This window comes from Eutrigla gurnardus, assembly GCF_963514095.1.
Source record: "Eutrigla gurnardus genome assembly, chromosome: 5".
In the NCBI taxonomy this organism is placed as follows: Eukaryota; Metazoa; Chordata; class Actinopteri; order Perciformes; family Triglidae; genus Eutrigla; species Eutrigla gurnardus.
This window is the reverse complement of record NC_139919.1, coordinates 26,738,735-26,808,902: the sequence shown is the minus strand read 5'-3', so window position 1 is coordinate 26,808,902 and position 70,168 is coordinate 26,738,735. Positions and strand designations below refer to the sequence as shown.

The following is a 70,168-nucleotide window of genomic DNA, read 5'->3' as shown; positions in this document are numbered from 1 at the left end:
CGGCGGCTCGCAAAAAAGAGCCAAAAAAATCAGAATGCGGCTTGTTCAGACAGGAATGCGTGCAGTCAGAGGAGAGAAAACAAACAATTACTTTTGTCCTTGTTTTGTTTACACCAAGGTTACCGTCACTGACCATCTTTTCTTCGCTGTTTTTAAAGAAGGCCGATTCGAGGAAAGTGTAAATGATATTCCAATTCCGGCTGCAGACAGGCCCCGGTGTGGATAAGGTCTTTGAAGCACATCAACTGCAGGCTGAATGTAAACAATCCAGGAATGTATTTGACATTTTATGTTGTTCTGAAGCCATTTTCCCCCTGCACTCACATCCGTCTGCACTCCAGTTACCCTTTCCACAAACTCTCCCAACTCCCCTTCAAACTTCACGTTGCCTATAGCCTGCGTTATGCAATGTGTTTTGCATTAATCAGTGGCCAAATTCAGTCTTTCAGATCAGACGCCTCGAACCAAAGGAAACCTGCAGGTCTGAAATCCTCCTGACTGATGTTAGATCTGAACAGAGAAGAGGAGGCCTCTCTTTGGTATTACTTCTTCCAATTTAGCCTCCAGCAGCTTGATGAGACCTGTCTGTTTTAGGGTTTTTTTTCTGTTCTGGTGTTTCGTAGATGTTGTGGCAAATAATAACGAGGGCTGGTTTATCATTTATTTACTGCTGCATTTTTTTGGGGAGGGGAGAGCGAGGCAGACACTCAGCTGCGATGGTTTAAAAACCGGATCTTACAAAGAGGCGTCAGGAGGCATCATGAACAAGCAAGTTACAAATGATGACAATTCACATTCTCCTTTTTTTTTTTTGGCGGATTATGAGTCCGTGCTCAGTGTCCAGACCAAAGAATGCATTCTTGTGCCTGCACAATAACGTTGATATAAATGTTTTAAGGAAGAAGGAAAGCAAAAGAACTCCATCTGACGGTAATGAACAGAGTAAGGCTCGACGTTATAATGAGGCTGATGCTACCTGACGTGTCCCGCGAGCCTTCCTCGGCTTCTCTCTTTCAGAGAAACACCGTCTCTCTCTTATCCCCGCTAAACACCGGTGTCACATCATAAACGTATCACGAAGCTTCCTCGGCTATATAAAGGACACCGGTTCATCCGTCTTGATTTCTCTCTCGCTGTGTTTTTTTCTGCTCCGAATCTTTTCTCGAGGGCTACTCCCATACGTCCACGCCAATTAGGCGATATTGATGCCTCCGGTTTATTTCTGGGAAATAAATATAAAAAGCAGTCCCTCCCTCCGCCCCTCTCATGCTGTTTATCTCTCCGCTCACATCAACAAATGGCCTTTTGTCTCGGCTCCAGAAATGCATTTTTTTTTTTGCCAGAATGGCATGTTCGATCACGCATTATCGCACCTTCGACAGCGAAGATGGAGCTCCATTAACCGTCTTAAATGTTATCAGTGAATGATTTTTCATGCTGTGGGATTAATCCTCCTGTTTTGTTCATAATTGTTTTTTATCTGGCTCTCTCCCGTTTGAACAGCTATTTGGAAGCATCTGCCCGACACCGTTTGCACAGCGGCTGTTTATTTGAACGACGCCTGTCGTTACAGTGTTTGAGCTGGAAACAGAAATGACTGTGGAACATGAAATTGACCGTTCGCTAATCTTCTTCCCCAATCGGTGAATTTACAATCACGGTTTAGCATCCAGAAGGCAGGGCAGGTGTGTCAAGCTTTGGGATTCATCGACATCGATGTCGAAGTAATGTTCGGTTTGCTCTCCATCAACTCCGGCCAAATTTATAATCCAAGATAACAAGATTTACACTAAACACATCTTAAAAAGCCTTAAATGTGACACGTGGTGTTTGAAAATGTGAAGAAATAAGCTAAACTGGGTTATGTTACAATGAATAAACTGATTTTAAATTGGTCCGTATCATTCTTGTAAGGAATATTCAACGATACAGAGACAATGTTTTATTCTCAGTCTTCTAGATGGTATGGAAGTACTATATGCAGCCATCAAGTGCACATTCAAGACAACTTTATTGAAAAAAGTCAACTTGAAAGACGATTTCAACAACAATAAGCTAACTGAAGACGATCGCTGGATAGACATGAGAAGTTCTATTGCCTGAAATTAAAAACCCAGTTGCTGCAAAACGTACTCATTTCCAATGGTTAACATGACACTTGTTATCATTGTGAGTTTAATATATGGAAAGTCCGAGCATGGAGGGCTTAAAAGACGTCGTCACGGTAATTAAGGACAACAGAGCTGAACACAGTCTGGTTTTTATTTAGCTGAAACAGGAAATGAATTGTCTTTTAGTCCTTTAACATTAAGCTTCTGGGACTGAGCTTTCCAGCCACGAGCACCCGTCACGAGGCAGATAAGCACGGTCCGCATGATACACAAAATATTTCACGACGCCGCATCCTCTCGGCGACCGCCGCCTGTCGAGCCCCGCAGCTCCTCTCTCCGCGGCGGGAAACCGATCATGCATCGCGATGCCCCTTCTGTTTTGTCGGCTGTGGGCTTATACAGTCTGAGGCACTCCGCGGCGCAGCTTAGGCTGAGATCTGCTCACTAGCTCAGCCATCTAAGCGCTACAAATGACCCACAATATGCTAGAGTGCCCACAGGGGAAATAAAGCTTCCAGACATGAGACTCCATCACCTCTGCGCTCAAGTGAGGGGAAATGGAGGGGCAGAGAGCGTTTAACTATGCTTGCTTCACTGGCCTCCCGCGTCTTGTTAAAAAGCCGATGGCCACTTATGACAGGAGGGATAGCTGGGATGATGAAATGTAATGGGCCAAAGAGGGAAAAAAGGGGGGGCTTGGCTGAAGAGGTCTGGGGAAAGTGAGGGGGAAGAAGATGCGTGAGCAGATGGTCGATTTGAGTCTTAATAGAGAAGCAGGGAGAAAAAGTTATGTTTCACACACACACAGCGTGGTTAGTGTGTGTGTGTGTGTGTGAGGATAAAATAAGTGGGTACTGCTCGTTTCAAACACCTGTTGTACAATAGGCGACACGCTGCTCAGTTATCTGCAGAGAGCAGATCACTTTCAGCATCGTTTTCTCTCCACGGAGAACAAATAGGTGACCGTTACATGGCGTCATCGTGCTCGCTGCTGGTTCCCGTCAAGTTCCACGCAGTCGGCTTGTCAGAACACACATGTTTATGTGGCCTCGGCGGTCGTCACCCACGCTGTGAGAAGGTCAGCACCTCGCCGCGTGGACCTCCTCTGGAACCGGCCCCTTCCTTCAGATGTTAACGGCTACCGTTTGTGACAGTCGCGTCCTGCCGGTCAATACTATTCCAGTTACAGCCTGACCTCTGACTGAACGTTGGAGAGATTTATTCGTTGCTTTATTTGTTCCGTTGAAATAAAAATGCAAATCCTCTCTAGCATCGACCAGGTACGGCGGCAGAAATAAAGAGGAACAAAGATCAGGAATGAAGCATATTATATGTGATTTTTTTTTTCTCACTACAATATGTGATATTCTCGCCCGGCGTCCTCCGCTGTGACCACTGTTTTCAGCATCAGGAGGAAAATTACATTTGTGAAATGGGGGGGGATGTCTTCCGGCGAATACATCTCCCAGCCAGCCTTTGGCCTTTCGCTGTGTTAGCCTTATAGAAAGATATGAAACAGCCTTATCATTGCATTTCTTCAGTGTAATACTTGCAGGATACATCCAGGATAATGGTGATAAAAGTGTCCCTCCATTTCCCCCCAGGGCTTATTTCAGACACAGATTCCCTGTCACTAAAATTTAAGATATTTGAGTCCTTGATGTTAATTTGGCTATATCTCCGATGAGATCGTGAGAACAATCAAGAGGGATGTTTTTTTTCTTTGTCTCAGTCAATTAAGTGTTACATCCTGCTGCAAGTCACCGTGGAAATCTGAGCTCTGTTCACTAAACACACAAGAAGTCAACATCAAACCACAGTAAGGACGAGTCTGTGGGTGTTGCACTTTAAAGTTTCACATTTGATGTTCATATTGTAGCAGACGATAGCACTTAGTATGATTAGAGGGAAGGGAGGGAGTGACATTGGGAGAGAGGCACGGATGAGCGGAAGGAAGGAACATTAATGAAATGTTTCAGTAAAAAATAGCTACAAAGTGTCCAATAAGTGTTTGTTTTTACATGACCATCAACAGGAAGCAGAACGAAATCAGTAAATTCAGGAAATGTCTCAATGCATCATCTCAAATGTGCTTAAATTAAATGTACTGTATGGACTGTATCTGCATATAGGATATGCTTATCATAAACCATCATTACTGTACAAATATCAATACCAATATTTGTCAATATGTAAGATATGGCCATATATGCTCCAAACAAAAAACTGGGTCCATACAATCCAAAGACTCTCACTCTTTAATGCTATCAGTATGAGCAGCCATTCTGGGATTGATGCTGTTATATTTTCCTAGGTTTTCTTTTATATATTAAAAAAACAACTATTGTCTATTATCAGGAACTATTATCAAACAAAAACATAAAAAATAATATCCATCAACCCATCCATCCATTATCTCCTGTTCAGGATGGTGGGGAGACCAGAGACGACTGCAGCTGACATAATAATAATAACAACAATAATAATAATTATTATTTTATAATAATAATAAAAAATAAATGTTTCATTCATGGAATAATAGTAAGAAGCACAAGTAATTATTCAAATAATGGTGTCTCTACTGCATTTAATATTATAATATAATAATATTTTAATATAATAATAATAATAATAATAATAATAATAATAATAATAATAATAATAATGTAATTATTATTATTATTATTATTATAACATTAGCCTCTCTTTACCACACAACTGTTTTTAGTGCTGTGGGTTAGAAGTGGTTCGGTGACGTCGGTTTGTCGGAGGTACGTTGGAGCGATGAGCACAAAGGATGCCTTTCGCCTCGTCATGGTAACGCATTCATTCCCAGCCTCCACTGACAGCAGCTGTTAATGGAGGGCCGGTCCACGACGAGCACTTAACCATGTGTACCATTCAGCCGGTGGATCAGGAACCCGCCTCATTAAATCCCGCTGTGCTTTGCTTCATCGTGGCCAACCTATATCAGGTGCAACAGCTTCATCATATCGTGTGTGCGTTTGTTGAACTAAGAGTTTGTGTTTGCTGTAGCAGTAGACGGCTCGGGGACTCCTCATCTGTGTTGGGTTGTCAACATGATTTATCCAGCCAGCTGCAAACATGTGGGAAACATTGTGTGTCGTGTTTTCCCCCATGTGTGTGTGTGTGTGTGTGTCGTTAAGTGTATGTCAGCACAAAAAAAAAAGAAGAGCAGCACAGGAAAACAAAAAAAACAGAGCTGGAGCTGGTGAATGCGCTCATCCAAAAATATGTTCACTTTCACAAGAGCGTGATTGTAATTTCAAGCCTCTCGGGGAGTCATCATGTGGCGCATTGACTGGGACGAGATAACTGGTCGAGGCGAACATACATATATCCTCGCTCTATTCTATCTTCTCTTCCAGCCCAATGCTCCTACAGTGTGTGTGTGTGTGTGTGTGTGTGTGTGTGTGTGTGTGTGTGTGTGTGTGTGTGTGTGTGTGTTGTGTTTTGCATGTTCAAAGAGAACAAAATGGAGGCAAACATAAAAAAAGAGGAGCTTATTGCTGTGAATGTTTAATGCACTGCACATAATGACACAGTGCCATACCCCCCCCCCCCCCCCCTCCTCCTAGTGGATACCTGCTGTCACATCTTCAGAGTATCTGCCCCCCCCCCCCCCCACAGCACAGGAAGCTGAGCCAGGTGCCCTTGCTCCAAAAGATAAACCCCCAAAGCTTGAGTGACAGGTGGAGCACTTTTAGACCACACACACACACACACACACACACACACACACACACACACACACACACACACACACACACACACACACACACACACACACACACACACACACACACACACACACTTTCTAACACATTATGCCCCTCTCTCTCTCAGTCGTTGACTCTTTTAATGCAGCAGAAGCAGGTGTCATCCTGTCATTTGTCTGCTCGTTTTTTTTTTTTTTTGGCATATTCATAACTAACAGCTGCTATTTTTCCCTCACATGTAATTTTTTTTTGATAATCCTGAACAAAAAGGGAGGGGAAAAAACGAATGTCAATAGGAACCTCCAAGTTTTCTCAAAACTATTCAACTTTTTTTTTTTGGCAGGACAGCGAGGATGTGCGATTGTCCCTCGGTCTCTGAGGAACCACTGGCAGATAGAAGGAAGCCGTGTTCAGAGCTAATAAAACACACAGTTGATAGACTACTGTGGGAGATAGCTGAGTAATAGCAGAGGCGAGATAACAAGGTCTTGTATGTGTTATCAAGGGTAGAGTTTAAATTAAAGGGACGGTTAAAGGGACGTGAGTCTCTGGATGAATTTTAAATCACAGAGTTGAGTGGAAGTATTGATTGTTAATCAGGATGTGACTATCCTTTCAGTTCTATTCATTAGTTAATGCAATAATCAAATCCACCCTACATCATGTTCCGTATGGAAACAAATGATTTGGATGGGAGAGAAAAGAAGGCATGACATGGACATGTTGTTGTTATTTAACCCCCATAATGCAATGCAGTGGGATCAACAGTAAATGTTTCTTTAAACACCACTAGTAGACAGAGGTGGCATATACCCATTTGGTAGATGAGATCCGGACAGAGACTGTAGGAGTCAAATAAAAGGTCAAAACCAGAGCGAGGCGTGACCTTCTGTCAAGTCATCTGCATGACCATGTGACCCGCGTGGATGATTTTCCTTTATCTACCCCACATCACCCCCGTCCCACGTGAAAACATCCCGACATCTTTACCCTGATGGTTTTCACACAACAATTCACACATCCATTCATGTGAATCTGATGACTGTGTTTCACGATTCCCATGTGACCTCAACGACTCATCCGTTACCGAGGTGCAAATCACCCACGTGGTTTAAAAGTGAGATCCGCCAGTCAACGGAACAGATATAGAACAGATGTATCGCCAGGAACTCATATGGGATGATTCGGATTTAAAAACTCACTTTTCTGGGATGTACCAACTCAATATGTATCCAGCACCGGTCTGCGTATCTCACTGTGTGGATCGCATCAGAACGCATGCAACTGGGACATCGACAAAGACGCCGCATTGAATATGTTTCCGTCTCGTCATGGCCGATATCCCAACCGCTAATGAGGTCAATAACAGAGTATCGACTTGGCGTATTGCATCACGCTTAATCATTTTATCTTTGGTTACAAGGTGACTTTTAACAGTCAAAACAAGGTCTTAATATAAAAAAGTATATCCTTGTCTTGACCTGTCAAATGTTATGCAAACACATTCACAGCTTTTTGAGATTCTGAACCCAAAAAACTAGGATGGGATGAGGTTGGCAGAATACCAAATAAGGAATAAAATAAAAATATGGTGTGATCCTGTGAGTGAGGCTCCATGGCAGAGGAGAGGGTGTACAGTAGGAGACCTGAGAGGAATGAAAGTGACCCATGCTGTGGGTCAAGCGTGGACTCACACCCTGCAGCATCGGCCAGTGAAAACACTTCTAATCCGATCAGAGTAGGTCAGGTCAGATATATGTGCACACACTCTCCGGCAGAGTCACGGGCAACTACACACACACAGCTTACTCATAGCTTTGGCAAAGGTGCAAAGGCTGCTCACAGCATTGGCAAAATGACATATTCAATTGGGTGAAAGTGAGGGAGAGATGGGGGAGGGGGGGGGGGGGGGAGTGAGTGTGTGTCTGTATCAATGGATCATTTGGAAACATCTGGGTCCACAATTAGTATCTCCCTCCCTCTAATTAATTCCCCTACATCCTCATTTTTCTTCTCCATCCTGTCCCTTTCCATCTTGCATCCTGCCACCACCACCATCACAAAAAAAGAGAAAATGATTCTCTCCACTGCTCTCCATCTCTTCACCATCTTCTTCACCTCTTCTTCCTCCCTTTAGTGCACCGAGGGGCCAATGTTTCTCCGGTTATGTGGCTCTAATGGAACCATCTCACAGGCGTACAGGCTTGAAAAAAAAACAGAAAGACACAAACACACACACACACACACACACACGGTTTGATGTAAGGTTGGTTTCTAATGCCATCGTCATGGTAACGCTCCCTCGCTCGCACACAAACGAACAGAGCGCGTATCCCAAGATTCTGTGTGGATTCTTATGTAACTCCACAACCCCACGCACATTCAAAGAGGCAGACAGAAAGACGGGCGGGATAGACGGACGGCGGTGAGTCAGTGCTAGACCGCATGGTGAGAGCATCTGTCATCGACGTTATACCTTTTACTGTGACAAGAACAGTACGTACCGCCGTGTCACTTCAGTCTCATTATGAGACGCACTCCAGCACGCGCACACACACATGCACATCGGAGGCTTCTTCACTACGCGCCGAGAGGTGGAAATAGCTGTTTAACTAGTTACGGCAACACCACTGGCTCATGTATCCGCATACTAATTACCCGTTTCCCCCTCCCCGAGGGCGGCTCTGTGCGCGGAGATGGTGTCGGGTAGGTGGGGAGAGCTGGGCTGGAGGAATGGGAATGGGGTCAGTGGAGGCATCGCTATGGATGTAATGAAGTGACTGGTAATTTCTCGCGGCAGAGCAACATGGGAGGGAGTCGTGGAGGAAACAAATGGGGAGATAATGACATGCGCTGGCCTATTTATACGCCGTATAGGGGTGTAAGTGCGAAGGAATGAGCAAAGCGCACGAGGACTTGGCACCCTCTGTCTGCTCGGGGAAAAGAAAGGCCTCCGTGGCCATTTGCCTACCATACGGATGGAGTGTTTCAACTTGTTGTTTTCCATCGCCGGCCGTGGCGCTGCAATGATGCGTTTCTATTTGTAATCGTGTGATGCATTGCTCTCTCGCTGGTGCTTTAATACATAAGACGCCTGGTGTGTGATTTATAGATGGATCAAAATAGGATGCCAAAGGGGTGAATAGGTTGAGAAAAGTTTCATTCAAACACCAGGTCGATCAAAAGGGCCGAGGCTAGTTTTGTGTTTTGTTTTTTTTCATTAAGCCCATGTTGAGGAACACAGATTTCTTTGCTTCTTTCTTTTTACACCTAATAGAACTGGGTTGTAAAGGTTGTGACTCGCTCACACCGAGTTTCTGGACCCGGTGAATTACTCTTGCTTTCTTCAAAGCAGATTTATAGTTGTGTATTACGGGGTTAAAGGCTAGTTCCTCAAAAATGTCCACCATCACATACTACATTATAAATAAAAAACAGACTGTGGTTCTGAAAAGTAAAGCCAAGGTGCCTTAAAGTGCTTTAAACTTGCATTCTTTCTAACAGCCAGCAGGAGGCAACCCAAAAAAGATGTCTGGTTGCATGGAAGTCTATGAGAAAAAATCTCTGCGAACAGGATTTTATGGTCTCAGTCTCGAGTTTCAAGTCTTCTTCAAGACAGCATGATGTTCATCCAATAAATGAATGTCCCATTTCGAATCAAGTAGACGAAAATACAGGTATGCTTAGGGCGTGGCTACCTTGTGATTGACAGGTCGCTACCATGGCGATGTCCTGTTGTCTCTGATTTCGTCTTAGACTTTAACCCTTTGAAAGTTAAATGTAACATTTCGATTGCCTACAAATGTCTTCCACTTCTGACTGCAACAAAAAAAAAACCAAGATGGCGACGGACTAAATGCTGAACTCAAGGCTTCAAAACAGTCGTCCACAAAGAAATGAGTGACCCACTATGGTGGGACTCCCATTAACCCCTTGCATATGAATCCAGCAGTAAACAGTATAAAAGGCATGTCAGTGTCACCACCTATTGGCATGTAGCACTACTGCTGCTGCTTTTCTCTGTGCCTGTGACACGGAAACACAATTTGGTGTGTGAAACGACATATTTTTGATTATTTGTCAGAAATTATTGTACATTTTCCTTCTCAACTTCAACCTTCTAATGCTTTCAAATGATCACACATGTCAAAAGCTGCAGCTTTAAACCACAACTTACATACACGCTGGCACAGAAGTGAATCCAAGCCATAGAATAGTGAAGTGGGCTGTCACTTTCTATTCAAAATTTGAACTCCAAGAGAAAATAAATATAATATATCATTTTTGATGATGTATCCAAGCCCATAATCACAGTGTGTGAGCACAGCACGCCGTTCAAATGTCAGGTTTACGACATAGTTTAGCATTCGTGGGTGGGTGAAGGCTATTTACAACCTTAGGGGAAAAATGCATATAGTTGTAGAACATCATCTCTCCAAATATTGTGTAAATGCTAAAAAAGAATCTGAGCCGACAAGCTGTGCAATCTCTGCAGCTTTGTTTTCGAGGCAGTACGGGGAGGCGAGGTGAGGACGTATGGTAATTGTGGCCAGCAGCTCGCTCACAATTGGCTCCTCGAAATCATCGTGTTTGGGAAAGCGTCCTGGAGGAGCCACGGGCCAATCATCTCTTCTGTGTGCGTTTGTGGCACAGCCTTTGGTGCATGAAATCTGACTGTCAGGGTCTGCTGACGCACCTGTCTGCAGACACGCACCGCCGCGTCCGCACGCACAAACACACACCGGAGCTGGTAATTGGGCTCATAAAGCCAAAGGACGAGGAACAGCAAAAAAAAAAAAAATCTCACCTCCCGCTTTTGTGTAGCGTGGCGGCCGTGCAAGTGGTTTTTCTGTGTCGCCCGTTGAAATGCCCTGGCACACTCTCGTCCCTTCGAAAAAAAAACAGGCAATTTCCTGTGAGGCCATTGGAGTGTGACAGCAGCAGGTGCCTAATGGGCAAAGCTTAGGAAGCGGGGCATTACCAAAATCCTGCAAACTCAATTGTATTAATCCTCGGGATTAGCAGCTTTAATTCTCAACACGTTTACCGTTTAAAAAGTCTTATTTCCTTACTGAAAAACCGGAGCAGCACACGAGGTGAATATTCAGCAGAAGAGTTTTTAACTTGGGGGGAAAAAAGAAGCTTGTTTAAAAGTCTACGGCCTTATTGTTGCATTTTGATTTCAGTATCCTAAAAACAGAGCGGTTGTGCAGGAGAAGACCACAAGTCTGGGCCTCAAATCGGACTCATTCCGGTGTGTTTTCCTTTAAATCTCTGTCAGTTTGACGATATGCACCCTTCTCACTAATTAACCCCGCGATCAATCCCTTGTTGATACCGGAGACCCCATTATCTTAACCCCACTCTGCACATGCAGACCCCATAAGACCACTGCAAACTGCAGGGTTTAATCTCCTTCCCCCCGCTGCCGTCCTCCCCTCTCTCTGACACACACACACACACACACACACACACACACACACACACACACACACACACACACACACACACACACGCAGCTTTCAAATAAGGGATTTAGATTACAGTGAACAGTGCTAGCTCCATGATGATGAAGTGTGTGTACTCTGAGGGTGAGCCTTATTGGAATTCATATGATGTTTGTTGACTCCCTTCATATAAACAGGTGGCTGCGTGGAGATAACGTACAGCATATTGTGCCTGGCGACGATGCACCCGCACACACACACTTCCTGTGTCGTGTGTGTGTTTTTTTTTTAAATCCTAAAGCAGTCATCGGGACATTTATTAATCTCTCTATTTCAGAGGAAGCTCGCCGAAGCCTTTCAGGTGTATGAGCGGGGATTCCTGAACAGATGTCACCCCGTATCCACCGACAGTGTGGAGCTGCTATAAAACAAAACAAAACCTGTTTTTTTGTTTTTTTTTTTGGTTGCCACTGGTGCTGAAAGGTGCACAAATTAAAAGGCTCCATCTTTCTGTTCTCCACCACTCTGCTCCCAACCTCCCAGATATACTTACGGTTTATTATCATGGCACCCATTTTGACCAATTTAGATGACTCATAGGGTTGCGGGAGTAGTTTGGACGGAAAAGGTGAATACTTTTTATTTTCAAGAGGAGGGAAGAGGAGTGGTAGAGCTTTTATTTTCCAAAAGCATGAGAGGAACCCGACAGTCACCCTTTTGATCCACAGTTGCTCTCATCGCAAACCGGAGGATGAAAAAATAAAGGAATTGGAAGCACAAAGTGTGCGTCTTAATGCTCAAAGTGTTCCTAATAAAAGTTGCGTTTCTTCCCTTCTGCCGCCGTCTCAGCTCGACACCACGTCTGCATGCTGACCTTGCCACTTCACATCCAGCGCCAAGCCAACCTCTGTATTGATTTCTCGTTCCAGAGGCCTAGAAAACACAGGCTGACAGCGCTGACAAAGCCATTACAATTCATCATCGCCGAATCAAATAGACTTCACAATGTGCCGGGAAGGATTCAGGGCACTCGTTAAAGGTGCTTTAAATAATGGATCAAATATTAATAATATACATCTGGGAATGTGGTAGTTTAATACTGTACTCTGCATTTTTAAACCAGTCAAAGGTAGAAGGGGGATGGTGCTATGAGTTGACTGCTGCAGTACAGTACGTGTGTAACTGTTGCAATCCAAAAATACGTCCTCTACACTAGATGCTGGTCTCCAATTAGCCTGCAGCCTTGTTATATTTCTGTCCATTAAAGGCTGTGCCAGAGTCTGGGAGGTGGACATCTCACAGTTTCTTGGTCACCATTGGAGGCTTGGACGCAGAGTTATAAATAACTAGATGCTCCTTGAAAGCTGCTATGACTCATTCAGCCTGTACAGCATTTCAATGTTGCAGTCAACAGCTCTTACTGTATAGGATCACAAAGGACTGCATCCTCGTGGGCTGCTGACTCAGGAACGCATAAATACAGCTTCTTTTAGGTCTGGGAGACAGTGGAAATGAAATCAGTGCTGTTATAATAAAGATATGGCATACATTTGTAATATACTACACATGTTGCTCCATGACGTTCGCTGTTATTTGCAAAATTCCAAACTTTTAGTTTAACAACTCATTTCTAAGCAGAGGCACCGTCTGGATCATGGAAAACCATCACAAATAACACATCTGATTGTATTAGAAAACCAGTTAATACTGATGCATTCTGGGTATCTTTTAAGGGGTGTTGGGACTCACACCCTTTAAGAAGACATTGGCTGTCTTGAGTGCGACTGTGACAACGATTTTCCTCCAGAAAAGAATAATGGGATTTACTACAAAATGACTTCCTCTCATGAACACAGTGATACAGACCGCTTCAAGCACAACTCTGACTTCCTCACTCTGTTGCATTGAGGAGTACATTGTATCCGTAGAGACCTATTACATGAAATTAACACAACAAATCCTCACTAACGAAAGGTTTTGTTGTCAAAAAAAAAAAAAAAAAAAAAAATATTCTAACAAATGATTTGCAGAGCTGCGGTACATGATGCACACTGCATTCTGATTTTTCATTTTCATGAGAGTAATATATTCTGGAAGCTTCTTTTTCCACTGGCTGTCATGTTTTACTCGTTAGTGTTTGGATTTTAAAAACTCTGAACCTTGTTTTTTAGCGAGAAAAAGTATGATGAGAATAAAGTTACTCAGCTCATGTGATGGGGGGATTATAGACCACTTAACGGTGCTTAATTTTAAGATGATAAATGTGCCTGATTGCATGATATAAGATATAAGATGCATATAATATGAATTTGAGTTTAGCCCGCAACACAAAGTCGCTAGAAAACAGAAAGGATCTTTTTTTACGATGCATTTACATTTATCACACTATATATTTAGAATTTTTAAACAACGACAGCTACTAGCAAACATGACTCGTACAATGCAGATGCCCACAGCTCACACGTCAGACCTCTCCGTTCCCTGTGTTTTTGTGTTTTTAGCTGGTTTTGAATTTGTGTGATTTCAGCTCCCTCTCCTGTTCATCTGCATGTTGTGATTTATCGATTTATTACATTAATCAGGCCTGAAGATGTCATCGTTGGATATGCACCGCCAACCTGAGCAATTAGGACAAGCAACCAAGAAAGGCAAAGTACCCGCCGACATCTGATACACAAAAAGATCTATATTCAAAGAAGAATCTGCTGATAAGAATATGACATAACTCCATTAAAGGCCTCTCCTGTCAACTGCTTGTGAGGTTCATAATAGCAACCTCACTCGAGGGCCGCTCCTATAGACTCAGGATAAAGAACATCACCCGACAAACCAGATTATAGTACTTATCTGGAAAACGAGACACATCAAAAGACTGATTCAACACAAACACGACTCTTATCTGCTCCTGAAATCTGCAGTAGCAACGGGCCGAACATCTATTCACCGGATGAGATGGAAAACGGAGATAGATCTTGAACAAATTACACTGAGCGACCAGTCTGGTCCCCATATAGACGGCACACGAAAATCAACTGGAGAAGGAAGGTTTAAATTCTGTCAAATACGGAGTAGGGAAAGAAAAGTCGACTAATCAATTCACGAACGACAGAAACGACAGTTTGATAGCCGCAAGTTTCCAGTCAAATCTGTTCGTTCAAGACTTTGTTGACAAAAAGGCAGAAATCCCTCCAATACGGCTGGAATAAAGCTGCAATACTGCCACAACGCTTAGTTACTAATTGTCATTTTAATTGCCAGCGATAATCAACTTGCAACACACTCACTTTCAAAATCCTCAAGGCAGGAGATTGCTCTTTCAATATCCTCCCTCCTTTGAGCCGTTAACAAATGAGTATACATTTATTTGTGTTGTCACTCATTTGTTCATTTAATTTACCGAATTTACGTGTATTTAAAGCATCGATCGCACGCTTAATCCATTCGAGCCTCGGGCTGTTTGCGTGCTTAATATATTGCGTTCATCCCGGAGAAAAAGTGGAGGGAACACTGGAGGAGGAGATGAGGGAGGGATATTGAAAAAGGGATATGCGTGGAGGACGTTTACTTTGATGTGTTAAGCCTCGCAAACAAAGCTTAAGCTCACTATATAGATATTTCAGGGAATGATGAGTGATGTAATACACAAACAAACACACACAAAAAGCAGCACGCAACAAACTGACCATGACAGGCATCCAACTCAGAGGTCGCCATTACGCCCCGATACCTGATACATTATAAATTTAGTGTTTTCAGTGAACTAATCCTCCATCTAGCTCTTCCTCATCCCTCATCTCTCTCTCTCCATCTCATCTCCTCTCTCTCTGCTGGTTCTCCTTCTTCTCTTTTCATCTCTGTCACTGTCCTCCAGCTGGCTAAGTGAGATAACTCCTCCACACTGAGATGCTCTCAGCTCATTGGCCGGGGTGAAGGAATACAGGGCCCCAATCAAACGACGCATCATTAGTCTGGTCTTACTGATCCTTACCCGTCCTACACATCCCACAAATCTCCAGTCTGGCATGTCTGCACAATAGCTCAATTTAGTCGAGTCCTCTTTGAACATGCATAATCAGACTTATTTGAGAGATAACTCTTACAATGACTGACAGACTAAAAGGATGATTTATAAAAAGGCCCCTGCATATAGATTTCCTGTCATTCCGGTGGTTAAGGCTGATAAAAAAAAGAACTTTAAAAAATGCCTGGCAGCGTCACATTTTGTGTGAATGCGGTTGGTAATTACACATAATTTATTGCCGACACTTAATCTCATCTTCCAGCAAACTTGGATGAGGAAAAATAAATCCACCTGCGTGTGAAGTGCAAGTGTCTGTTCCCGTTAACGTTTAATGCGTCTGAGGGAAGAGCCGCTAATTTAGCCGAGCTTCGGAGAGCACAGCTGCAGCCGGCTAGCACGTGAGCCGGGGAGGAAGTGTGAGGAGCGCGATGGCGGGAAGATGAGAAGCAAATTGTAAACTGTAATAAAACGAGAATGGAGAGTCCACAGATGTGCTAGCGACTCTGTTAAGGCTGCACTTAAGCAGCAATGGTGCTTGAGCTAAACGCTAAAAGCATGCTGATAGACTCACTAACATGCTGAAAATATCTATATATACAGGGTCGCCCATAAAGTTGGGTAATATGCAAATATCTTGTCTTTATAGCGAGAAACAAATGTTATGCATGAATTCATTTCACCTATGGGACACAAATTGGGTTAAAAGTGATTACTGATGCATTTAAATAGGAATAAAAATATTCCAACTTCATAGGCAACAGTGTATTCAATATATAAGTGCCTACTCTCAGTCAAAAAGCCAAAAGGGCTCCAACTACAGATGATACAGACTTATTACACGACTCTGAGGTTGATTTATTTACCCACGTTGGTACATTGAGCATTACATCCCATCCTCACTGACCTGGTAGCTAAATGTAACACAAACCACACATTCTCTAACAAATCAAACGCAGAACATATTCATGAGAGTAAATGTTGCTTTACTATTTTCTGGAACCTCCTGTTTTCCATGATGTGAATCATCTCCTGTTGTCTCTTAGTGTAAACCATTATACTATCTGGCTTGAGACTCGACTTGCTATCAACACACAGGCGTGGAAGAAAACTGTGTTTGGAAAATATTTTTTTTTAAATCACATTAGTGCAGGACTCAAGCTGTTATGCTGCTTGGTGCTGGAGGATGAGCGCACCCTGGTGGGCGCTCACTGCCTGTTCATCTCAGCTCCTGAACATTTTTAACTAGTCCTGTGCTGCCATCCTGTGTTTACACCCCTCATTGCATATTTTGAATATTGGTATTGGAGTAGATGGATGTTCCAGCTTAAACATCTACCCATCCTCAGATACATCAAATGCACAGGTTGTTACAAACCTCAAAGTGTGTCCATCGCCGACGCTGTCAGTCATCCGGACGTTGACAAACAGCGTGGAGACAGACGTGATCCCAGAAAAGGTCTACTGGTCTATTAACATCCACCAACGAGCACTGGTCTCCCTGGCTATCCTGATAGGTCATTTGGCTGTTAAGTCTGACCTTTGTCAGTGTGCATCTCATCTCCGAGCTTCGGATATGATAACATTTCAAACAGAAAGGTTAATACGAGGGCAAATTTAGAGAAGGTCAAAGATCCACACACACACAGACACACACACACACACACACACACACACACACACACACACACACACACAGAGACAAACAGCTGTATAGAAACACGGCTCTCAAAGGTTGAATTAGGATGTGATTTGAAGAGCACAGGCGTATAATTAGCTCCATAGGTCTAACACATAGGAGAGTCTGGTTCACGTGGAGCCATAATGCAACAAGGCTGCATGTTAGCAGAGCCAATGGCGTTCAGGTCCACATGCATGACGGGCTCTTCTTAAAAGAAGCAGTTCCAGCCTTCAGCCAGCAGGTGGTGATGCAGCCTCCTTGCAGAGCACTTTGAGGTATGCACACTATGACCTCATCATGATCCAGCAACACCCAGTCATCCAGTAATATGATGTCACAGCAGCACCAGTGTTACCAGCACACCCGCAGGCTGGGCTCATTGTATCATTTCAAAGAGGCTGAGGTCACGTTGACTCAGCATCACCGTGCTATTCTGAGGCGGATGCCCTCTCCGGCTGCACCGGCACGCCCGTAACCGGAGCTCCCGTGAGATTACAGGGGGAAGACCGGCGGGGTTCATGATGTCAGCAGAGGGCCGGGGGCTCTGTGTGTCACGGCTTTATGAGAGCCTGATGTGATCGAGAGCCGTTTGATCAGTTGCAATATAAAGGATGTGACAACTGTTAAAACCATACATGCAGATATGTAAATAACCAATACCAAAACCAGCTCTAAGTTTTAGTAAAATAATCAGCAGTGAGGTAACATGATGCATGATTATGTGTAGGGCTAGCACTAAGAAAAGAAATTCATTTAAAACACTGCTTTGACGATTCATCGCTTATCAAAATACTGTAGTTGATTAATTTTGTTGATCAGCTGAGCAATTTATTTTTATTTTTTTAAGAGTTTCAACTCTTAATGACATGCAGTCACATATGATGCTCATTCGTCATTGAGTTTGATGGAAATGTTATTGTATCGTTTGAGTTGTATATATTTTTCACTTTATTTTTTTAAGTTTTGTGGGGGGTTTTTCTGAGTGACCATCTAAGGAGGGTCACTGGAAACTAGCTTGGGTTATAAATGCTGTGCTAAATGGAACTGGTCCGTGCCCCACACACTTACATTAAATATATAAATAGAGGTTTTCTACATTGCTTTGACTTGCAGTGCAAGGATGGATATGGAAATGTATAGAGATGGAAAATTATAGAGGGATAAATGAACATTTGGGTATATCAATTCCCACTGACCATTATTATAAACCAGATTGAGTTTTACAGTTTTTGTAGATATTTTATTGTTAAGCGTTGTGTATTTGTATGAAGGCCTTACTAAGGATGGTCACTGCAAATGTGTGTGGGCTATAAATGCTGTAGTATGTGGCACCGGTCCATGACTCATACTCGTCCTTATAAAAATAACCAAAATATGTCAAATGAAATATGTCCCCTTTAAAAAACGATTGCAAGTCATTGCATGACATGCAATCTTGTAAATACCCATAACTCTGGCACGTTCTCAGCATGTAATGAATATTCCAGAAGTACAGTCATAGTGCATATAAGTTATGGTGGGCCGCCTGTGAGTCAGGAAGTCATCCACTAATCTGGAAGAGCGGCAGTTCGATCCCCCCCCCCCGTTCCTCCGGTCTCTTCCAAACTGCAGCCTTCTGTGCCAACAGCATGCCGATGAGCATTAGATTAGCTCCTGACGAGCACCTTGTACGGTCGCCTCTGCCCTCGGTGCATGAACGTGTGTGTGAAAGCGTTGGCCTGTCGTGTAAAAGCACTTTGAGTGGTGCTATAAAAACGCATTATCATTCATATGGAGCGTTATGATTATATATAGAGAAAAAAATCATCTTTCTGCCACCTCATGAATTGTGTCCCTGACCTATTCGGGGGGCAAACAACGTATAATACAATCTATAACACCCATATTTAATATATAATACCTCCTAATTTATTCTAACCAATCTCAGATGAACATTAACTGCACATCTGTGATCGATCAGCGGCTGGTTTCCCCCTCGGGAACATTAATATTGATGACGAGGAGGAAGGCTGACCAAGCTCTCAGGCACTCTCTCTCCCCCCTCTCTCTCTCCCTCCCTCCCTCCCTCTTAAACCCACACCCTGGATGCAGGCAGGCAGGCGTGCACACACCGGCAGACTCACTCCGCTTCCGCATCGCTCTCCCTTCTCCATCTCTGTGCCTCTATCCCTCCCTACTCTCTCCGCTGGTGGATTTTAGCCCACTGCTGTGTTGAACACCGGTAAGCCTCTCCTTTCACTGTGTTTCTTGAATGTCTCCGTGTCTCTTTCTCTGCCTCTGTTTTTACTCGAGTCAAACAAAGGAATCGGGGTGTGGCTGGATGAGCTGGTGGGAGCTGTGAAACGATGTGAAAGAGGGATGCTGAGGACGATGATGATGATGGTGATGAAGGAACAATAGAGCAGCTATTCGTATAATTAGTATACTGCAGGAGTGAAAATATGTGAGATTATAACTGCTACTGTTAATATCACGTCTTGGGATTTTTCTTAGTCACCGTTTGTAGCTAGAGGGTAATCGAGGAAACCATTCAGTGCTCCTCGTTTCAAGAAACTGAAATAATTCAAATTCTGGCCGCGTGCCCAGCATGTACTTCTATGTCAAACCGATTCTATTAGGCCCCATTGAAATTCAGTCTAGCGAGGAATGGTTTTTACAGTAGCTTGCTTTGCAAATGACTGGCTGCGGGGCTGGTGGGCGCGTCACATTTCCACTCTTAGCAGAGGAGGGGCTGGAACAGGCGTGACTGGGCCAGACTGTGCAAGACAGATTAGTCAGACCTGCGGCTAGGTGGCAAAGAGGACTGCAGTGGAGCACTGCCTAGATCCACGAGGCTGCAGGGGTGGATGCAGAGGCAGAGAGAGAGAGAGAGGGAGGGAGAGAGAGAGAGGATGCGGAGGAAGAGAACAAAGCCCTCAGCATCGGAGAGGCAAAAGCAAAAAAAGACAAAGGAAGGAACAGACAGCTAGGTAAAAATAGACATGTGTCGGCTCCATAGGCATTTTGGAGAGAATATGAAGACGGAGCATGTGTGAGGCAGCCACCACTCACAGGCATCCATGTGGACATGAGCTGCACGTGTCATAGCCACTCCCTTTATGTGCAGGCGCTTAGATTAGTCACTATCAGACAAAGCCTCCAATCCACATTTTTGACAGTTCCAGTGATGACAGGTAAAAGATATCGCTCTTCCACGACAGACATCATGCAGTTAGGCGTGTGTGTTACGTTCTGCCGCATTATCGGCGTGATGGCGGACAGGAAGGGGTCAAACGTGTGACGCTCAGGTGTTTTTTTTTCTCATCTTCCACAGCCAAAATGTCTGACAAGCCCGACATGGCCGAGATCGCCAGTTTCGACAAGACAAAGCTGAAGAAGACGGAGACGAAAGAGAAAAACCCTCTGCCCACCAAAGAGAGTGAGTGTGTGTGTGTGTGTGTGTGTGTGTGTGTGTGTGTGTGTGTGTGTGTGTGTGTGTGTGTGTTTCTGTGCAGCATTGGTGCCTTGATCCCCCTGCAACATGTTCAACAGTCAGTAGCTACTCATCACTTCTGTCAAAAGACTCCATGCTCAGCTAGCAGAGCGGCAACAACAAAATAAATGTTATTGCTGCAACATCAGCACATCACAGTCTATCAAAAAGCCGCATTCCTCTCACACATGCACCACACACACACACACACACACACACACACACACACACACACACACACACACACACACACACACACACACACACACACACACACACACACACACACACACACACACACACACGCCCGCTGACCTAAACTATGGTTTTCCTCCTTCCCCAGCCATCGAGCAAGAGAGGAAAGGCGATGCCACACCTTGACTTCTCAGCACACGAAGAAAAGAAGCTGAGATGCCACAGCAAAAAGCACTTTCTTTTGATTATCACAGTATTTCAATCTCTTACGTTGTCTTCTGAAAAAAAAAGGGTGCTCTTGAGCTCCCTGGGGTGCCGTATATGGCATCCATCGCACGGGGGCTCTCTTACCACTCGGGTGTGGAAACTTTAGCCTGGCTGCCTGTCTTGCACTGTTAGCCTATAGCTAACATGTCTCCAATATTGCCAAACTGGGGAGTGGTGTAGTGATGTAGCACAGAGAGATAGGCAGGCATCCAGGCTATGAGGGAGGGAGGGGGGAGGGAGGGGGGGGTCTATGGACATGGGAGAAATCGGAGTCTAATCACGTGGGATGTTTTCTTAATAAACTTTTTACTTTTCTTTATGAAATAAATATGAAGACATGGAACCAGTCAGTCCTGTGCATATTGCTGTCTCTTTTATGTCCATGTGCAAACTCCAGACCCCAGTGCACACCTGGAGGCAATAAACAATAACATGCTATTTGTCCACACTATAAGTGTCGTAGCATACAATCACGTAATTCACGCCTCATCTGAATGCATATTAAAAAAAAGATGATTGTGAATAACATATTCCAGTGTGCTTCACTGAAAGAAACATTCAAGAATACACACATTTTCATACCTTAATAATAATAATAGTATATGTACTCCAAGTGGCTAATATTAAAAGCATAATCCATACAAGTGCATACAAGAAGTGACTCACACGTTAATAAATTAAGGACAAAACTCAAGTTCTAATCATGATCATCCTTGATCTTAATTGGCTCAACAAGGCAGGATTGTAGGTTTTTACTTGGCATTAAACGATTACCTGATCAATTGACATAATATTTACTGGCAATTCTGATAAATGGGTGAATTCTTGCCATTCTTAAGCGAAGAAAAAAAGTCAAAAGTGTCAATGATTAAAGCTTCACAAATGTGAATATCTGCCATTTATTTTTCTATGGGAGTAAATTGACAACCTTGAAAAAGCATCAAGCTATTTGACGACCTCACCCTGGACCCTGGGAAACTGATCATATTAACATGTCAGTTAAAAATTGATAAATAGCAGCCGTCCTACTTTATGTAATTCAGTGTACAACAACATCAGAGTGGTGAAGACTGACCGCAGTGCCACCAAAGACAGCATGGCATGGGCTGCTGTCTTGCTAGCTGGCAGTAACTGAGCATGCTCAGCTGGAGGAATGTGGTTGGCTGAAAGGAGATGGGGGGCGGGAATTGCTGGCAATACTGTTATAAAGAATAAAAAAATATTAAACAAAACTGTAAAAAAATATATATATATAACTGTGGCATAAAAATCGTAAAAAAAAAATTGTATTTAAAAAAATAAAATAAAAATGTCATTGTTTCCGCCTATTATTTATTTATTACAGGTTGCTTTTTGGATTCTATACAACAGCAGCCGCACTACAAGGGTCACGTGACGTCTCTGGCTGGCGTCTGCAGTCCTGCCACCCTTCCCTCGGCCTGTCAAGCCCGTCACCTCCGGACACTTTAACATGGCCACAAATCACCCGTCATCGCTCCCCGCGCGGCCTAATGTGTCTGAAATGTCTGTTAGAGCAATTTAATTAGCGCGCATTTCTACTCCATGTTATTTTAAGCAACGTGTTGCTCAAAGGCCCTGCCCTGCTGTTTCCTCCGGCGTGACGGGTCGAGCTGCAATACACATTAGACCTGCAAGAAAAAATAATCCATAGGAGCTGAAGCTGTTAGGATGACTTATTATGATAATTGTACAACTATTAATAGTATATTTGTCAGGTGATAGGGTTTTCTGATTGGCCAATAAAAAAATAATAATTTAATTTAATTTAATATGATGCCTTATAATGACTTAAACCACGTGATTTGCCCTTGAGAGTTTCGGTGTTTATGAGAAATAGCACCCATCCCTCCCATTGTCTGCGGGTTATTAACCCATTAAAATGGTAAAAGGACACTTCGGTTAAAGATAAATTATGAATGATTTTTGAATGGCTCTGTATTATTTCCCAACTGGGTGTCGAGGGGCTCTAGGTTTCAGTCATATTGCAGAATGAATGCGGGCCATATCTAATTAGTGGGGATTATCCTCACCTACACCGCTCCTCCATTGTGCGCGCGGCCTCGCCCAGCCGTCCGCCCATTGTCCAGCGGCCAGAGTGCATTGTTGTTTTAAGGGGTTTTGAGTGGCTTAACGTGGATCCTGACAAGTGTAAGCGACTTAATCGAAGAGCCGCAATGTTAATCACTAACTCCTCTCGCATCAAATCACGGTGTGAGTATGGAACGGCAGAAACTGGCATGATGAGGATCGCGGAGGTGAAATCAAGGAGGATAATCAGGGGGATTGAATGTGATGGATAAACCTAGATTAGTATAATGAATGATTAACAAACAAAAAAAAACAAAAAAAATCAAACCCACCAAAACAAAAACAAATACAATATTTTAACTCTACTGGTAAAACGTTAAAGCTCGTATTTGTTTTCAGTCTTGTAAATTCCAGACTGTTTTCACACCAAGTTGTTTCCCATGGAAACATCTATTATCCTATTATCACGACGATGCCAATGTCGCCGATGTGTGAGGCAGTATTTACATGACTATAAACCATCAGCTCCTGAAAGACTTTATGACTTTGTAGTCGCTGTCTTCCCCCCATGGGACGCTGGTGTCATTTCCCAACGTTTTCCAGCTATGCAGCCCCAAAAACGGCCCTCAGTTCTGCATTTCCCGTTACGCACGCCTGTAATGTAATAATTGAGAACCATATGTCTATAATGTCTTAAAGTGTGGCCTCGGTGCAGCAGCCAACCTCTCTTAAAACGCATTAATAAGAAATCCCTAATATTCCTTCATCAATATGAGAGAGGCTTATATGAGTCATGAACTACGCTTATTGGTCATAAAGGTTATGCGATGGGGTATTTTTGTAATACTCAACTCGTGGTAAAGGCGTAGACGGGACCCTGGGAACGGCAGGTGAATGAATGAGGGGCCGTTTTAACTGTCTGCGTCACGTCTTTGAAGTGCATGTATGCACCGACGGCTCCTATTTGTCTATAGGACGCAGCAATCAATGTCGTCGTCGACGCATTTTCACAGTGGAACGTTACCTGCGGGACAAATCTGTCAATCAAAGGGGCAAGACCATATAAATATCACGGGCGAGGAGTCTGGCGGACAACTTCAGTTTGCCTTCCTCTCTCCCCTGGCACACACACACACACACACACATCCGGGATATACACACGTTGGAATACAGCTGTTATGGGACCTCGGACTCTCCTCCCAGCCATGGTTCTGTCCATGTGCTGTCAGGTTCCGTTTACACTGGCTTGGTAGGTCGCTTACTTTTGGATTTATTCATTTAAAAAATGTACTTGTGTGATGTGTTTGCTGGTATAGTGAGAGTGAGCTCGGATTAACGCTTCCTTCCTGTTTTCTTTCTATAGGACGGTGAATAATTTCCTCATGACTGGACCGAAGGTAAATGCATGTTTTTGTCTGGGCCGCGTAACTTCTGCTGTAACTCTAAATATTTGAGCTGATTTTCTAATGAATAAATGACTGACATTAATCTTTGTTTTTCTGTCCCAAGGCTTTTTTGACCTATGCCGGCAGCGTGCAAGTGGGCGCGCAGAGTGGAATACATGAGTGTAAACACCAGTTCGCGTTGGAGAGGTGGAACTGCCCAGAAAACACGCTCCAATTATCCACACACAACGGCATTCGAAGTGGTGAGACATTTCTATCCACATATTTGTAGCATGAGCAGGAGGCTTGTTCGTGTACTGCCGTTACGCACGGGTTACGCGCATTTTACGCACAGTATTTGAGCGCAGCCTTTGCGCATTTTACGTGGACAAACACTGTGATTAACTTTTTTGTTTTGTCAATGATTGCAGCCACGAGAGAGACGTCTTTTGTCCACGCCATCAGCGCGGCTGGAGTGATGTATACGCTCACCAAGAACTGCAGTATGGGAGACTTTGACAACTGCGGCTGCGATGACTCCAGAATTGGACAGACCGGTACGTGACGTTGGCTATGCGTGGTCTCTTTACACTTGGCCTTAACGTGAGACTTTTTTAATCTTAGAATTGGAATAACAACGTACACTTTTCAACCCCCAGGTGGTAGAGGGTGGATTTGGGGAGGATGCAGTGATAATGTGGCGTTTGGAGAGAAGATCTCCAAACAGTTCGTGGACGCGCTGGAAGGTGGGCATGACTCGCGCGCAGCAGTCAACCTGCATAACAACGAGGCAGGCAGACTGGTAAGATATGACGAATATTACTCACTTATGTTTGTTAAGATGTTTATTCATTTGCTCTCAGATTAATGCATGTATTAACAACTCAGATCAGGCGGGATTTATCGGTATTAACAGATGGAATCGAATCACAGGAAGATTTTATAATTACATGTCCAACTAACACTCTCATTCTCTCGGCAGGCAATCAAAGCCACCATGAGGAAAGCCTGCAAGTGCCACGGAGTGTCTGGGAGCTGCAGCATCCAGACCTGCTGGATGCAGCTGGCCGACTTCAGAGAGGTGGGCAACTACCTGAAGATGAAGCACGAACACGCGAAGAAGCTGGAGATGGACAAGAAGCCGGTGAGGGCTGGGAACAGCGCGGACAACCGCGGGGCCATAGCGCACGCTTTCCGGAGCATCGCCCGCACGGAGCTCCTCTACCTGGAGGACTCCCCGGATTACTGCCTCAAGAACCAGAGCACGGGGTTCCAGGGCACGGAGGGGCGCGAGTGTCTGAAGGGTAACAAGAACATGTCCCAGTGGGAGAGGAAGAGCTGCCGCAGGCTGTGCTACGAATGCGGCCTCCGGGTGGTGGAGAAGCGCATCGAGGTCGTGAGCAGCTGCAACTGCAAGTTCCACTGGTGCTGCACGGTGAAGTGCGACAGATGCGCGCAGGTTGTTACCAAATATTACTGTGCGCGTAAAGACGGTGGGAGAAAACCACTAAATAAAGCCAAGCGCAGGCACCGCGCACGGCGGCACTGATTGCCATTCGTTGCATTGACTATCATCCACCATCTTCATTTATTTCAGCCTTACAGACATCAATACGCATTATTCTGTATTGCAATAATGTTATTTTAATGTTCAACTATCACATCACCTTAAAACTTTTAATGCACTTGATTTAAATGATTCTGTATGGAAACCAAACTGTTTTAAGTACCAAACTCTCATGTTATGTTATGTTTAGGGGAAACTTGGTCGAATTTATTGGAACTGTCTTCTGTGAAGGCTGGGAATGGTCTTATATTATGTATTTTTTATTGAAAATGTTACTTAATAAATATTTTTCTACAACATGCACGACTCGGAAGAATTTTGTATATTGGTGCCCTGGTGTCATACAGCCTTGGGGAGGAAGATAAACTGCTGCCTAATGCCATCCTTTGAAGTGCGCATATAGGCGTTTCCTGAACCCGTCAACCAATCAGCGTTCTCTGACCTCGGGGACAAAGAACAAGAGTTCCATTTGTCCTGCGTTGAAATAAAAAGAGAAAGTCGCAGCGCACGGGACCAAAACATAACTATCTCGACTTTGAGGGGTGAAAATGGCGCATTCATTATTTTGGCTCCTACCTCTTTTATACAAAATGTGCCCGGGACATGCTTGGTAAGATACTATAATATATCATATATAATACTACTACTATAATATATATATTTCCTGTATACTCTGCCCTCGGGGCTCATTCTGTAACCTCTTTATCTTCCTCGCAGGGTGGCAAGTAACTTTCTTATGACGGGATCCAAGGTAAATACCCCAAAGAACAGATTTATCTGACAAGTTTAGAGTAACTTTTCAAATTGTGAATGAGGCCTTTAAAAGAGTGACATCTCCTGCAGGCCTATCTCACCTATGCAAGGAGCGTGCAAGGGGGCGCACGGAGTGGGATCGAGGAGTGCAAACACCAGTTTGCGTGGGACAGATGGAACTGTCCCGACCCCGCAACGCAGCTCAAAGGACTAAAACGAGGTAGGTTGAGATTGCACATGCAATTCTTCATTAAGTATTGCGCAATGTTTAAGTCAGAATATGCAGGATATATAATAACACAGGACATCATTAATTAAAGTAATGGGTCTATGTGAAAGTGGGCGTGTTAGTTCTATATTTGCAGTATTTAATATTCTCTGATCACCCCTGTAAAGCTTAATTGGCCCGTTTTCTCTCATTAACAGCCACTAGAGAGACTTCCTTCGTCCACGCCATCAGTGCAGCGGGGGTCATGTACACTCTGACCAGGAACTGTAGTCTGGGAGACCTCGATAACTGCGGCTGTGATGTCTCCAACAACGGCAAAATTGGTGAGGTCCTATATGAACAGACTTTCCTCAGATGTCTTACATGCGTTTCACCTGTTGCTCGTAAACTTGGATTCGACCTGTAAGCATTTTAAAGTGATGTATCCTATGTGCAGGCGGGCGAGGCTGGTTGTGGGGAGGCTGTAGTGATAACGTGGATTTCGGGGAGAGGATCGCCAAGCAGTACGTGGACGCGCAGGAGACGGGCCAGGACTCCAGGGCTGCTGTCAACCTGCACAACAACGCGGCTGGTCGGCTGGTAAGACCCGTTCACACCACCAGCATGCACCCTGACATGAAGGCACCTTTTAGTCGGCGTTTATTTAACTTCACCGTTTTCCCCCAAACAGGCAGTGAAGGCGACCATGAAGCGCATCTGCAGATGCCACGGCATGTCCGAGAGCTGCAGCGTCCAAACCTGCTGGACGCAGCTGTCGGATTTCAGAGAGATCGGCAACTACTTGAAGATCAAGCACGGCCAAGCGCAAAAGCTGGACATCGACAAGAAGCACATGCGCGCCGGGAACAGCGCGGACAACCGCGGCGCCATCGTGGACGCGTTCGGCAGCGTCGCGCAGACGGAGCTCATCTACCTGGAGGACTCGCCGGACTACTGCCGCAGGAACACCAGCCTGGGCCTGTACGGCACCGAGGGCCGGGAGTGCGTGCAGCACGGCGAGGCGCTCACCCAGTGGGAGAGGCGCAGCTGCCGCAGGCTGTGTCACGAGTGCGGCCTGCGCGTGGAGGAGAGGCGCACGGAGGTGGTGAGCAGCTGCAACTGCAAATTCCACTGGTGCTGCACGGTGAACTGCGAGGACTGCGCCCAGGTGGTGGTGAAACACGTGTGCGCCAGGAGGGAGGCGGCGGACGGGCACGTCTTCAGACGGAGGCACCGGGGACCCAAGTGAGAGAAGACCGGTTTCATCCATCTAGATCCTGATACCGTCACAGTTAAATAAGATGTCTGTTTGCACTTTTCACGTCTCCTTGTATAAATGTCTATTTATGAATAGTTTGTCTTGTTTATTAAAAATAAAAAGATTGAAATAAACCTGTTGAATGGCACGTTTCCTTTCGATCAATAAACATTTGATGGCTCTACCTTATAAATTCCGGGCTCATTGGGTTTTTTTTATGACAGGCCGAGCGTCTATTAGAATGAGAATGGAGCGAATACACTTAACAGAGGATTACATGGATAACATGGTGCAGTTCGCACCTCACCAAGGTGTTGATCCAGCATTGATCCACTCTCACTTTGATGTCAGGTTGTGTAGATTCCATTCAAAGAGCATGGCTTTTGAAAGACAAATCAGGGGAAGCGTTTCCACCGCTAGAAGTGACTATGTGGCCTGATAATCCGGGACACCGCTGCCCGTACAGGTCTTTGTCGCATCCCACAGGCAATGCAAATGTAAAAAACACATCAAAGCGAACAGTTCCGTCACGCAAACTTCACGTTCTCAGCAAAGTGGGTCACATCGGGGTCCAGATATACATCCTACGAGTGATAAATAACTCTCGTAAAGCGAGTTTATTTCTAATCTTATAATTTGCAAGTAATTAGGACGAAGAGAAGCCTCGTCCCCGCCCAGCGGCCTATCTGCGTCTTAAGAGCCTTTCATTTGCCCCATTCTCCCCTCTTACCCCCTGTATCTCTAACAAAAATCTTCCTCTCAGCTGGACGTGTCATAAATCTGCCACTGCCTGAGCCAAATGAGTGATGGCATGGATATTACCTTCGTGAGGGGGTCCGTGCCTGAGGGAGGTGGGGGGGTGGGACGAGGTTTCTCCAGGTCTTTACAGAGCAGCAGTAAATGGGGAGATAAAGCATGGGTTATAACATTATACACTTGATCAACTGATCCCCGAGGACTCTGCAGTCCAAGCTGCTTGCCAGCACTCTGAACACTTAACATTAGATAATTAGAAAATTAGAATTGGAAAATTAAATAATGTGTATTTTCTTAAGTACACTGGGTTGTTTTTGTAAGATGTAAATGTACAGATATAAATCTTCTGCTACACTGACATGCACACAGATTACAAATCCACCCCAATAAAGCAACCTGTTACATCAGTCATTCAATATATACATGTTTTACATAGCTTACTCTTTGTTTTTGTCCTAATTTTTGCTGCATTGCTATTTATGTGCATGCACATTAAGAGCAACAGAAAAAATCCTGATATGTGTGCTTATATCTGGCCAATAAGGCAGATTCTGAAAATTTGCATATGACCTAACCTCATAGGCACCTATAAAAGAAAACGCCCAAACAACATTATAAACGCTCAACTGTCGGGAAACACCCAACTGCACATGAATGTAGCATGTGGGTAAATGGACATGCTGTATGTGAATGTAAATTAAAAGGGACAGAAAGAGTGCCGGACTGCAGGACAAGTAACACTCTGGCAGATAAAACCACTCCCTCCCATCCTTCCCATTTGCCTGTTTGCTTCTGGGGATGTCCTGGATTTCCCATGCCGTCCTGCTGTGCGTTAATGAAGATTTGGCCCCACTGGAGGCCCCCACGGACCCGCCCCTTACCCCTGCCCTCCACTGAGTGCATTATTGCTTCCATATTGGTGCCATAAGATGCTGTTGTTTGGCTGTGCTTTACAAGCTTGCTGATAAACTCTCCTTCCCCCCCAATAAGTGTCATTTCTAGGGGAGAGGGTCAGCTATTTATCCTGCAACAGTTTAGAAATGTCGTCTTCTGAACACTGATTTAATAACCGTTGCATCTCCTGTTTTATAATGATACGTTTTCATGCCTCCTCCACAGTGGCGGCGTCATGTCTTTCATTGGGGGGTATGTTTCCCAATCAGGGCAGAGGAGAGGGGGGTGGTCTCCCATAGTGACCCCCCAGGAGGACTCTTGTATTCACCCAGACATGCCTGGGTGTCTAGGTTGATGTGAGGGTGATTGATCATCCCTCTTCTCTCTGCCGCCCTCCTCTCTCACCTGGGTGTGAGATACCGAGACGCAGGCTGGGATTCAACATCCGATGCTGCCTTTCAACAACGCCACGTTATGCATTAAAAACAAAAACAAACACAACATGTCTATGAATCCATGCATAGAAATAAAACTATTTAGAAGAGTAACATTAAATCCACATTAGACTTGAGCAACACAGTCGATTTAGATCAAACTATTAAAAAGCATGTGTGGTAGCTTCTATAGGTGTGAGAAAGGAAATCAGCAGTCTGTTTAAAGATTCATATGTTAATAATAATTCACGTGCTTCCCCCCCCCCGCTTTTGAAACCACGGAAACTTTCTACTTCAGTCGTTTACAAGTCAGACGAGTCATGACCACAGGTATGCTTATTTAAAGGGCCGAGTGTTCATATTTGTCTTTTTATGAAGGCGGGTCGACTGCAAAACAAAAAGCTCCCGCTGTCCATTAAACACTTCCTCTTCCAGCGGATGTGCTACTTAGCAGAGACGAGCATGAGTCTCAACGTTCCTTCTAAAGTGGAGGTGATGGGATGGAATCCCCAAAGTCTGGCCGACTACATGAGGAGTGTGAGTATTAAAAAAACAACAACATTAGGTTGAATTAAATGTTTTTATATCATCTGTAGTTCAGTTCATGTATTAGCCTTTAAAAGATAAGGGCTGTACAATATCTCTGACACTAGTGAACGATATATACAATATAAAACATGCTCATGCTCTGTTAGAGTATTTTAAATATTTAAGTGTGCGACATCTTTTCAGCTGAAGTTATCCGGCTGCAACAAGTTAGTGCTAACGGGCAGCATAAGTGGAGCTCAGTTCCTGGTAAGTACGTCTAAATCTCCGGAGGACTTTACACTTTGCATTTACTTCACATTCCGTATTCTCTAATACTTTGAGCAAGTCATTTTCTGTTTCTCATTGATATTACAATCTACATTATCCAGAAAATGACTGCGTTTGACCTTCAAGTGTTCCCCAGCCTTTATGTCCCGTGAGTCTGACTGAAAATAATCATTTATTTCATCAACACCAAAGAGTTTTTCCCACAAAAAAAAAATATTGTTCAAATGTTGTGTCTTTATAGAATAATTACTAAGATTCAAAGTGAAATCAACAAGGGGGAAGCAACGAGGGTCTTTGGTTCCAAGTAAGAAAACAGATTTTATTTCCAGCTTCTATTGAATGTGAAACTGACTGAACAGTAATGCATAACCTCCAATGCTTAACTTTATTGCATTTTTATGTGCAGATCAAAGGCACAAATGTACCCAAAACAAGGTAAAGAGGACTTTATACCACATATACCACTCACATCATTAAGCCATCTCATACTGTTCTTTTCAACCATTACAGCATTTGTACAGAAGGAAGAAGTTAGCGATTCTGATGAGTTTGTAAGTAAAACTTTTTTTTAAATATACGTTTGGACACTTTTAACGATACAAACTTCAGCATCAAAGCAACTTGATGTGTAACATATAACACAAGGAATAGTTGACAACTGTATAGTGTTATCTGATTCTTCCTCGCTGCTTGTGTCACATGTCTGTGCACGACGCAGGACAGTGAAAGTGATGGAGACTACGAACTCAGCTCAGAGAAAGGGGACGACGGCTACATCTGTGCTCTGGCTGAGCCACAAACAGCAGAGCAGGAAGAAAACGAAGAGATCTACGAAGAGAACTACAAGAGGCCTTCCTCTGCAGACGTGCCGACGTCATCTAGACATCCGGGAGTGGCTAAACAAGAGGACAGTCTCTGCGAAGGTAACAGAAAGCAACCGCAAGTGCTGCAAAGAGATGCAGACATACGTGAAAACGTATACGGGTGTATCCGCTGCCTTTTATATGTTTTCAAAGCAGAACTGGTGATCACATTTCCCGCAGGCCTAACTTAAAACATTTCTGTGTGTCTGCATGTGAGCAGATCCTATTTATGAGGAGTCCCCTGTTGAAAAGCCCTCAAGATCTTTACCTCCTGCCCCAACAATGAGCCACAGCACTCAGAGACCTTTCAAAGCACCAGGTGACTGATGATGATGATGATGATGATCGAATCCTTCTGTAAAAAACAGGAATCTGAGAATTTGGAACGGTCGTAACAGCTGAACAGTAAAATGGTGTGATCTTATCACGAGAGCTGCAACACTTAATCGATTAGTTGTCAACTTGAAAATTAATTGACAACTATTTATATAATCAATTAGTCTGGTTGAGTCATTTATTAAGAAAAAAAAAGTCTAAATTCTCTGATTCTGGTTTTTATTTGTTCTTTATTTATTTGTGTATTCATCTCTCTGCCAGTAAACAGACTATCTAATTTAATACATTTAAACATTTTAATAAATAAGAGGATGAAAATAATGCTTAGTTGCACTTCTTGTCACAATATTACACATTTTTGTTTCGCATTATCCAGCATGTCCACAAGAGGGCAGCACCGTCAAGGCTACTAGATTATCCACAAGTAAGATCACCAAACCAAGAGTCCCCACTACTACAGATGTGTCCAACAGGTAAGCCAATCCAAACAATGAGTCTAGCAAGCTCGTTACGCCAGGTACTAATTATTCAACTTTTTTGAATGATTTCCTCTTTCTGCTCCAAGAGCTGGTAAAATCCTCCCAGTTCCTGCAGCGCCTCGTCAGGTTAAAAACTCACCACCAGGAAAAAGTCAGGTGAGAATCACAATAAAGCCGTGATTTCCATTGAAACTGTGCTACCTGGAGAACACCCATGACATTATGGGAGAGCTGTTCTGTGCAATTACACACTTGTGAGTACTTTCAGAACGTTAACAGCAGATGGCGATGTTGTAAAAAGAACACAATGGTGGGACTCTGATGTCTGCTCTGAACTTAACAGATTTGCATTTTTATTCACTAGACTTGGAAATTGGGAAACAACATTTCTTTTACAACTTCAATAACGTAAAAGCCATTTCTGTCACTCCGAGGGTGAGATGAGATGAAAGAGTTGGTTTATAAAGTCCTTACTATGACTTCTTATCTTGCATCAGGGTTTGGATCCCAGATGGTACGGAGGGAAGGTGACCAGACATCAAGCAGAAATCGCTCTCAGAGAGGTGAACAAGGTCAGGTGCTGCCTCTCACAGTCCCTCCGTCCTCATTCTGGAGACACAGACACACAAACATGCAGATGTCATTTGCAATATCACATTAAACCCACTAAATGTGTGTGTGTGGATTTGCCCGTATTGTGTGTTTCAGGATGGGGCATTTGTGGTGAGGGACAGCTCAAACGGCATGCTTGAGCACCCCTACACCCTGATGCTGCTGAAACAAGGCAGGGTTTACAACATTATGATCCGTAACCAAGGCAACACCTACTCCCTCGGCAATGGCCTCAAAAACACCCAGGTAAATTAGAAATGAGGGGAAACGAGCACATCTGTGTTTATTCAAAAAACACTGCAAAAGTTCACATCTTGCGATGCGCCTAGGGGAAGTGTTTGATGTTGACTTGTGCTGTGCTGCGTCATAAGGTTCCTGTCATGGTTTTTTTGTGTGTGTGTGTGTGTGCTGCTGTGCTGTAGAGTTTCCCTGGGGTGAAGGAGATGATTACCCATCACACAAACACCCCACTGCTGCTCAAAGATGCCCCAGACCAGAGCTCCGAAGCACCGAACCCGTGTTGTCTGCTGCACCCTGCGGGACTCTGACCAGCACCAGCAGCAGGCTTAATGCGGGTGTTTGCATCTGACAGTATGCTAATGTGTGCACTTGCATGTGTGTGGTCTGTTCAGAAGGCTTTTTAAAACAAATGTCAGTTTTTTTGCAAACACAAAAGGTCATTTTTATGCAATTCCTTTTTTTTGTGAACTTCATATGTATTTTTAGTTGACAGAATGAGAGAAAAGGAATGGTTTGTATGTTTTATAAAACAGTGTCTTACCAGTATCACCTCTGATCTTTATGTGTCAGGCTCGGGGCTGCTGCTTCAGCGGCTCTTGGATTTCCAGAAACGCGTTGTTGTCAGGGTGGCCTACACAAACGATCAGATCACACTGCCTCAGCTGGGTTCGCACTGCAGGCGGAAAACAAATTCCTCGTCTCACAAGCGCCTCGGGTCAACACCGTTCAAAGATGTCCAACAGTCATATTTCAAAATATATCAGGTTCCACACCAAAGATGATGGCACAGGAAATTACCTGAATGATTAACGTGTATACATACCTTTCTAATTTATCCTGTCATAGATAAAGCAGTAACTACCGGTATTTGCTGTATTTTTGCCCCAAAAATGCATTCTTCAAACAGGAGTACATTGCCACGATGCTGCACCATTACATATGAGAAAGTTGAATCATCTCCCAATTTTATTCTACGCATGAATTATATATTAAGGTTTTGAAGATGATGTGCGTTCACGCTGAAAAACAGACTAAATTAATCTCCAGAAAAGAGGCAGAGTTCGTCCTAAATTTGATTTTTTACGACTAAGGAAGGAACAGCAGGAAGAATTTAAACAATTTGGGGGCAAGACAGCACGGACAAACTTATTAAGAAGTATATAATCGTTGGGAAAATGATTGTCTTGTTGTTTTAAGTAGGTATTCAAATTTGAAACGTGCAACAGCTCTCTCTCTAAAAAAGAAAAAACAAACGTGTTGATTGACAACTACTTTGACTGTCTCTTTGCCCACAACTGTCCCCCCTGGCAAAAAAAAGAAAAAGAAGTTGCAACATCCCACCTCACATAAAATGGCATGATGGACAAACTTGTGTGTGTGTGAAATCTTTCCGTTACTCCCGTCTACCCATCGGCACAGTGCGACCTGACACACGTCACGTAGCATGGTGCGACTCGGCACCACTGATATCTACAAGTTGAGCAGCAGTTGGTGTACAGGAATCCAATTTGGCTATCACATTTCAGATCTAGGATAACAGTTACATCATGCGCTTTGCATATTTGCAAATCGATCAAGTCGCTGGCATAATTTGGTGCTTACTGTCCTTTTGGAGGTGTGAAATTTGGGGATGGGAAGAAACAGTCAAACGTACATGCCAGTTGATCCATGCAGTTAGATAAGGAGTCCAGCCCTTTCAGTATGTTTTCCAGATCAGTGTGGGCGGGAGCTTGTTCGGTGCTCTTCTCTGTGTCTTCCATCTGAAAGATAACTGCATTCGAACAAAACAGTCAACTATAAGTATACACTATGCAAGATCGTATAAGCTTGAAAGCCATTCATGAATGCTAGTGTAAAATCCAGATTATAACCTAAACATAAAATGACATGGCCACACTTAAATGTGTCTTTTTTTAAAGCTGTAATTAAACGATTTGACTGGAGTGTGATAAAACATGGTATTTGGCATTTCAATTTCTTACCAGTGTGTATAAATCAGCATTTCAGAGGTTTTAAACACGTTATCTACACTGACCAACACTGACATAGAGTCCACCAGTTGGGACTATATCTGTGTCATGAGATTATTATTAGAGTCAGGCTCAGACCTGCAGGTGAAGTTACACTTTAATGCAAAATGAGGTGCCTCGAATGTAAACCTGTGTCTATTTAAAAAAAATAACAGAAGACATTCTCAATTTGTTTTAATTTATTAGTCATTTAACAGGCTAAACATGCCAAAATACTTCATAACTTACAAAACAGACACAATTTGCAGGCCTTGCTTACAACAATCAAAGAGCTGCAGTCTGTAAAACACATTTTAATTCAGTCAGAGAACAGAAAACATCGTCTTGTGAAGGAAAAAACGCCAACGTCACGACCGGGTAGGTGTTTAGGAAGCAAACTCTGGTCACATGGCCACATCTGGCTCCTGTTCTCGGTCTCCACAGACAGCAGCGGTGCATCTGTGACAGACTTCTTCCAGTCTCCGCACAGAGCTCCCCAGCTCGGGACTGGTCCGCAGTGCCACCATGTCGTAAGCCATCCAGGTCAGCTGCACTACAGGTTTAAATAAATAAATAATAAATAAATTAACGTCAGCTGTTTATTATCAGACATCTTTGTCAGCTCCACAGCGAAAAAACAAACAAACACCTGAACCCCCTCAATTAATGTGTTGTTAATGCTGCCTTTGCGTGGTATCGGAATTATGGGAAATACGAGATGCTGACTCGGAAATTGCACATGGAGGTCCCCTTCAATTCGTAATTACGACATTACAGAGAATTTATTCAGTCATTAATTATTTATTATAACAGTGCAACAAGCATTAGCTGTTTAATGTGTACATATTTTTTTATCTGTAATCTATGTACATTTATCTTAATATAAAGACCAATGTTTTTTCTCATTCCAGCCATTACAAACCACCGCCTATAATCTGTTATTAAGTTATTACATTATCTGACAACCTCGTCTACACTTGCTTTCCGTCTATGACATTTTTTTCCAATGCATCCCAACAACAAAGCACTCGAACACGACATTTCCTCGCCTCTACATGGGCGAAGCTGGGACTTCCGACTAGCACGTGAAGGCAGCATTCTTTAAGCTACGTCGTAACAGCTTTATGAGACAAACTTACACACTTACATACCTGACATGTTTTCAATGGCTTCTATAATGTTCTCCAAATCCTTCTCCAGCGAGTCTTCGCCGCGGTTCTTCGGGAACTCTGGCAGCGACGACGAATCGGCCATCTAAATTACAAACCGGCTTTTATTATCGCCCCGACTTCAGGCAGCAACGAGCCGTTGACGTTAGCTCGTCACGTTAGCTAGCTAGCTAGCTAGCCAATGACGCTGCGGTCAAGTTAGCACGGTAGGTCCTTCTAAACTGACGATTCTCACTGTTTTCCATGTTTACAGTACAAACAAATAATATGTGTGATTTTAATCAGTTGTTTGTGGGGTTAAAATGTATTATCTAATTAAAAAACCGTGCTAAACTTACGGTAGAGGGCCTCTCTTCGGTCAGTTAGTTTGAAATAGAACGTCCGCGCGCTAACTTCAGGAAGAAAAAAAAAAAAAAAACTGACGCAATGCGCGTACTTTGGTTTTAAAACGTGATGACGTAACTTCCTACAATTTTCACACAACGTCCATAAACGTAATGTATTATCACAGGATACAGTGTTGGCAACAACTTGGACCCTTATTATAAAAAAACATATTAATTTGAAAATTATATTTAATAATTAATAATATTAATGTAGAAAATAGGCTACATCACATACAGGTGACGTACATTTGATTTAGCTAAATAATATAAAAATAATTATGCAGTATATGCTACTGTCACTTATTCATACTACTCTAATATTCTGTATACTTCTATAGCTAAATCATAATCATCTCTCTTTTCATACAGTGTGGTCTAAGCTTTACAGAAAATATGTAATAACATTAAACGGTATCCATATATAAATAAGGAAATGTAAGTCCCAAAATACCTTTCTTTTGTTGGAGGAGCATCGTAATGATAAAACTGTCCATGTAAGTGAAGAAAGAATGATTTACATGTATCAAAGTAGGACAACTTTCTGTCTGTTTCAATTTGCATCATAATCATCTAAAAAATAAAAAATGACAGATGAATGAACTCAATTAGTTGTTGTAACAGCTTGAGTGGAAAATTATTTAATTGAGGGTGAACAAAACCCCCTGGAGGAACTGAACTAGCTGACAGCAGGAAAAAAAAAAAAAAACACAGAGAAAGCAGCAACAGACTTCTCACCTGAGAAGACAGCCAATCAAACGAGGCAGGGGGCGTTTCCCGGGAAACAGATAAAGCAGGTATGACAGGTGACATCTTGACATAGAGCAAGGGCAAACAGACAAGGAAGGGGGTAGAGGAGAGTAGCCTACAACTTGGAAGTGCAGAGATCACCATTTGGATCGGCTCCCGTTCAAACACCAGCAAAGGTCTGAAGAAAAGGACTTTCGCCAGCTGACCGAACCGCCGCCACAAAAAAAAGAGGTTTTGGGTGGAAAGGAAAAGCAAAGGCAGAGGGTTAAGAGGAGACTGAGAGGTAAGAGGAGATTTCACAATGTCTACATTTGAGGCACAGGGCCAGTCTCCTCCTCGGTGTGGCCCACAGTTCCCCAGCCTGGGCCAGGAGCCCCCCGAGCTCAGCATATACAGTGACTGTTACTACCCTCCTCCCTCGTTGCCAAGTCCTCAGCGCACCACTCCGACCTCCTACGACCTGAGCGACTACACCACATCCTCGCCAAACCCTTACCTCTGGTTCAACGGCTCCGGGATCAACACGCCGCCGTACCTGGCCACCACGGGGCCGCCCGGGAACCCCGGCCCGCCCTTCGTCCCTCAGCACTATGGCATGCAGAGGCCTTACCTGGGTCCCGCTGGAGCCGGGGGTCCGGGAGGGGAGCTGAGCTGGTTCTCCCTGCCCTCGCAGGAAGACCTGATGAAGCTGGTGAGGCCGCCTTACTCGTACTCGGCTCTCATTGCCATGGCAATCCACGGGGCGCCGGACCGGAGACTCACGCTGAGTCAGATTTATCAGTACGTGGCCGATAATTTCCCTTTCTACAACAAGAGTAAAGCAGGCTGGCAGAACTCCATCAGACACAACCTGTCACTCAACGACTGCTTCAAGAAAGTCCCGAGGGACGAGGATGATCCAGGTAATGCATTCTTTGTGGCTTTGAATATTTCTCTCTAACAAGGGCGGGTTGTGTTGGGTAGAATGTGCTTTTTTAATAATCAATTTTCACGTTTAAATTAAACCTCAGTAACTCAAACTTTTCTCCCGTCACAGGCAAGGGCAACTACTGGACACTCGACCCAAACTGTGAAAAGATGTTCGACAACGGAAACTTCCGCCGCAAAAGGAAGAGGAAGTCCGATTCCCTCTCCGGCGGCGATGGCGGCTCGGGGGCTCCGGAGTCCGGTGACAGCGAGAGGGGAAGCCCCAAACACCAAACCGCCCTCAACATCTCTCCCACGGCGGACCGGATCCCCTCGCCGTCATCGTCGGGCCCCGCGCCGTGCCTCAGCAGCTTCCTGTCCGAGATGTCCGGAGTGACGGCGGTGAATGAGGTCGGGGGTGACGGTTTGAGCAGGCCGCTGCAGATCAACCTTCCTTTAGATGGTCCACATAGACCCACACAACCCGGAAGCTTCACTACCTACTCCCCCAACTCAGGTGGCCCAGAGTGGGTACCGCAAGTGCCAGCTCCCCCCGTGCTCTCCTCCTCACCCACCCACCCCTCCCTGGGCTACAGCAGCCCCATCCTCAGCCAGTACAGCAGCTCCACTGGGCATTTCTACCCCACGCTGGGCTCGTCAGGGATCATCTACCACCGTGAGGGCACAGAGGTTTAACAAGAACATTAAGGGGGGGAGGGGGGAGTTATGTGTGAGAAGATTCTTGACGGGAATTTTTATTTTTTTTTACCTGTCTGGTCACTTTTATTTGAGAGAGATAAACACACACACACACACGGAGTTTTGCGCTGACTGCGACAGTTGAGATCGCTATAGCGTGTGACGGCGGCGCAGAGAGGCTTCGACTCCCACAGTAAACCTGCCGAGTCAGCTCCTGCGAGTGTCACTACCCGAAACCACAGTCAGATCCTCAGTCAGCTTTTTATTTTCGAACCGAAGCCGGTCTCTATCAGATCTGACTCATTATTAGCAGATCCTGGATCTGATCTGCTGACATCAGGTCATTCCGCGCCGCTATCAGTGATTCTCAGATGGTATCAGCGTCACAACGCTCAGACAGCACATTTAGAGGAGTAGTTAATTACACCATTGTCTACATAATGTGTGTGTGTGTGTGTGTGTGTAGGAATAAAAAAAAAAAACGGTAAAAGGTAGACTTTATTTCATGTCTTTTTTCTTTTGTAGTACTAAAGCTGAACAATCTGTTGAAGTTACAGCTTGGAGTCTGTTAGCGGTAATTGTACTTTGTAAATATGTCAATGTATTGTGTAACGTTATACATTTCTATTGTTGGTTTATTGGTTATTGTACAAGATTGCATCCTAATGTATGGTATATGCTATATGTGTTGTGCTTTTTGATATGAATAAAAAGGTTTTAACATTCTACAGATGTATTTCTCTATTCATTTGATGAATATAATGAAGAAATAATAACTTCTCAGGCCCAGTTAGCTATATGATTTCTCTCAAGCACCCCACCTTTCTCAAAAAGAAGAGACCAAAAAGTGAGATTAAGCACCCACTGACAGAAAACAGTCCCGTCAGAAAAAGCGATGACCAGTAGAGAAGAACCTGCATGTCGGTGTAACCCGATCTTTGTGTGATGGATAGTTAACTGATTCTCCTTAACGGTGAAAATCCACATTCCCATGCTGCCCCCTCTTTGCTAAACAACAACGAAATCCCCGTCTGTCACAACATCTACACACATACTGCTGACTGGATGCGAGGAGCTTTATTACGGGGAGAGAGGCGGACCAACTGTAAAGAAAGGGCTGTAAAGATGCTGAAGCGTGAATTAACTGCTAAATAACAGCCGCCCAATACGGTTGAAAACATTCTGAATGGCCCTCCGAGTTTAAATGTGTTTCGCTAATGTTATTCATTAGAACCGATAGTGGCTGACCAAGAACATTCTGTACAAGCAAAGTCACAATTTAAAAGTGTATTGTTACCGACAGAGAGGAAGAGATTCATGGGTTGCTTTATTCCAGGACTGACATTCATAAAAAAGATACTTTACATGGAGGAAATATGGAGTATACATAGGAAAAACAGTCATAATGTAATATAAGTATATGTAAAATAATGTCTGTTACATGTCTGGATAGAAAAATGCAGTAATATAATATAGAATGGGTTTTATATTCCAACACACAGACACAAGTCCATGATTCTCCAATCATAAACGTTTATTAATTACATTTTAAGTGTATTAACGACGACTTAATCCTTGTATTCTTCTCTTTAGTTGTCTTGTGTGTACGGTATGTTATTTAAATAAATAGAAAGCCTTTGATCGGCGTCACCCTGAGGCCTTTATTTACCCCGAAACATAGGCAGCATGACAGTCATTTACAATAAACACAGAAAGAACCAAAGACAAAACACAACACACACACTTCAAAACCCCACAAACGGAGTGGAATTTAACATCCTGGCGCAAATTGGCAAAGCGGTGCTCGTGGTTGGAGGTTAGACGGTCAACCTGTCAGGAAATTTGCATAACTGATTCCAAAACAAGTGATGAGGTTGCATTTGGACGGATCATGAAGTCCCGCGCTGTTCGCCGCCGTCTTGCAAACGTATACGATGCGAAAATGAAAAGATAAATGAAATTCGGGCCCACCTGAGCCGCAAAACCACAGGAATTATTTGTCTGTCGCATTCATATGCAAATAGATGATCTTTTCCACTAAAGGAGTGGATCATGAGCTTTTTGAGAACCAGACAGAGGGGGGAAGAAGAGGGAGATAAGCGGAGAGGAGGCGAGACTTAAGAGAAAAGCAGGGTAAACAGAACATGACATCCATCCAAGAGTTGTTTGGCACTATGGTGGGTTCACAAAGCCAATTTGTTCTTTCGTCTCCGTATCTTGTTGTTATCTGGCTTCGTGCCGCCACGTGAAGATGCTGCATCGACAACGGCGGCGGCCTTTTGCCTCGCCGTTCCAGCTTCAGCTCTGGAAACAGGCACATTATGGGGCTTGTTGTCTCTGAGACTCCTTCAACAGCAGACATCGCCTTCTGCTGTCTTACTCAGACAGTTTCAAATTGATGCAAATTTTGCAGCCATTAATCACGGCGCGGACGGGGGATGACAGGGTCAGGGGGAGAACGCTGAGCTCCAGATGGAGCTTCCCAGATAAGAAACGGTAAAAAACCAGAGGGATTTACTTTACCGACCGCCTGAAACAAAGTGCTCTTATTGAAACCCATAACACAATACGTATTATGGCGTTTTGGAACTTCCCCACGTCGGTTTCTTGTATAATCTTTATTTGGACAGCAAGCCCGTACACAGATCACACACACACACTTGTCAGACGTGGTACAACATCCAATTATTAGATTCCCTCCTGGCATTCTCATCTGCTTTTTTTTTTTTCCTCTTTCTTTCCCAGTGGATAAAGCACTTCTCCATACAGCTGTTTGATGAGCTGCCAGTCTTTAAACCTCATTTTGGTTTCAAAATAACACATTTTGGAGGACAAGCGAGTACACATGTGTGTGTTTGGGGGGCACTCTGGCCTCTCTGGGACTCAGGACTACACCCCACACAGCATCCATAAATCACATGTTACTGTAGCTATGGCCCTGTCTTTGCCTCGGGCGCTAGAATTATTGCTCAACAGAGTGATACGATTAACATCTATAAATCCTCATCTCCACCTGCCGCCCGGCTCGTGGCAGTCTTCCACGCACCTGTCGAGCTAACGGAACGCACACCCCCTCACGTATAGTGTTTATGTGTGTGTGTGTGTGTGTGTGTGTGTGTGTGTGTGTGTGTCAGGGCCCACAACTGGGTGGTGTTTGTAATATAAACTAAGACAGATTGCACCTGAGATGGTATGCATGAAAGATTTGTGTGTCTACGTCCTGTCCTGATTATCGCGGCTCAATTCCACCATCTCACTCCCTGGCGGATTAAAACGTTTGTAAAGTCCGACAGCTCGTAAATCCGCTCCAAGCCCCCCCCCTTAAGTGAGGAGACTTTGGATAACCGCTACCTGAAGAGAAAGCTAACTGTCCTGGTACCAAAATCAACCCAAAACACACACACACAAGGGCACACGCACCGTCTTGTATTTACTAAAACAGTCAAGTCCTATCAAGGCTGTTTAGTAAACGGCAGCAGAGAACGTCAAGCCTGGAGACATGTCGTCATGCCCAGTGCTCCAGCTCTGCGTTACCACCTCGCTGTTATGTGTAAACACCCACACACACTCCAGACACACGCATGCAGGTGATGGAAGCAGTGAAATACCTTGCCCTTTATACTGGAAGTCAGTGATCAACCCTTTTTGTCTGCCTTTGTGCTCTTTAGAGGTCAATGGGGAAAAGAAAAAAACGCTAGAATTCGGACAATTTCTTCCAATGTGGAAAGTCGCCCTGCGGAACGCCAGAAAAACATCTATAAGACTCTCGCCACGTTGCCATCAGCCATCTCCAACTAGTCCCAGTTTAGAAAGAGGTTCTTCAAAAAGGTTCCCATTAAAGTTCTCCATGAAACAGAAAAGAGGCAGCAGCTCCTTCCAGGTGTCTCGGGCTCCAGAGAACACGGCAGTGAGCGAGCTCCCCTTCCTAAACATGGCTTATATACACGATTTGTGGAAAAGAGAAGTTTAAAGACAAACACAGAGCGCAGTGAGACCGTGTGTATATATGAATCATTGCTATTTCACCCTAAAATATTTTCCATGTCAACATGCAGCAAACATGGCGATACGAACAGGGTGTGCTGTGAGGGAGGGAGACTAAGGGAAGAAGGGAGGAATCGAGTGTAAACATCTCACCGGACAGCTGCTGGAGGGGGGGGGGGGGGGGTTTAAGAAGTTATGTTTTTGTAACGGCACAGTGATAACCTGACAGGTGGGATGCTCATGGCTTTTATGGCTAATTCAGAAAGGAAAGTGCTCAATAAGAGCTAAAATTAAAGTAATTCTTCTGGTTTTAGTGTTTAGTTATTGCCTCTGATGACACAGTGTCACTAATTCTTTGCTATAGAAGGCGGCGTGAAGAGGAAATGTAATACAAGAAGTGGCATTGTTATTGCTCTCACAAAGCGATAATCCAATATTCTGGATGGAACGAGCAACAAAAAAATCACTTTCTGACAATGAAGAGCATCCGGCTGAATCGCACAGACTTTATGAGGTGTTTTAGCATGCAAGGTGTGGACTGTGTGTGTCGGCAGGCAGCGTGTGCACTAATGCACTCACATATATTTCCATTAACGAGGTCTGAAACTGGACCAGACAGCAGCGCGAGCCAGATCCAAAACCACGTCTGTTTTAGAGGATCGATTGCTCAACAGAACACCAAAAAAAGAGAAAACAAAGAAAAGCAAACTAACAATCTAACCATTAACCTTCAGACACAGACTGTCCACCTCACAAATTTTGCCTGAGGCGGATGTTGGCGGAAGAATTCCCCATGCTCTCGCTCGTTGTGATAGTAGCTGAAAGACAGTTTTGTTGTTTTTAAATGGCACATTGCAAAGCTGCGATGTTGGCACGGCGACCTGAACCTCGCTGTTTTTCAAACATTTCAGAGAGGTGGCTGCGGTTTCTTTTTTATTTGTTTGTTTTAGTTTTTAGGGGTAAATGATGATGATCGTGCATACGCTCATAAAAACCATCATTTATTGGCACAAACCGCTTGCTGCGGCGTTGGCCTCAGACATCGAACACCTCGCCAAAGTGTCTGGGCTCAGGTTTTTTTTTTTCTTTAAACGAAAACAAGATAACGATTATTGCAGCGACTAAAAGTGGTCACACAAGCTCTGAGGAAGCTTCTCACCTAAAGGCTTCATTGGTTCGTCCTGCAGCTGAGCATGGAGGACTCAACGATCCCGCCACATGCTCAGATTTAACGGGCCGAAATGAACAAACGTGAGAGGGTGTCAGAGACGAGACGTCTCGCCACGGAGCACATCGCTTCTCATCATAAAGCTTTCAGTCTGAAGCCTTTCAGTCTGAAGCCTCGGCGCCCGGAAGGTCACCGCCGATGGATTAGCCGTCACACCATAACAGCAAACGTCTTGGTGAAACTGCCGGTCCTGTCACGCTCCAAGACATCAGACGGACGCGTCTTCCAAAACCCTCATGAGCTGCTTGTTGTGACACACTTCAGTGACAAAAACAAGGGTCCTGACTCCACGGGGTAGATGGGTCCTGATAGGGGTTTTTCCTAAAGCGCCTTTTATTAAAACAATTAGAAGGAAATCCTTAACAACGCAGTCGTATGACGAGTGGATCTAGTTTGATTCAAGTGTAAGACATAAGTCATCCATGTTTTTAACGTTCTTTTGCTGGCGTTAAATTGTGTAACATCTGTCAGCAGTATTTAATCAGCTTGACGTGAACGTTAACGTTGTATGTGTTGGTTTTACATATAAAATAGTCGGTCTTCAAAATAATTACAGTCATCAGCTCTCCATAAACATAGTTGTTAAATGATTGAATGAGCCCACTTTTATGACTTTCGGGTTGCAGGAACTTAAACTGATTTTTCTTTTTGTTGTTGATTGTATTCGTCGTGGATCTATTAGGAACACATAGAAAAACCAGAGAGAGTTCTTGAAGACATTATGATACGACTATTTGACAAACAAAGAGTCCTTAAGGAGCATTTTTACCAACAAACAGTCCTTCGGGAGGAAGTGGTGCTCAGTCGATCCCGTAAACCCTCTCTGTAATCCTGCTTCTAAGAGGGTAAAGTACATTTTTAGCGTTAGCGGGATCCCTCAGCTACGGCATGTTAAGTCGACACCTCGAGGAAGAGCTTCGCTTTAACCGACGACACAAATGTACACTAGTATTAGTATTAAAAGCATAGCCACTCGTTGACAGTGGATCAACGTTAAAGACTTCCAGGGGTTTGTTTTAGCTCAGTTAGGCATGTGGACGTTACTCAACAGGAGCAGGCAGTCAGGATATCTGCAGATCCAAACGACTTGTCTTCCTATGAGGGTGGAGCAACCTGACCAGGTGGGACATGTAGGAACAGGTATCTTAAAAGGAAAGCGTCCGCTTCCTGGTCAGAACCGTTCCAGGTTACATAGCACTTCTATATAGTTTATATATATATATATATATATGCATTAATGTAGTGGTACAGGTGGGCGTGTGTTTACTGTACTATAATCTTTAACAGGCCCGTTAATGAAGACACAAAAGCCTCAGACTTTTTTCTTTTTTCTTTGCTTCAACCGCCTTTTCATTCCTTTGCAGATCTCTGGAGGTTAAAGTGAGAATCAACAGCTAATTAATTGGCTGCTTTGTTCTCACGACATGCGGGTTTCACACATGAAGAAGATAATCAATCCCCCGTAAAACCGGGCTGCTTATATACGTTGGCCACTTGTTGGGTCAGTAAACGCATCACAAAACAAGCGCATGTTATGTGTTGTGTTCTGTGGGTGATGATGGATATGTGATCCATACAGTACATTTTTTTTTTTGCCGTTTTGTGCCTCATTGATTCAAGGTTAAATAATCGATCGCAACTTTGTTGCCTGAAGACGCGGGACTTTGACTTTGCTGGTGAATTGATTGAAGGTAATTGTTTCATCGGCTGGGCTCCTCCTACGCTCTGCACATGTCAACATGTTACACAGCACAACGCATTGCCATCCGCAGCCTCACACTTTGATACCGACTCATTTCCATATAAATGGCACAGAATGCAAGTTAGGTATGAAAGCGAATTATTCACAAAAGCCTGATAAGGTGCAGCTGGGAAAGAAAGATTGAATAGGGGGGGGGGATGACAACAAAGAGAATCTGTGTTGAAACAAAAGCCGCTGGAGTGTAACCACGCTCAGTAAACGCCACGGAGCGCGAGAAGCTTCACGTGGAAATCATTAAAGCACAGTAAATGGTTTTCCCAAGATGCAAGTCCAGTGCAGAGCTAAGTAGCCTGCCAGCTCGCACCGCCAATGGACTATTTCTGAGCTGTCAAAACATACGCAGCCTCGGAAGCGGCTGCACATTCATCCGTGCGGCTCATTTATGGAAAAATCTTGTGACAATAAATGAAAAAGCAAAGTTGAAATTGCGGGAAAACAACATAATCAAAGCACGTGATGTTAGAGAGTAAAAAAAAATAAATACAAATAAAAGACTGTCTAGGTTAATCCCTGAAAAGCTAGCATGTTCGAGGGATAATGAATCATCCGTATGATGTGGAATTTACATATTCAGAACCAGCGTGGGCAAAATCAATTTGGTCACATATTCTCGCACATTAATATCCATATATCCATGGGAATGTGTTTGTGACCACAGAGAGGACGGTCTGGTGCTTTACTATTGCCCAGTAATTGGCTATGTGGCTGGGTCATTATGGCATCCAACAAACAACCGTGTGGCTAATTATTCTAGGTGGGGGTGGGGGGGGGGGGGGCAGCCTCGGCCTTCTGAACCTTCATCTCTCCCCGTTGGGCTTTTGTGTGCACTTCCCGACGAAATCAACTGGTGCATACTAATTGAATTGGTGTGTCTTAATTTGCCCAGGGCAATAGGAGGGCCAGCATGTGTGTGCATGCATGCATGTGTGTGTGTGTGTGTGTGTGTGTGTGTGTGGGCGGGGGATTCTCTGCTGGACCATGTAGATGATCCTCCGAAGGATGTGAAGACCAACTCTGTGGATACGTTTGAATAAAAGGCTTTTGGCAAATTACCTCCGTGAAGGATGCGTTTTGAAAATGGCAGCAGATTAGACGAGAAAATGTTTTCAATTTTTTTTACTTTTTTTTTTAAACTGACAGTTTCTGGCAGTCAATCATTTGCTGACGTTGCTGGAGAACGTGGGCTTGCCAACGGAACGATCTGGCTTCCAACTTTCTTTCATCGTCTATATCATGTTTACAGCCAATAACATTACGCAGCTGTTTGTAGATATATCTCTTTCTTTTAAATCCCCCCTCACTCCACTTCCTCCTCCAACCCACCCCCCCAAAAAAAAAATATTTATTTGATTGAGCGTTCAAGCAGTTACCCAGAAATTATCATTAACTGTCGGTTGGAGCTGCCACTTATGATTCAGCGCCAACAGCTGTATCCTGTGAGTGGCTGGATTGAAAGTCGAATGAAGAGATCGCAGGGAGAAACAAAAGGTCACAGAACTGAGCTTTTAAGCTATAAATCCAGAAGAGTGCGTCATTAAACAAGGCGAGCCATTTATTTTTCAATCGCTACAATAAGCTAACCATGTTGTTAGCCGCGTATTTCACAAACAGATACAAGAGTATTGATCTTCTCGTCTAACTGAAGAATTCTGTAAAGACAATGACAAAAGTAGACTTTCCACATAGAGACAGAGAATAGAGTTTGCACCTGGTCTGCATCATTGCCTTCTTTCTCGGCGGCTCTTTGCGCGGCGGACAATCTAAGCTGGCAGACTCAAGGTGACAAGGGAACGAATCCTCTGTTCCCCCTCTCGCCCCTCCTGTGGAATGAAATGAGATGTCACCCCGGGTCCAGACGATAACCACTCCTGACACACATCTGAATTTCAAGTAAAGGAACAGGACTTGCTCCGGGGAGAGGGGTGGTGGTGGTGGTGGTGGTGGAGGTGGGTATCCTGGAAGAAGAGACTTTGAGTCAGTGGACTGATTTGATAAAAAAAAAAGGTAGGAAGTCAGTTCTGAAGCGTATGTGAAGACACAGATGCAGGTGTGGAGAAAAAGGGGAATCAGTGTGATCAGAGTTTAACACCCTTGACCTGTCCTTTCCCTTGGTGGTTGCCAGGGTTATGGCTGATTAGATGACCTGAATCAGTGTGAGATCTCGTGGGATCCACCAGGGCTGGTTGATGGAGTCACTTCACTTCAGTTACTTGATTAAAAAAAAAAACACAGAAGGTTTAAAAAGAGGTAAATATACAGATGGAGTTCCGCTAGCAGTCCGTCCATCCATCCATCCATCCATCCATCCCTCCCTCCATCCATCCATCCCTCCATCCATCATTTGCCACCGTTTATCCTGTTCAGGGTCGCCCGATGTCTCAGCCGACGCTGGGTGGGGGCGGAGTGCACCCTGGACAGATTGGCGGTCCATCACCGGAAGAGAACCCACACCACACTGAAGGCTGAGCCGAACCCAGATTGGAACCCGGCCCCCTCCGGCTAACCTTGACAGCCCTCAGCCAGCAGTGCATCATCTCAATGGACTGGAACCGGGGGAAACACCTCGCCTTGACAAACCTCCCAGCCTTTCCAAAGCTCACAAATGAATGTGTGTGTTAGAGGTGCATGTTGGGTAATTACCTCCCCAGCACGGCTAACAAAAAGATGGAAATGTGCTCTTCCACCTTGGCGATTCCTTAGAGTCTCTCCTCACTCCATTGCCTTTTCTACATCCGCCTGCAGTTAACTAGTCCCACCGGTGCCTTGTAGGTTAACATTTACATATGCATTGAAAAGCATTTCCCCCGCAAAAAAATGTAAAACCCCACTTTGACATTTCCATGGCGTCTTGTCGACATCCGACGTTCATTGATTGAATGAAATATTGCGGGCAGTGAAGCGATCGGACTCCCTGGTGGTCGGCTGGTTTGATAGCTTAGGGGGGGAGAGTGGAAGTCCCACAGCTAGGGGAAGGTAGCAAATTTAATTTCTCATAAGGCTTTCATTCCAGCTCGGTTTTCTTTTATATACCCTATTCATGAAGAGGAGCTTTCAGTCTTCTGTGCTGCTGACAGCTCTAATAAGAGCCTGAGTGGACCTGAGGGCAGAGCAGGCAGCAGCGGCCAGAAGAATGTGGCTCGTACAGTTTTTCTCCTCCCCTGAACATGCACTTGGCCAAACCGAATGGAGCATGAATCAGTGTAAAATCCATATTATTATTCTATCAACACTAAATTTGCCTATTGCAGAATGTGTGCGTTATCTCCTCTCCCCCAGGGATAAAGAGATCAATGTTGGTTTGATGATGATGATAGGATTACAGAAAGATGGATAATTGGTTGTTATTATCTGGAGACCAAGATTCAAAGTCTGTTAAAAATCATGCAAATATTTCATCAGGCCTACCAGCGACGTTTCAGATCAAAGTAAGAGCCTTACTTATTTACTTGTGTAGATGGCTGGCTTTACATTGAGTCAGTTGTGTTTGTAAAAATGTCTGTACGGTTTTGCTGTCGGCTGAGTGGAGTCAGACGGCATTATTTAAACCCGTGCCAAGGTGTACATGCAACTTGATTTAGCGATAGGTAGATGAATGGGTCTGGGCTATCACCTGGGGGACTGGGGTTGGAGTAAGAAGCCTGTTTTTACTTATTATTTTCAGTTGCAGTTTAGTTGGTTGGCAACAAAATATACATAACCCGACCCGAGTGTATGGGTCAGGTGCAAATAGCATCGTTGGAAACCTGGGTGCTTGTCTCCTCTACATATTGACTCCTCTTTATAACCTTGGCTCGACTAGGACTATAGAATGGGCCACTCAATATAGTGTAATATTAACTCTGAATAAGAGACAAAACATCAGCTTTCATTAATTGATTCCTCAACTCTGGTATTTGTTCTTGTTTGGCCAAAAACAGGATTTAAACGACACTACAATATGTCTATAATTTGTCAAATTCTCTTCGTCTTGATTCATAGTGATGAAGTCTGATTTTTAAATGTTGTGTTTAACTGCCTCTGCTGCTACTTAACCAAGTAGCAAACATAAGGGAGGGTACCCAGTGCGTTACCCTGAGGGATCCCGACCAAGCAGCCAATTGTGATGAGAAGGTTGTTTCTAATCCTCTGAGGGTTTGTACTTTTAATAAGGTATCTCACTGATGCACCAAGCGCAGTTGCTGGTGGTTAGTAGTCCTGCGGGTCGGTTTCTGCTCCCAGTCCCAAACAGAATGCTGTGTCATGCTCCATGAGCATTGTCTTTCAAAGCATTTTAATTATACTTTTGTGGAATAAACTGTTCTTGGGGGAACAGGGCGGCTAATGTCACACTTGTGATCACATGCAGTAAAAAAGGCTAAAAAATTAAATAATAAAAACTACAGCAAAACTTTAGCTGGGATGAGATTAACGGGAGGAATTAAGCAGAAACGATACTAAGACACTTTTTCTGAGCCTGACCGATAGTTCAAACGCTACGGGGAGAGAGAAGAGAGACGGGACTGAAACCAGTTGATACTTTGGGGATCAACAAGTGGACTGACAGGAGTGTATAAAAGGAGAAAAGTCTGAAAAGGAGAACCTCCTTGAGCTCACGCCTCAGATATAAAGCCTTGGGCGCAAAGCCCTGAGTAAGTAGACCTTCAGGGAAACGAAGACTTGAGAGAGGAACGTTAAATCAAATACTTCCACTTCATCTGAAGACAACAGGAAAAACACAACACATGGGGAGAGCTGATAGCGCTCAGGGGCCGGGAAGACTATACACTACATTATTTCACACATGTTCCTCCCAGACAGTCGTTAAGGAGAGTTTTACCGCTGTCTGTCTCATGAGCAGCCCCCTGTGACATTTCCATTTGTCACATGACAGCAAACCGCTGGGCCGTGGAAGTGACTCCAAACGTGGCGTTGTCAAAAAAAAAAAAAAAAGTCTTTTCATTGCGACGGAAGACTGAGAGGCGAATAGATGGTTATGCAACAGGGGGGATTGTGGGAAACCAGAGTGCAGCATGAAGTGTTCTTTGGCGGAAAAAGAAGATGATGGAGGAAACATACTCCATTGCAGACAGACGTTAACGTGCAGACAGGTAGCCGGAGTCAGACAGACAGGTGAGGTGCACGCTGACTAACACCGAGTTGTCTGCCAGTCTGACATCACTGGTCCCACTATAATTATTCATGAGCTCCCCCCAACACACCGATCTGACATCCTGCCCCCTCAGGTGTTTCACAGACGTCTCCATTTGTCTCTTTCAATGTCAGAGACTGTGACTGTGCGCTCTCGCTCGTATACTCTGATTCACGTTGGAAGTAAATCTGATTATGTTCCGTTCATTCCACAGCACCATTATCATTAAATGTAAAAAAAAAGACTAAAGAAAGCAGACCCCCACAGAGCAGGAAACTGAGAATAACGGAGCTTTCTGGGGTGAGATACTGATGATATTTCCCTGGGATGGAAACGGGGGGAAAAAAAGACTAGGAAAAGCAATATAGAGCAGGTCGATGGATGCTTAAAACTCATAAAGGCGTTATTAGACTCTTCCATGCTGGAACTATAGATGGTCCCTCCGAGGTCAGGCTATATCATCAAGTTGAAATCAAGAGAACGAGGAGCATTTACAGATTAATCGTTAACAATAAGCAAAATGTGGACCTCAGCAGAGGTGAGGGTGAAAAAACAACATTTTCATTAGTGTTATATGAGAGTATAACAGTCTTTTTATATCGTGCAGGAGACACTATTATGGAAGTGAAGGTGCAGACGTAGCTGGGAGCAACTAATTCAGATGATGACACTGATGCGAGGGAACGGAGTTCGGGGGTTAAAGGAGGGAGAGGAGATGCTCTGGAGCCCAGAAGGAGGTGTGATGTCAGTGTTAATTGGAGGGGAGGGAGGTAGATGGAGATTGAGGGCCAAAAAGAATAAGGAAGAGGAGGAAGAGAGCAAGGGAAGGAGAAGAAAGTGATATGGCACATCAAAGTGGGTGTAAATGTGTGTGCGTACAGTTTGTGTGTGAGAAAAGAGGGGAGAGATGCAGCGCAAATGAGAGGGTGAGTGGTATAAACGGAGAGGGAGGGAGGAGGGGGTGCACAGAGGCTCACGAGGGGGGGGGGGATGAATACAGCTGTGCAGGGAGACAGAAGGGAGATGCAGGAATAAGAAAACAACCAAGCAGCCCACACACAGCAGGACATAGAGGAACGGTGCTTCGTCTTCAGATGGAAGGGGAAAAAACGGGATACAATCACTGATAACGGAAGGAGGAGAGAAATCTCAGCCGCTCACACCATTCAGGGAGGGGGGTGGTGGGGGGGAGAGGAAGAAGGAAGAGTGGGGGAGGAAACAAAGGAGACAGAAGTGGAGTGACCCGAGGTGGGAAAAAGGAAACCAGGAGACTGAAACAGGTAGGAGAAAGAGAGGAGTGATGGGAGCAAAAATGAGAAAACTGTGTGCATATGTTCATATATAGTAAATGTATCTGTTTGGATGTGAATGTGATCTCTTATAAGTGTATGTGGACTAAAGGGGAGCATGCATAAACTCAGACGATCAGCTGCATGAAACCATATGGATGCATGAATTCATCACCAACTGGCATGTGCAGAAAAACAAGCTAATAACTCTCTTTAACTTCCATTATGGCCGTTAGACCAATGGGGCTCACATACACTCAGCATAAATAATGCACAGGATATTTAATGGGAATGTTTTGCAGGGGTTCTGTGGACGTGTGGATGTGAGATTTGGGTGAAGGCTATCAGTGACAGTGAGATTTATCTGCAAGAGGAGTAACTTGATAATGAGGAATCCTTAATGAGTTCGAGTAGAGGATTAGGTATTGATGGGGGGATAAACCATGAGGTCAGGGCCACATAAATCAGCGGGTGACAGACTAATACACACAAACACACAGTAAAACACTCATGCCTTATCTTGGCAGTCTGGAACAGAGATCTTCAACAGGGGGGAGTTACTGTAGGGGTCCCTGAAATTATTCAAATGCACTTTTTTCTTCCAAAAATGTAAATGTGCAAAAAATACACCTTAACATGAATACAACTTTTAATATAAAGCTTCCTGTTTGATATTATGTTGTGAAATTGTGATGTAGAAATGCCAAAATATAATTTGAATATTAATCTGTCAACAATTACTATTATTATTATTATTATTATTATTATTATTATTATTAATAAACAAATATTTGAATGGCTTAGCATTGAATACATACATCATTACAAATTACTGTTATACATATGAGCCTGGGGGGTCCTTGTCTTGGAAAACTCGAGGTGTGTTCAAAGGGACCGTTTTATCGCCCTAAAGGCTGCTGCAGGTTCGCTGAGCTGGTGCTGCCACCTCGTGGCGAAGCGGTGCCATGACTTATTGGTTTCTTTTCTCCGTCTCGTCACACAGCAGCCGCTGATCCACGATGTCTCTCCGCCAACTCCAGGCGCTGCTGAGCCTCTTCCTGACCGTCACACAGGGGTGAGCGGGCATCCAGGGGTTCGAACACGACACTGTAACACCAAACTGCGTAAAAACGCAACTCCAACGCGTGTTTTTTCTGTCTCGTCCCCAGTGGATGCTCTCACCCAAACCCCTGGGGAGACTGGAACGCGTCCCAGCTCCAGCCGACGATCCAGAAGCTGATGAAAGGCTACAACCGCTACCTGAGACCCAACTTCAATGGTAAGAGAGGGCTGGTTTTTAGCTCATTTAGTGGAGTTTGATGCAGAAAGTGAACATGTGCGTGTCTCATACCTGAAAACACTTTTTATTTTTTACTCCCAGAGGGTCCAGTGGAGATCGGCATGAGTCTCGACATCGCCAGCATCGATGCCATCTCTGAAATCAACATGGTGCGTAACTTTAACTTTGTTGAATGCACGAGAGCGCGCGTAATTTGGAAACGAAAAGTTTTGTGTTTAATTTTTATTTTTTTAGGACTACACGGCGACCATCTTCCTCCGCCAGCGCTGGCGCGACTCCAGGCTCGTGTTCCCGGGGAACGAGAGCGTCAGCGTGGACGGACGCCTCGTGTCGCTGCTGTGGATCCCGGACACGTTCATCCCGGACTCCAAGCGCTCCTTCCTGCACGACGTCACGGTGGAGAACCGCCTCATACGCATCTTCAGCAACGGCACGGTCCTCTACGCGCTACGGTAGCCGCAGGGGTCAAACCTTCATGTATTTGACGTGTTCACTGTGACATTTAAAGGGTTGCACCCACGATAAAAAATTAATGGAGGAGGATGAATGGAGGAAAACCTACTCGAGCATGCTGTTTTCATGAGTTGGCCCTGGGTTCTGCTAAAAAAAAAAAAGGAAATAAAGAAAAACAAATTATGCATCATCACTAGATTTCTATATTTTTCGAGGCCTTCAAACTGTGTCAAGTGGTTTGAAGGCATATGTGTCACGTCACACTGATACAGGACGTTACTGTGACGGGAGCGCTTCACAGGATGTTCCTTTTTTTATTATGAGGAGCAAATTCTGATTCATAACCGTCTGATTTTAATGCAGCTGACTGAACATTGCATTACGTTAGATCTATGTTGTCCATGTATGTCAAGCACAAATATGCTTGCTTGCTTTCCCTATGTAATTAGTATATTTTTGCTATAAACCTGAACACGAACATGCTGATTTCCTAACGATCTTGCTATGAATCCCACGACAGCATCACGGCTACCATCGCCTGCAACATGGACCTGACCAAGTACCCCATGGACCGGCAGGTGTGCACCCTGCAGCTGGAGAGCTGTGAGTACCCGTGAACCTCCGAGCATTGTGTATGTGGACACGCGTCATTTTCATCATCATCACCACCATCATCATCACCATCGTCATCGTCAGTGGAGTGAGTATTAAACTGAAGAGGCAATAATCTCCTAAGGGGTCGGATTCATCCAGTCTTAATGTGTGTGTGTGTGTGTGTGTGTGTGTGTGTGTGTGTGTGTGTGTCAGGGGGCTACAACCTGCACGACGTGGTCTTCTACTGGACCCGAGGGAACGATTCGGTGAAGGGTCTGGACATTCTGCGGCTGGCCCAGTACAGCATCGAGAGCTACTACACATCCGTGTCCGAGGCCGTGTACGAGACGGGTAGGACACTTCAACTCCCAGAATCCTCCCCTCCTGCACGTGGAGTTGTATGCACAAATCGGACACATTACCTTTTAAAATGTGCTTTTCTTCATCTTTCTTCACAGGACTTTACCCCAAGCTGGTGTTGCATTTCGCGCTGCGCAGGAACGTCCTCTTCTTCATCCTGGAGACGTACGTCCCCTCCGTCCTGCTGGTGGTCCTCTCCTGGGTCTCCTTCTGGATCAGCCAGTCCTCCGTCCCAGCCAGGACCTGTATTGGTCAGTAGCACACCTTTTACTGTCTATATATGCATCCATTTCAATCACTATTATTAAAAAAATAAATCCCTTATTAAATATTGATCCATTGATTATATATGATCAGACAGACATGCCCATAGCAGAAAAATAGATTTAAGTGTTATATATTTAAACATTATTGCAGCACAAATCAGATTTAAATATATCAGTGGCTCAACCATGACATAACCTAATTAATTACTACCAAATAATAAAAACATTTTTTTACAAATACGAAAATAAAAAATACATAAGAATATGTACATTTATGTAAGTTTTGGATTTTTTAAAATTATGGTTAGAGGTCGAATATATATTTTTTTACTTGTAGAACATAAGACACAACACTCTAATGTCAACTGATTATGAAATCATTAGAACTGTCCTCAATAATATAAAATCAATACATACCTTTTGACGAGGGTTTCTGACCCAAGCAGCCAATTAAATCAAGTCAAATCCAATAATGAGAACCGATACATGGATTAGAGGATCAAACTGATATCTAACATTACACTGTCTTTTTCCAGGAGTGACGACCGTCCTGACGATGACCACGCTGATGATGGGCGCCCGCACCTCCCTGCCCAACGCCAACTGCTTCATCAAGGCCATCGACGTCTACCTGGGCATCTGCTTCACCTTCATCTTCGGCGCCCTGGTGGAGTACGCCTGCGCCCACTTCTACACCATGCAGCACCAGACCGTGGAGGACTTACACCGGGTGAGGGCCAAGACGATCACATTAAATAGGAAGGCAACATGTGAAATGTGTCAGATGATGAACCTGTAACTGTCTGTCCGTCAGGAGCTTCTGAGGGAGTTCAACGAATCCAACGGGAACGGCTCCATCCCCCTCGTCAGCTCCACCCGACCCAAGAAGCAGGCGGCGGCGGCGGCGGCCCCGGCGGCCGAGGAGCTGGCGGAGAGGTCACCGACCGGTGAAACCAGGAACCACGGCGGGTCGAGCGAGAAGGTGTCGGGGCAGGGCTGCGGCCTGTCCTCGGTGAAGGATTCCTCACGCAGGTTGGCGTCCGTCTTCGTCGTGGAGAACCCGCACAACATCGACCGCCACTCTCGCACCGTCTTCCCCGCGGCGTTCCTCTTCGTCAACATCCTCTACTGGCTTTACTATCTCTTCATCTGAGCTCCACGATGTTCATTTTTATTAAAAACCAACCCCGAAGCTGCTCTACCTCCTCATTCGAGACCTGAAAACCAGTTGCCACTGCCTGGATCGTGCAAGCTTTTTATATCACACACATATATAAGAAAAACCTTTGTCCTACAGATGATGAAAAGCAGTCACTTTATTCTTTGTAGCACACAGCTGTATGAACAGCTGGTTTCTCACATATGCACACATAGAAGTGTATCTGTCCATTTACTGACAACACCACGGAACAATGAGGATGAGTCAACTAGTGTAAACAATAGGCTGCCTGAACCGCATCACTCTATATACTGTGTTGCATTGCCTTCATTAAGCTGTAGATGTGTTTTTTTTCATCGTTTGTATGAGATCATATACTGTATATTTACATCACGGCGTATCCTGTGGAATTAAAATGATCAAAATCAGTGACTGAGAATGCAAAGTATTGTATCAAATGTTTAAAAAAATAAATAAATAAAACACACACGGTTGTGAATAAGACACATTTATTATTCCCTTATCCACGCAGGAGAACAGTAAAGTGCAAAAAAAGTTGACCACAGGTTCGGCAGAGACGTTGATTAAATGACGTAGGTCAGAAAAAAGACCATGAGGAGCATTTGACTGTTTTTAAAGGAAGCTGAGTGGATGTAGCATCATCCAGTAGATGGATCTGCTGTGTTGTTGTGATGATGAAGAGAAACAAACAGTATAAAAGTATAAAACATAAAAAAAAGAACAGTAGTCATGGATCACTCTGTACAAGCAGATAAAAAAACATATAAAAAGGCACATTGTGGCTTGAACTGCCTCCACCCTCTTATTTTCCCCAAACGCATCACATGACATTAATAATTAAATCACCGGATGACAACAAGCCTGTGTCACCTTTCAAAACACTTTCCTTTCCTTTCTTTCATCAACTCTCTTCTCTTTCCCGCCACATTTGAATATTTGTCACCGACGACGACGAACACTTGGATACAGACAGCAGTCTCGGGGAGGCCAGGAGAGAAGAGTATATATTCAGTGAGATGTACCTCCACCTAGTGGCTGATTTCGTTCATTACAGTTTACTTCCTCAGTGAAGTCTGTGATGGGGGGGTTTCTCTCCAGTCCTCTCCCTGTTTCTCTTAGGCTGCTTTCTTTGACTCCCATTCCTGTGAAGGTGAAACATATGGAGGTGGTTTTATAAAAAATAATGGAAATAAGAGCATATGATATTCATTTTGTATGATTATAAGTGAAACATACACATAATAAGGAATAAGCTGCACAAAAAAAGCACAAAATTAAATAATTTCAGTTATGCTACGTAATAAATAAATGTGCATACAAAATACATACAAAATCTATGTAGTTGATATGCATCTTGCACTCATTGGCCTCAATCTGGTAGGATCACTTAGTAGGAATACAGCCCAAATTAATATCAAATGGGAAGTGAGAGAATCCCATTTGATCATAACCTCAAAACACAGCACTTAATGGTCAAAAAGTAGAGTGAAACGCTGCCAGCCTCTCTAATGTGGACTGAGAGAAATCTATTAGATGACGACGGACGCTGCCGAGAGACACAGGAAGTGTTTTACCTTGGCCTTCTGCATGACGGTTCCCGTGGAAGCGTAGACGGACAGAGGCCTGCGACGCATCTCTGCAGCGCAGTTCACCGGGAGGGAATCGCTGTAGATGTTCTGGGTCTTTTTGCCGGAGGCCTACGTGATAAAGGAAAGATAAATAAACGATGTGCATGCAGGCAGGTGGAAACGTGAACAGGAGGTCGCAGAGCAACGACTGTACCTTCACCGGGGGTTTAGTCTCGACGGGGGCTCCGAGCGCTCCGCCGGCCAGGCTCTTCTTCAGGTTCTCTTGGACCTGAGTGAACCGGAGCTCCAGGTCCACCCTCTCCGCCTCTTTGGTACGGCAGGCGTCCTCCAGCTGGGACACGCGCTTGTTCAGGGACGACTTCTTCCTCTCTGCAACACACACACATGCGCAGACACACACACACACACACACACACACACACACACACACACACACACACACACACACACACACACACACACACACACACACACACACACACACACACACACACACACACACACACACACACACACACACTATTGTTAATAATTATGATAACTGTTTTTTAATTGTCTCACACACAAGAAACATAGTCCACACTGAGCCTGTTCCGTTGTCTCACCAGAGGCCGTCTTCAGCTCTTCCTTCAGCCCGCTCTTCTCCTTCCGGAGGGTCACCAGGGCGTTCCGGATCCCGTCCCTCTCCCTCTCCAGATCCTCCTTCTCTTTCAGGTAACGCTTGGCATCCTCGTCGGCTCGGGTTTTCCCATACCGCCCGTACTGGTTGGCGTCTGGGGGGGGGGGGGGGGAGAGTGCAAAGGTGAGGAGGTCAAATGTGCAAGGGGTTATGGGAAGGAGAGCAACGTCTCACAGTGATGATTCTGTGTGTTATTATTAACGTCACGGTCCTCGCGTGAAGAGGATGACGCCGCTTCTACAACTCACGTGAACGCGTTTGAAAAATAAGAATTATGGGAGGAAACGACGATATGATGCTTAAAAAAATAAAAAAGATAAACACACACACACACACACTCCTGCAGAGGGAGAGGTCAGGAGGTAAGGCGGCGGATCTAATGCGAGTGTCCAATAAATCTCCGGTTGCATCCTGAAGCTCTCGGCCACGGAGGAGGCCGTCTCTTTGAAGGCGTGAAGGCCGGCGTGGGAGAGGAGCAGCGAGACAGCCGACCACGCCGATATCACGTTCCTCGACTCGGGGCGCTCGTCTACTTTATTTGTACGACGAGAGGGCCGGCTGACACCAACGGGAGAGGAGAGATTATGGACGGAACGTGAGAAGACGACCGAGGCTGAGGGGAATACTGAGCCGGATAGAGGCTCACGTTTTATGACTGGATCGGTACACGTCGGAGAGGATTGGATGATCTCCTGTGAAACACAACTATGTTAAAAAGTGCCATCTGCAATATTCGTTTCCCTGTATTCATATTCATTTTATTTCTAGAGAGACGGATGGAAAGCAGAGAGGGGGGTAAAGCTGAGAAGATGCAGGAGGGAAGCCACTAATCTCAGCCATCTGGTTGGTTTTAAATGACACTCTGTTTATCGATCTGTTGCAACGCCTTTGGCCAGAAATGACTTTCATAAAAAATGTGTGTTCCGGCCGATTGTGTTCTCCTTTGTATTCATTGAACTAAACTGCTCTGCTTTTAGAAATCCCTAAAATGAAAACCAATCTAAGGAAAATTAGCTACATGGAATAACCTTCACAATGCTCTCGGCACAAAACACGTTTCCCACGGTTCGTCTGATGCAGATAACCTCCGTCAAGTGTTTTACGTGATGACCCCGCCCCCTCGGCATCCCTTAGTCGTCTCTTAAACGGGGCACGCCACATACTTACTTGAGCCCGTCCGTTTGAGGGAGACTAAAGGCTTGGCTCTTTCAGAGTCGCTGCTGGAGAAACTTGAGCGCCGCTTCCCTTGATTCCCAGACTGCTGCCTGCGGTTCTCCCCTGACTGGGTGGAGAAGAGATGGAGGGGGGGGTGACAGATGGGGGAAAACGCAGAGAAGGGTGAGGACGGCAACGTCTGTATATAAGGCTAAGCAGTGAACTAATGTGCAGATTTACTGGCTTGACACCAGTGAGGTGTGTGTGTGTGTAGGTGGTGAGAGTGTGTTTAAGTGCATGTCAGCGGGGTTAAGAAAGGAGTTTACAGGCTGTAAAACTGCCATGACCTCTTGCCTTCCTGTCAACAGTTTGATCGCCCTCTTTTGCCCCCCTCTCTCACGCCCACACACTTGATTTTTCTACCAAAAAGCCATCTTTGATAGGAATGTAAGGCTGACTGATACGGAGGGTCATATTCAGACAGCGACAGCTGCACACACACACACACACACACGTGAAGCTTCTAGTGTCGCATCAAACATCAGAAGGTTGAGCTGAATCCCACCTGCATGTCCTCAGTCGGGACCTCGTCGTACGTCCTGGAGTCTGTGTAGGTGCTGCTGGAGGACGTGGCCCACCTGGGACCAGAGAGAAAACGCTGATATTAAACCTGAGCATCGGTCAGTGGCCTTGCTTTGACCTCGTCTGAGCATTCAGACCCCCCCCCCTTCGTCTCCGTCTCACTCACAGGAAGGAATGCCGCGCTGCGTCGCGGATGTTAGCGATGGTGTCCACGTCAACGTAGTCGTAATGCAGAGACTCCGGATCCGTGGCGGAGCCCGTCTCCGCCAGGAGGACGCCGAGCCACCGTCCCAGTTCCTCGGAGCTACTCGCCTACAAGGAGACCAGTACTGGAGAGTCCATTACAAGAGACCAACCCCTTTGAAATTCCATCATTCATAAAATAGAAATGTTTTTTTACCTCCAGAGCAGCCAGCTCTGTGCCGTTCCGCAGGATTCGGATGGCAAAGGGATGTTTGGGTCCGAGACCCGGGACCACGTCGCAGCCGTGGAGAGGGAGTGAAGGCAGGGAGGTCCGAGGGTCTCCTTTGTCATGGTGGAAGTGCAGGGAGCCTCGGCACACGCAGCACCACAGTTCCCGCCACACCTGATTCACCAGCACCAGCACGTAGCCTGCATGGAGGGGAGGGGGAATCAACCTTTCTGAACATCTAAGAGGACTAAAGGAGATCCAACGAGAGGCGGGTCTTACCTTGCCGGGGGTCGGCGTAGGATGTTCGGGGATCTCCCGGCCGAGGGGGCTTCTTCTTGGAGAAGCTGATGATGCGTGTGATTTTACGGCCGGCGGCGAAAGCCCCCCGTTTCACCTTACCTGCATCAAAAACAGAAGGACAGGAACACAAATTTGTCCGAATGTATCTTAATTTAAGATTATTAAAACAATATACAGTATACTACAGTATGGCTTTAGTTTGATTTGCATCCGTCTCACCGTTCTCCCTGGAGGTCTCCAGGGTCGACACACCCACACTGTCGGAGTCGGACGTGTTCCTCTCTGCAGACAACCTCTGAGGACGAAGCACACAAAACACAGGTTTAGACTTCCAACAGCAGAGTCCAAGTCCTGCACAGGATCAGTCTTGATCAGGCTCTTCTACACTTGTCCTCTAAATGATCATAATTGAGACAATTTGTTAACAAGCTTACATGAATCCTTTCATCCTCTCACTTAATAACATACACAGATTTATGTCTTTTTGCGGCCGTTTGGCAGTTTATGTCCCGACAGGTCGGTAGCCTTTAAAAGAGGCCGTGCCTGCTCCGACGCTGACTCACCACCGGCCCTATCATTGCTGCTTTAACACCCAATTACACCACGCACGCCCTCATTGTTCTGCAAGCCAAATACAGGTGTGAATGAGCCGGGGCAATTCTTTAGGAAAATTGATGGTGACAAGACAATTGCTGCTTGCCAGCCAACTTTTCCCTCACATGAGCTGTGAGGATGAAAAACGGCCGGGACGACCCTCCTCTCGCTGCTGCACTTACCTTGTCAAGTTCGTTTTTTCTTGGAATGACGGGCGATGCCGATTCCTCAGGGCCTGCACTCTGACCGCTCACCTCCCTGACAACCTGTAGGGGGTATTTTGCATGCGTCACTCTCGACCACACGCTTCCTATTCAAGTTTTTTCCACATCCTCAAACTTCCAGTGACCCAGATTGACGACCGTGTTTCCGCTCCATGCAAAGCGACCGTGTTTAAACGTGCAGCTCACCCTGAGCCACCGGTGGGCCTGCTCCTTGCTCTGCACCGCCAGCACCAGGGCATCCCCGTTGGGCAAGGTGACGCGGAGCTCGTGGTGCTTCCTCTTGCTGTCTTTGGGCACGTAGACCACCGTGCATTGGGGCAGCAGCAGATCCACGTAGGGGCACGTGTCCTTCGAACTCTTATAGCACTAGAAAGGAGGACACGTTAGGATGCTGCACGTCGAGGAGGTTGCATCCTGAAGGTCGGACTTTCTCACCTGCAGCCGGTTCTCCCGTATGACGGTGAGCTGTTTGGCCCACTGGCCGAAGCGTTTCTTGCGCAGCAGGAAGGCACAGATGCGGCAGTCCCTGGCGGGAGGCATGGAGCTCTCGTCCGAGGGCCACTGGTGAGTGAGTCGGACGCCGGGGCTCCTCTCCTCCTCGTCCTCCTCGTAGGACTCGTAGGAACTGCTCAGAGCGTCCGAGTCGTTGTCTTGGATGGAAACAAAAGAGAATATAACGTTTTATTAGATGAAAAAAAAGGCTTTTAATCTGGTGATTTTTAAATCTGTTCTCATCTCACAGGAGTTCTTGCGATGTGTGTTGATGCAGGTGGGGGGGTAGTTGCTATCAGCATCTTCATAGCCATCTTCTATGGAGTTGGGGGGGCTTGACCTGACTGAAAATGGAAGAAAAAATAAATCCTCACGTTCCATCGTGCGCTTTAAACACGATGGAAACGCTTACAAGCAAGCGGGAAGATGCTGACCTCGTGTGATGATGTACTCGGGCAGCTTGCCAGGACTGAGGGGCACGGCCTCCTCGTAGTACTCCTCGGGGGGAGGCGTGGTGGGCAGGGGGGGAGGGGAGTCGGCCGGGCGCGGGGCCGGGGAGTCTGCACAGCTCTGATGAAAGGGAAACCGCACAAACACAAATCTCAAACTTCCACTTCACAACCATGAAATACTCTTTACTCAGCCTGTGAACTACATCATCAAAGACGTGCAGAGTAAAAAAAACCTCAAAATGATATCCATAAATTAGACACATGGGCTCGGGGCGGGTCCCTGAATCTGAACCCCCCCCCCCCCTACGGCTTGCAGAGTGATGTGCATGTGTGCATGGGAAACCCCCACAACAGGGAACACAATCTCTGTTTTCCTTTGCTTTCGCTCCACAAGTCATTCAGGGGTGTAGAGTTGGATTTGGATGGCGAGTGCTGAAAAGATGGACGCGGCACACAGAAACATAAATCCCCCCCACACATACTGCGTCATATTAACTGACATTTCTGGAACGGAAATGAGCTATAAATTAGCCACATGCCTGTTTTAAAGTGTCCGTTTGTGTGTTCTTGTCTTCTTTCAGATCGTCTGTAACATCCTTTAGGTCTCCAAGCTCGCAGTCTATGAAACGACATATAAACATATATTTAAAACAAAAATAACATGACATTTATACACAGTAGATGAACATTTCACAGCTCAAACTCACCAAATGTCTCAAAGAGGGACTCCACGAAGCTGGTGCCGTTCCTGTACACCGCCGAGTTCATGTAGATGTAGTCTGTTCCTGAAACTGGAGGCACAGAAAGAGACGTTCCACCCTTTAAAATGTGAATTTCATGTTGTTATTATGTGTATTCCTCCTCTCACTCACCTGATGGCTGAATCTGCTGCAGGAGCTTCCACACGGAGGTCTTCTTCTCCTGCGTGGAGGAGCTGAGGTTCTCCTGGTCCAGCATCTTCAGCAGGACTCCCAGCTCACTCACCAACACCTCCATCGCTGCACAGAGAGAGGTCAGAGGTCAGGGGGTGGCGGCACGGGTTCAGGTTATCAGAGCAGGGGGCAAAGGTCAAGACTGACATGTCTAAACAAGCTAAAAGGGGCGAGAGATGCCTGCTTCTCCGTGTCTCTTTCTTTCGCTTTCTGCCTCACAGTTTGTCAGTATCAGCCTGCCAGCTTATCACATGGTCTCCCCCCCCCCCCAGACTAAACAGCAACACAGGCACTGGTGACAGGAAACATGGTTTGCTAATTGCTCATTAAGACGAAAAGTGGAAGTGAAGCTCCCAAAAAGAAGAAGAAAACTTACACGGAACAAGAAACCTGCAAAAAGGGAGCAAAGAAACCCGGTTCTGTCTCAACGCAGCAGCTTTGAAACGTGCTGACTCAGACTGATGGGCACGAACCCAAACTTCACTCAACCGTCGCCCTCGATGCGGCCGCAAAGACCGTACAGATGTTGGCAGAAACACGAGAGTCTGACAAGAATAACCGAAGCCCCCCACTTTACGCTCGCCCCGAAGCGGAACCAAACTCGGAGTCTCGTGGCACCTGATCGTTATCTGACAGCGGAGGGATTCCAAGTCCAGGCCTCGCGGAAAAGCCGAGCTGGCTCAGACAGGCGGACCTCCAGTAATGCGCGTTCTTAAGGGGGGGATCTTCAGGTTCTGTAACACTTTGAGAGCTCGGCTTAAAGCAATATATGACCCGCATCGCCCATGTTGATCTGGTTCCACTCCCTGTTTTCAGAGCACAACTTAAATAAACCATCTCTCTCCCAGGTCTGCAACCCGCTGCTGGGCCTTTAACCGCTTTTCTACCAGAGACAAGCCTACAGAGCGTCTTCCCTCTGTATTTCTCTACCTCTATAATCCTGAGAGTCCTTGTACCCCCCCCTTCCCCATTTCCAGCCGGGCTGCTTCAGACCTGCTGAACCGTGCATCTTGCCGAGGTCAGCCCCGGGTCGGCCGCTGAGCCAGAACAGCCTTTTGTCCGCTTGCCGATCATATGGCAACATGTATGCATGTGTGTTAGATGGGGCGTGTTAGAGGTGAACCTTTGCACCTGTGAACAAACCAGCCCGTTGTGTGAATGTGCCACTTCAGGAGGATATAGAACGTTTTACTCTGACGCAGCAGAAAGTCTGGATGCTCGTTCTGCTCCCACTCCTTAAAGCCAGACATACTTGCCTGAGGTGGGTCTTCCTATGGGCTCCTCTCTTACACTGCAGAGCAACGACGGCTACAGTAGGTGTGTTTGTCGTTACCAGCGGCGTTTCCTTCCATTGTAATGAAAGCCGAGAGGCGGGCACGAGGAGTTAATTCACGCGGGGACCTGGAATGTCTCCTCATTAAGATCTTATTCACCCGAGGGAAATAAGGAAGCGGAGGAAACTCATGAGAGAGTGGGATGTTTTGGAGCGCTGTCACTCTGCCAGACATTCCAGCTGTTTTAGATGCTGGCTGGAGCGCACCGCCGGGCTTCCCCTAACCCCGCGGAAGAGCGGACCGTATCCACAACGTGACTCATTCATGGCAGAGAGAACTCACGCAGTCAGCGTTTAATCGAACCGAACGCAGAAATCAAGGCGTTTGCTTTCGAGGAGTTGAGCTAACTTGTCACTTATAAGAAAAAAAAGATGCTTATTATCCAATTTGATGACAGCGTTATTCCACTGGTGCCACAATGAGGAAAGACTGTCGTTTTTGGCATGCAAGCTACATAAGACCACCCCTTAAATCCTCGGCCTTGCCTTTATAATCAACACCACCCTGCTCACATGAGTTCTCACACATCTAAACCCTTTAAATCTATGTGTGTGTGTGTGTTGTGTGTGTCGTTAAAAGCCAGATAAAACAGATTGTGAGCCCAGCACCTGAGGGAAACCACACACAGGCTCAGAATTTGAGGATTTGCAGCTCAAAGAAGGATTCTACACACAGACGACTTCGGAGTAAAGACGTTGTGACATTGTGGAGGCAGCGCAGGAATGTGTGGAGCCGTTCACAGCAACATTTACGTCCTCACACCGGCCTGACAATGGCTGTTAAACACGGGGCACATTCCTCACCTTGTTAATAGTGCAACTCTGCAAAGTGTGTTTGTGCGAGGGTGCATGTGCAGCGAGGCGGAGGGCCGAGTTTGTTTAACTGTGCAGACCCGGGGCTTGCATTAGCAGACCTTCTGTGCAATGTGTGTGAGGGAGCGAGGGGGAGGGAGGGGAGGCAAGGGGGAGGTGGTGGCGGGGGCGAGCGATGTCAGTGAGTTGAGCACCTGTGCTAACACGTCCAACAAAACCCTGATATGAAGAATAATGTGACCTCAATCGGGTGCACAGGTTTTTTTTTCTCTTCTTCTCCCCTCAAGTCTTCATGCTGAGCTCACTTATCTTCACACACACACACACACACACACACACACACACACACACACACACACACACACACACACACACACACACACACACACACACACACACACACACACACACACACACACACACACACACACACAGTATGTCGAAAGTGACAAAAATTCAGTCATTCTGCAACAACTCTTGTTTCACAATGTTGGCAGACATTCCAGCCAATCACGCAAGAATCTGCATCCCACAAAGAGTCTCTAGTGGCTCAAGAAAATGCAGCGTTTCACTATTTCTGCTGCTCATTTCTCAACAATCCCACATCTCTGCCTTTCTCCGTACTCCAGCGCCGAGTAAACATCACCTGATGGTCCCACGTTCCAGTCCCAAAACACCTTCCAAGTCGTCCGTATACATTTACATATCTTTACAAATCCTCGCGCCTTCCTTTGGCTTCGAGATACCTGCTGTGTTCATATCCTGACGAGCCACAAAAGACTTCCCCTTCAACACTTACCCTCAACGGCGGTGGATGAGAGTCCCACCATTCTCCAAGGTTGAGAGGAACCGCTTCATTCACACACCAGCCGATACCGGAGGAGATATTCCCAGGTCGGAGCCTCCCTGTGTGCTCTGAAGTCTTTGTAGTGGAGGTGAGCTATAGTCTGCCTACTGCTGAATTCACACTCCGTTCACCTCTCCCTTCCTCCCTGTGATCTGTTATCTCCCTACACCTCCCTCCCACTCCGGCTCCCCTCCTTTGGTTTCTTTTTAGAGGTGGGGGTGTGCAGGGAGATTGTGTGAAGCCCTATTGGATCCCCCCCCCCCCCCTCCACTGTAATCCTAGGGATCGGATAGCACCTGGGAAACGGCTTGCTGTGTAAACACACACATGCCGACTAATAGCTAACTCACATTCTTAATTCTTTCACATTCTTTCCCCTCAATATATTATTAACCGTTTAACTAGCTGCACATTAGAGGCTGTCATCCAGATGATGCCAGTGAACTCCCTGACATGCCAGACACAGCGGGGGCATTGTACTGCTTTCTTTACATTAGAGCGCTAACAGGTAAAACAGTACGGGTGAAGCGCCGGCTCAGTTTCATTTCATCACATTAGTTTGAAAATGCAAAAGTGAAAGATACAGGTGAGATTGAGTAAAGGGCTTTCTGGAGTGGAGATGGGGGCAAGTTGAGACTTTTGTCGGAGTTACACGTGGATGACTTGTTGCCTCGAGGCCCGACAAGAAGCGGCACGCCGCCTTCAATCACAAAGAGCACCAAACAAACCCAGCAGCACACGATGACAAACACACAGCCGCGAGCACGGCCGCGCAGAAACTCACGCCCCGCAGACAAAACACACTCCCCCCGAGTGCATTTTTAACTGTATGTCAGCTGCAAGAATGAAAACAGTGAAATCACTGTGAGGTCACTGCATGACATCCATATGGAGAATGTTAAATACACACTTGTTTTGCTCTCACCTACTGACAACTCTTGAAAACATTTCAGGAAATATGTTTATTCACTTTTCTTGCTGAGAGTTAGATGAAAAGATGAACCCCGCTCTCGTGTAGGTATGGTAAATAGCGGGATGGTTAGCTTAGCTTAGCACAAAGACTGGAAGCAGAGGGAAAATGTTAGCCTGGCTCTCTCCAAAGGTAACAAAATAGGCCTAGCAGCACCTTTTAAAGCTTAATAATCAAAAGTTTATATGTGTTTTATGTTCAGCAAAGAAGCCCAGAATAATCACATCATGTCTGCTATAGTCTGACTAACTGAGAATATTCTGATTGAAAGACTACAAATATGGCCAGCCATTCAATTCCAGCTTCCTAAAGTTCTAGATACAGATTTTGGTCAGGGGCAAAAAGTAATTTAGAGACTTAATCTTAAAAAAACAAACAAACAAAAAAAAAAACAGGAACATTTGTGGACAAAGAGACAAAAGGGAAAAGAAATAGATCTGGAGTTTAAGGTGATCTGGAGGAGGAACCCTGAAGAAATACCACTCGACAATGAATGACAGACAAACAAGTCACACTCTGCACATCATACAGAGGATTTCAAAATATACACCTCCAAGGATGTCAGTGAAGACAAATGGGAGAGTGAATTGCCTAATAGTGTAGACAGGAAGGCTCCTCTGCCATCTAATTTGATGCTCGGGCCCGATAGCTTCCCTGAGGCAACGTATTTCCCAACACGTCTCCGAAATCCTCTCTGTGACAAATGCCACCGACACACCCTGCTGGACTTGGTTATGGCCTGACACACCGATCCTCACTGTGACTAAATGTGACCTCTGACCTCTTTAGTAAAGCTGTGGACTCACAGAAGAAGACCACGGATGAAGGGTGGTTAATAATTAACTGTAAGACAACATTAAGGACTTTGCCTGAACAATGCTGCTGTAACTGTAAAAAAAAGAAGTAGCGGCACGTCAGTTAAAGGAGACTAGTCATGGGTTTGAAATGGTATGCACTTCCTGTCCCTCCCCATCATCCCTCCACCTCGTTAGGAAGAGTTTGGAAACGTAGTGTGAACGAATGAAAGCAGATTGGGATATATTTGCATCACGTATTTATATTTTCTTTTGCTAGCATTAGATATTTACACAGTTAACGGCCATATTTGGCGTTAAAATGAGTTAGATAGGGCGTTCCTGAAAAGAGTATGTTGCTGTCTTGAAAGGTCTTGAATAAAATGCTCTCCTGATTTGTTTGTCAGAAAAATATTGGGTTGCAATTGGCTAACCTGTTGTGAAAAGTGAAGTTAAACTTGCATTCTCGCTACTGGCCACCAGGGGACTCCTTGGGTCAGATTGTATCGAAATCTCTAAGAAAGTGACCCTACTTCTCACCTGATTTATCACCTCATTAAACTTTGTAGACATGAGTTTATGATCTAAATCTCTAGTTTCAAGTCTTCTTCAAACTAGCATGATGTTCATTTAGTCAATTATCGTCCATTTAGAGTCAAATATAGCATAAAGCAGGGTATACTTTAGGGCGGGGCTAACTTGTGATTGACAGGTTGCTACCAGGTTTGTCTACTTAGATTACTTAGTAAAGCATCTAGAAAATAAATGCAGATTAACTCTCATCAAGTCCACAATAGAAAACCATTCTAACCACAAAGAGGTAACTGTGGGAAACTCAAACGACGGTACCATCTGCGACTCCGCAAGAGATCAGTATCTAATGAAAACTGCTGGGCTTTTCTTGGAAGTCTCCCCTTCCGTGTTGTCTTTGGACATGTTGGATATACAGCCATCTCCCC

At 45.0% G+C, this 70,168-nt stretch overlaps 7 protein-coding genes across 9 annotated transcripts in view; 6 read left to right on the top strand and 1 right to left on the bottom strand.

Moving 5' to 3' along the window:
• The first annotated feature begins 19,058 nt into the window (after positions 1 to 19,058).
• tmsb2 (thymosin beta 2) lies at positions 19,059 to 21,324 on the top strand. 2 transcript variants are annotated; one of them, XM_084009697.1, is made up of 3 exons: positions 19,059 to 19,218; positions 20,311 to 20,415; positions 20,813 to 21,324. In XM_084009697.1, exons 2-3 carry the CDS (start codon positions 20,316 to 20,318, stop codon positions 20,848 to 20,850), a joined length of 138 nt encoding a protein of 45 aa, XP_083865823.1. In that variant the 5' UTR covers positions 19,059 to 19,218; positions 20,311 to 20,315; the 3' UTR covers positions 20,851 to 21,324. The 2 variants fall into 2 exon arrangements, with proteins under 2 accessions (XP_083865823.1, XP_083865822.1); XM_084009696.1 differs by lacking the exon at positions 20,813 to 21,324 and adding an exon at positions 20,492 to 20,590 and having other exon boundaries at positions 20,311 to 20,453.
• A 2,949-nt stretch (positions 21,325 to 24,273) lies between these two features.
• LOC311013159 (protein Wnt-8-like) lies at positions 24,274 to 28,149 on the top strand. The gene is made up of 5 exons (XM_084009116.1): positions 24,274 to 24,377; positions 24,490 to 24,628; positions 27,112 to 27,237; positions 27,351 to 27,493; positions 27,585 to 28,149. Exons 1-5 carry the CDS (start codon positions 24,363 to 24,365, stop codon positions 28,140 to 28,142), a joined length of 981 nt encoding a protein of 326 aa, XP_083865242.1. The 5' UTR covers positions 24,274 to 24,362; the 3' UTR covers positions 28,143 to 28,149.
• On the top strand, positions 24,787 to 25,914 carry LOC311013345 (protein Wnt-8a-like; the record flags this gene model as incomplete). The annotated part of the gene is made up of 3 exons (XM_084009365.1): positions 24,787 to 24,922; positions 25,025 to 25,167; positions 25,348 to 25,914. 3 exons carry the CDS (start codon positions 24,787 to 24,789, stop codon positions 25,912 to 25,914), a joined length of 846 nt encoding a protein of 281 aa, XP_083865491.1.
• A 2,548-nt stretch (positions 28,150 to 30,697) lies between the features above and the next one.
• On the top strand, positions 30,698 to 34,119 carry lcp2b (lymphocyte cytosolic protein 2b; the record flags this gene model as incomplete). Its single annotated transcript, XM_084009926.1, has 9 exons — positions 30,698 to 30,772; positions 30,968 to 31,030; positions 31,770 to 31,974; positions 32,132 to 32,233; positions 32,627 to 32,723; positions 32,816 to 32,885; positions 33,227 to 33,301; positions 33,438 to 33,587; positions 33,764 to 34,119. 9 exons carry the CDS (start codon positions 30,698 to 30,700, stop codon positions 33,887 to 33,889), a joined length of 963 nt encoding a protein of 320 aa, XP_083866052.1. The 3' UTR covers positions 33,890 to 34,119.
• A 3,836-nt stretch (positions 34,120 to 37,955) lies between these two features.
• Positions 37,956 to 40,225, top strand: foxi3b (forkhead box I3b). The gene is made up of 2 exons (XM_084009797.1): positions 37,956 to 38,794; positions 38,929 to 40,225. Exons 1-2 carry the CDS (start codon positions 38,194 to 38,196, stop codon positions 39,492 to 39,494), a joined length of 1,167 nt encoding a protein of 388 aa, XP_083865923.1. The 5' UTR covers positions 37,956 to 38,193; the 3' UTR covers positions 39,495 to 40,225.
• Positions 40,226 to 54,076: 13,851 nt separating this feature from the next.
• gabrp (gamma-aminobutyric acid type A receptor subunit pi) lies at positions 54,077 to 57,453 on the top strand. The gene is made up of 8 exons (XM_084009407.1): positions 54,077 to 54,167; positions 54,270 to 54,337; positions 54,423 to 54,640; positions 55,162 to 55,244; positions 55,449 to 55,586; positions 55,694 to 55,846; positions 56,398 to 56,591; positions 56,676 to 57,453. The coding sequence occupies exons 1-8, from the start codon at positions 54,128 to 54,130 to the stop codon at positions 57,012 to 57,014; spliced, it is 1,233 nt and encodes a 410-aa protein (XP_083865533.1). The 5' UTR covers positions 54,077 to 54,127; the 3' UTR covers positions 57,015 to 57,453.
• A 59-nt stretch (positions 57,454 to 57,512) lies between these two features.
• afap1l1a (actin filament associated protein 1-like 1a) overlaps positions 57,513 to 70,168 on the bottom strand; it is a 20,684-nt gene continuing 8,028 nt past the window's right edge. The window contains exons 1-19 of one of the 2 annotated variants that reach the window (XM_084009166.1): positions 67,398 to 67,596; positions 64,393 to 64,518; positions 64,228 to 64,311; positions 64,060 to 64,139; positions 63,503 to 63,638; positions 63,317 to 63,412; positions 63,012 to 63,226; positions 62,763 to 62,942; positions 62,535 to 62,618; positions 61,978 to 62,053; positions 61,738 to 61,857; positions 61,447 to 61,658; positions 61,213 to 61,358; positions 61,030 to 61,102; positions 60,477 to 60,591; positions 59,236 to 59,403; positions 58,824 to 58,999; positions 58,616 to 58,738; positions 57,513 to 58,183 (exon numbers count right to left, since the gene is read on the bottom strand). In XM_084009166.1, the coding sequence (XP_083865292.1) occupies positions 58,157 to 58,183; positions 58,616 to 58,738; positions 58,824 to 58,999; positions 59,236 to 59,403; positions 60,477 to 60,591; positions 61,030 to 61,102; positions 61,213 to 61,358; positions 61,447 to 61,658; positions 61,738 to 61,857; positions 61,978 to 62,053; positions 62,535 to 62,618; positions 62,763 to 62,942; positions 63,012 to 63,226; positions 63,317 to 63,412; positions 63,503 to 63,638; positions 64,060 to 64,139; positions 64,228 to 64,311; positions 64,393 to 64,518; positions 67,398 to 67,428 (2,268 nt within the window). In that variant the 5' untranslated portion in view covers positions 67,429 to 67,596 and the 3' untranslated portion in view covers positions 57,513 to 58,156. Of the gene's footprint in view, positions 58,184 to 58,615; positions 58,739 to 58,823; positions 59,000 to 59,235; positions 59,404 to 60,476; positions 60,592 to 61,029; positions 61,103 to 61,212; positions 61,359 to 61,446; positions 61,659 to 61,737; positions 61,858 to 61,977; positions 62,054 to 62,534; positions 62,619 to 62,762; positions 62,943 to 63,011; positions 63,227 to 63,316; positions 63,413 to 63,502; positions 63,639 to 64,059; positions 64,140 to 64,227; positions 64,312 to 64,392; positions 64,519 to 67,397; positions 67,597 to 70,168 lie in introns of those variants that run through there. The other variant, XM_084009167.1, reaches the window with a different exon arrangement.

Coding starts and splice junctions, on each gene's coding strand:
- tmsb2 (XM_084009696.1), top strand. CDS start 20,316: ATGTCTGACAAGCCCGACATGGCCGAGATCGCCAGTTTCGACAAGACA. Junction 20,454..20,491: donor GTGTGTGTGTGTGTGTGTGT/GTGTGTGTGTGT, acceptor GTTTCTGTGCAG/CATTGGTGCCTTGATCCCCC.
- LOC311013159 (XM_084009116.1), top strand. Junction 24,629..27,111: donor ACACAACGGCATTCGAAGTG/GTGAGACATTTC, acceptor TCTCATTAACAG/CCACTAGAGAGACTTCCTTC. Junction 27,238..27,350: donor CTCCAACAACGGCAAAATTG/GTGAGGTCCTAT, acceptor TCCTATGTGCAG/GCGGGCGAGGCTGGTTGTGG.
- foxi3b (XM_084009797.1), top strand. CDS start 38,194: ATGTCTACATTTGAGGCACAGGGCCAGTCTCCTCCTCGGTGTGGCCCA. Junction 38,795..38,928: donor GAGGGACGAGGATGATCCAG/GTAATGCATTCT, acceptor CTCCCGTCACAG/GCAAGGGCAACTACTGGACA.
- gabrp (XM_084009407.1), top strand. CDS start 54,128: ATGAAAGGCTACAACCGCTACCTGAGACCCAACTTCAATG. Junction 54,168..54,269: donor CCTGAGACCCAACTTCAATG/GTAAGAGAGGGC, acceptor TTTTACTCCCAG/AGGGTCCAGTGGAGATCGGC. Junction 55,245..55,448: donor CACCCTGCAGCTGGAGAGCT/GTGAGTACCCGT, acceptor TGTGTGTGTCAG/GGGGCTACAACCTGCACGAC.